The 72,089-nt window shown below is 39.9% G+C and overlaps 1 protein-coding gene across 1 annotated transcript; it reads right to left on the bottom strand.

The window, feature by feature from the left end:
• Nucleotides 1-35,794: 35,794 nt before the first annotated feature.
• Nucleotides 35,795-42,309, bottom strand: LOC138241619 (zinc finger BED domain-containing protein 5-like). Its single transcript, XM_069195272.1, is given in 5 exon segments — nucleotides 35,795-37,054; nucleotides 37,139-37,423; nucleotides 37,426-37,694; nucleotides 39,760-39,938; nucleotides 42,089-42,309. Coding segments are annotated over 5 exon segments (2,214 nt in total).
• Nucleotides 42,310-72,089: the final 29,780 nt, after the last annotated feature.

The following is a 72,089-nucleotide window of genomic DNA, read 5'->3' as shown; positions in this document are numbered from 1 at the left end:
TTACATTGCTGTATAACCTTTATATTTAAAATTGAAAACATATTTTTATGTTTATTTTATTGTTGCCTACAAGGTTGCTGTATCTATTCATATAAATTCATACAATTCATATGCCTGTTGTAATATAAAAGACATATAACTAAAGCTCAATTAATACAACTGTTTTCATCTGTTAAATAATAATGTGAGGTACAAAACTATTATACAAAGAAGGATTTAAACAATGGCTATTTTTTATTTGAATTTATGATATTTTTAAAATGTTACATCAATTTTAAAGAAAAAAAATGTTTTAATTTCTTTCTAAAAATACAGTTTTTGAGACACAAATTTTGACAAGTTGAATATCCTTAATCATTAAATCTAGTCCTTATCAGTTAGGGGTTATGGCAATGAATTGCATACACTTTACATTTACAGAGATATGCATTTAACATGCACAAGCCCCAACCTTAGGGATGGAATATCACTGCAATTAAATAGCTGTTGTCCCTACATGATCCCTAAAATAATGCTACATCAGCCTTTTAGTGTTCTGATCTGAAGCATACAGATGCAGCCATTCAAAATGCACGGTACAAACCCGTATCGCACGCAACTACCCACAAGCCACCGCAGTCTACCGCGGTAAGTGATTGGCTGGCCAAAATGACCGACAGGGGCACTCATGGTGCATTGGTCGGTAGTAAAAAGATTTTATCATTTAATCTCTTTACTGTGCACGTTTTAATCCGCTAAGTATTGAATATTTATATGGAATTTTACCACCAAAGGGAAATTTTAGTAGCTGAGCATAAAAAGAAGAGGAGCATAACACATCTGAAGGTCATAAACAATATTAATTTAGGAACATAAACATATTACTGTATGTAAACTGTACTGTATATGGCTGGTCTTGGTAGTTTAAAGAAAAAATACACACCAGTCTTCCATTTCTCCCTAAACATTTTAAGCATCAAAGTTTTATGAAACAGTCCAAAAAATTTGCGATTGCTGTATAGAATGTATTTGAATTAAAAAAAAATATTTAACATGAAAATTAAGCTGTTTACGTTCCTCCGCCTGAGAATATAGTCACTCGTTGCTACGCAACGCAGAAACACAGGCACAAGTAACTAGCAAAGAGAGGACATTAGCTAGCCAATATGATAAAGGAATAAATGTTTTTTTTATTTATTTTGCACATTTATTTGAACATCTCCATTGATTGTACAAGCACTTGGAAACTGTCCAATCCCTAGTTCGTCTGCATTTTTTATGCTCCAGGCATTCTCCCGGTCTGGCGCCATCCTGTGTCTTCTAGGATATAATGCCGGCGATTTGTGTTAAAATTCGGTTTCCAATAACGCTGCAGCAAGCTCTTCTTTTTATGTCCACTATAACGGACAACCTCCCTTGCTTTTAACCGAGCGTTTTATAATTACCTAAAATGAAAATGCAACAGAATTTTGGGGTGTCCCTATACCATAGATTACAGTAGGCTTCAGAATAGTGATTGGCTGACACCATCTGGCACCCCTCTGATTGGAGAAAAAAAAACCTGCTGATCTGTTCTACATAGCAGGAAGAAAACAGCATATGCTACTTCTATTCAAAATTTTAAAAGTTTAATTAGGAAGTAAAAACTTTACAGCCTACAGAGATTTCTAAACTGATCAGGAGAAAGAAAAAATCACCCGTGTTTCGCACATAAAAAGTGGTTATTAACTATCGAAACCTGAATTTCATTTTTATTTAGATTAAGAGTTCCCGTCACCACTATTTTCATTTAAATCACAAACCCATGTTTAATTAAATATTTTTATTGATTCACAATCTGGCAATGCAACTTAAATTGTTATCTTTGTCTTCTGCATAATAATGTTCACCTCTCTGTCCAGCAAATTAATAATAAACTTTATTTTCATCGTCTCCGCTTTAAAGGTACCCCCGTTGCGGAAGAACTTTTACCCAGCGTAATATTGTATTTCATTGCACTTTGACAGATTGTCTTTAAATCAATTCTTGTCAGAATATCCCCACCTCCAAACGAACAAAATTGCAACGATTTTATTAACTGGCTGTTTCAGTAACTTAAAGTATATATTTAAAGTAATAATTTAACAATATATGTACATTTTTAAAGATATGTTTATGTTGTGAATGTCTGTAGATTGTATCGTATTTTTAGTTTTTGTTTTGTTTCACGTTAATTTTATAACAGAATTGTTAATTTTATAATTAAAATACTTTTTATTTTTTCACAATCTGGCAATGCCAGACAGAATTCACATTCACTGCAGCCAAATGGCCTTTCAGATCAGAAAATCAAGGAACAAAACAATTACCATGCCCAGCTCCTCAATGGAATTGCTTTAACATGCTAATACATTGGTGTAACACTCTGTGTCTACAGTACATTGTGAACAAACCGGTTTCACAGGTATTTTCAACCCCCAGCCACAGTTGTTTCATCTGTTATTATCCTATAAAGTGCTTTAAGGAGCCACCATTAAAGGCGCTATATAAAATAAAGTTTATTATTATTATTATTATTATTAATATTGATCCTGTTTTTTCTCCCAGAACTTCTAAATTGTTGTTGTTATCCTGTAAAGCGCTTTGAGAAACATACTGTCCAGCTTGTCAGGTGTATTCTCTTTTAAAATAATAAGCAGAGTTTTGGGGTTATTAGTGCTCCACTTACAGCAACCCAATGTAAATACATTTTGTCTCCAAATCTACCACCACTTGTATGAATCATAGCCCTGCCAAACGATGCAAATTCCGCTGCAATGCATGTGTGCAGGAATTATTCAGTATGGTATCTCCTGTTCAAGTAAACACTGTTCTATGTGCAAATGCAAATGTATTTAAAAAACCTTTAAAAGCGCTTTATAAAATAAAGTTTATTATTAATATTAATATTGATGATATTCTTCCTCCCAGGACTTGTAAAATTGTTGTTGTTATTGTTGTTATCCTGTAAAGCACTTTGAGAAGCATACTGTCCAGCATATTGTATTTCATTGCACTTTGACAGATCGTCTTATAATCACTTGTTGTTAGAATATCCCCCAAGAGGATATAGAGGATATCCCCCAAGAGGTATCCAGGTAACAGTGAAACGGGCGTAAAGTCTGGGAGATTGCCCGTTTTCCATGTAAATAGTTCCCTGGTTCCACACCCCTGTATGATGCTCGCTCGCTCTCTCTCTGGCGCTCTCTCTCAGCTGGAGTGCTGGTTGGCTGGTTGTGCCAGAAAGAAATAAAGCTTAGTTTTTCACTCCACAAAGTCTGAGTCTCTGTGTCCGTCCTCGCCAAACCCGATTTTGCTCTCTCTGGTGTCTCTCTCTCTCTCGCAGGCCCGCACTCTTGGCGGGCTTGTCTTGTGTCTCTTTCTCGTCTAGGCCGTGGGAGTGCTGCTGGCAGGTGGTGACGGAGAAGAAATAAAGCGCAGTTTTTATCTCCACAAGTTTGAGTCTGTGTTCGTCCTCAACTAACCCAAATTCATTGCATTGGTGTCAGAAGCAGGAGGATGGGCAGTGAACGGCCGATGATGTTATACTAAGAGAAGCGCCGGTTCCCCCAGCAGCCGAGTGACCCCCTAAAGCGCCATTTGGGGGTGAACAGCAGCTGTCAGGGGCTGGGACGACCCCTCAGCACCGCCAGTGGCCACAGCCCTTATCAGGGCTACCCCATGGTGACCTACTCAAGGGAAGGGGGGCCCTTTCCCGGGTCGCCACAGGCCGTGTGACAGGGAGAAGACGCCAGACCAGCGGGGTCAGCCCGCCACCCCTGTTCCAGCCTGCGCCGATGAGACTGAGCTGTTATAATGGGGAGATCCCATGGTGAATGTTGCCTAGTTGAGGCCTAGTTCCAGATGGCGGCCTGGGCAAACGGCTGGTCTCAGGTGGAGATGGTGGGCCACCTCGCCGCCGTCCTGTAGGGGAAGGCCTGCCAGGCGTTGCTTGATGTACACAGGGACCAGCGGTACAACTAAACAGTGTTGGCGTCGCCCCTCCGGATGCGTTTTGGCAGGAGAGGGGAGGCGCCGGGACTGCTGCGGGCAAGGTTAGCCCAACACTGCTGCCTAGCGGGAGAGCCACTGGGTCCAGTCGCCGCAGACGTGGCCTATTGGCTCTCCAGGCATTCCTCTGGGCCCTGGTGCCAACTGAGGTGCAGCGCCACGTGATGCAGGCCGCGCCAGTTCTCTTGGAGCAGGCCCTGGCTCTGGCTGAGCAGGCTGATGCCGTATTCTAGGAGACCGGTCGGTGGGCACCAATGGAGGGGCGCACGGGGAATAAGATGGGGAGGAGGAGACGGCCAGCGCGGCGATGCTTGGGGAGCGACGATGGCTGGTCATCTGCCACCGCTGTGGGGAGAGGGGGCATATCGCCCGGGAGTGCCAGGCACTGGATCCCCCGGGACCCCGGAGGCCATTGGGAAATGGGAGCGGTGCGGCCTATAGGGGGTGTAGCGGCGAGGCTTATTAATAAGAAAGAATTAAGTGTTCTGAGCCTTCCCAAATGAGGCCCCATTTCTCTGTTCATCTCTGTGGTGCAGCCACAGAGAAACCATTCATGCAAGGTGATTTAAGGTCCTAGGACAGCTCCCAAAGGGGGATGCACTTAGCATCCCCCAGGCTTAGGCCTAGTTAGCTAAGCCTGGCTATCATGATCAATGGTCATCCATTGGCGCCTATCTGTCTAGGGAGTGCCAGTTGGACATCTGGACTGCATTACTAAGTGTCAGGAGCAAGTGACTCATATCTCACCTTGATCAACCAATCAGGGACTGGTAGGGCCGAGTAACCCACGTGGGACTCTGATGCCCATGGAACTTTCAGCCAATCAATGAGCTGAAGTTCCTCCAGGTAAAAACAGGCAACACAGAGAGCCTGAGAGATTCAACAAGATTCAGTAAGATTCTGGAGAGGATTCTGTGGACTGCTCTAAAGGGAATTCAAAGGAGAATTCCAGGGCAGGACGGCCCAGGAGCAGAAGGCTCCCAAGGGCAGGACATTCTCGCAGCACGCCTCCTGACCATCCTGAGACTCAGCCCGGACAACCACGGAACGGCCAGTGTGTCCGAGTGCCAGAACTTTCCTTTGTTCTAAGAGTCTAGAGTGGAGGTTGCCAGAGAGTAACCAGCAGCAGGCCTCGTGAACAGGTCGGAACTGTGGACAGCTGAATCACTATTCAGAACTAGCTCTTCATCAGGAACGAACCGGTCCTCTTCCTGACTTGCTGTATCCTGGGGTTGGACTGGTTGCAGCAAGTGGTTAGTTGCCTTGACTTGGTCCGGCGAGAGTTGGTGGGGCAGGGGGAACGAATCAGTCTCGAGGTAGGCGGGGCAGGAGGTGTCCGGGGTGTGTGGGTTGTCCGGAGCGGGAAGCGGAGGTGGCAGCGGCAAGCATCGCCTGGGCCTGTCGGATCCGTGGGTGTCGAGGCAAGCGTGCCAGAGTTGACTCCTAGGACAAGCTTGCCCCTACCCGAAGTCTATAAGGCACTCTGTGCACTGTGGGAGGCCTTGGAGGTGAGGGACGGGCTGCTACACTGGGGGTGGCAGGTGCCCTCCAGCAGCGAGGTCACTGCTTGGCGGCCTCCAGCTGGCCGTGCACCGCTTGGAGAACTGCCCCACGGAGCGACCGCGACACCACAAACTTCCAGCTGACTTCGCTGCTGGAGGGCATCCGCCACCCCCGGCGTAGCACCCCGTCCCTCACGTCCAAGTCAAGGCAACCACCCACTTGCTGCAACCAGTCCAACCCCAGGATACTGTTCTCGTGGAATGGGGCAAGGTAGAAGGGGTGTTTCACCGTCGCAGCCCTAAAGTGCACGCTGAGCGCCCTGGGGGCCCGGCTGCCTTGGTGCCCGGCAGGACACCAGGCCACAGCGGGGTGATGGTCGAACTGGTGTCAACGAGGGCCTGGCAGGGAAGAAATAAGCCGCGGCTGTTGCCAACTCCTCCCACAGCAGGCAGGGTGAAGTGCTCCTTCTGGCATTCCGGAGCGGGGGTAGCGTCGTTTAAAGGGCGGCCTTCCCCCCTTTATGCCGCCCCGCTCCCGTTTCCCCACGGCCTCTGGAGACCCGGGGCTGGGGGAACCGGCAATTCTCTGAGTCCGACATCATCGGCCATTCACTGTCCATCCTCCCGCTTCTGACACCAATGTAATGAATTTGGGTTCATTGAGGACGAACACAGAGACTCAGACTTGTGGAGTTAAAAACTGCGCTTTATTTCTTCTCCGTCACCACCCACCAGCAGCACTTCCACACCCAGACGAGAGAGAGACACAAGACAACCCCGCCAAGAGCACGGGCCCGAGAGAGAGAGACAGAGAGAGACACCAAGGGGTGCGGAACCAGGGAACTATTTACATGGAAAATAGGCGATCTCCCCAGATTGTACACCCGTTTCACTGTTACCTGGATACCTCTTGGGGGATATCCTCTATATCCTCTTGGGGAATATTATAACAACAAGTGATTATAAGATGATCTGTCAAAGTGCAATGAAATACAATATGCAGGACAGTATGCTTCTCAAAGTGCTTTATGGGATAACAACAATAACAACAACAATTTTTACAAGTCCTGGGAGGAAGAATATCATCAATATTAATAATAATTATAATAATAAACTTAATTTTATATAGCGCCTTTAAAGGTGGCTTTTTAAAAAAAACAACCTTTTTAAATGCATTTGCATTTGCACACAGAGTGGTGTTTACTTGAACATGGAGATGCCATACTGAATAATTCCTGCACACAACCATTGCAGCAGAATTTGCATTGTTTGGCAGAGCTATGATTCATACAAGTGGTGGTGGATTTGGAGACAAAATGTATTTACATTGGGTTGCTGTAAGTGGAGCACTAATAACCCCAAAACTCTTTATTACTCCAATAACTCCAATACTTATTATTTTATAAGAGAATGCACCTGACAAGCTGGACAGTATGCTTCTCAAAGCGCTTTACAGAATAACAACAACAATTTACAAGTTCTTGTAGGAAAATATTATCAATATTAATAATAATAATAAACTTTATTTTATAAAGCGCCTTTAAAGGTGGCTCCTCAAAGCGCTTTACAGGATAACAACCGATGAAAAAACAGTGGCTGGGGGTTGAAAATACCTGTGAAACTGGCTTGTTCACAATGTACTGTAGACACAGAGACTCATTAGCAATAGCAATTTCTGTAGCAATAGCAAAATTGCAATATTATGGACACACAAATGACTTTAAAAAAATTGACAGCTTGACACAAGTTTATCAGTGAAAAGACCATGGGCATTCTTCCTCCCTCCTACATTCTCAGAGTAGAATAGAATTTATTATTAGCACAATTTATTTCAGTGCTAAATTTAATATTATTGATTACTAATAGTTTATTGCTAACACCTAGCTTTCTTAACGCGAGAAGTACTACTGTAAGTAAGTACTGTACAGTAAGTACTTACTGTACTGTACTTAAGTACTACTATTGTAAGCAAAAAAAGGGGTTTTGGAGGAGGGGGGAGGTGTCTTTCGCTGGAAGACTTGCCCCCTTCTACTTTGAAAATACCTGTGAAACCGGTTTAATTAGTCACAGCCAGCACTCCCGCAGAGAGTGATGAAAACCGCGCAGCGCCAGGCGAATGCACATTAATATGTTGTGCATTTTTGCTCGGGTGGATTTGTGCCCTACAGTTCAACATATTTTATTTTGAAATATAAAAAATGTCAATATACTGTAGGAGAAATTGAGTATTGGTTAGTATTTTTTCTTTAAAATACCAATAACAGCAACATACAGTTTACATAATATGTTTATGTTCCTAAATTAATATAGTTTATGACCTTTATGACCTTCTTTATGCTCCTCTGCGTTTTATGCTTAGCTACTAAAATTTCCCTTTAGTGGTAAAATTCCATATAAATATTCAATACTAAGCGGACTAAAATGTGCATATTAAAGAGATTAAATGGTTAAATCTTTTCACTAACGACCAATACACATTATCTTCCGTGTCGCATTAACATTGGAATATTTTTTTTACAAGCGTCAAAAGAAGCGATACATAACCTGTCTCTTCTATAACTCTTTATAGAGAAATTTACAGAGAAAATCCACCAGAGCCTCACAACATTGTCCAATAATACTCTTCTTGGGTCTAATTTTTAGTTAATCAGGATTTGAGCTACAGACCATAACAGACCAAAAAACAGAATCCACCTGCGATTTGGATGTTACCAAAACGTGTTTACAAAGAAAATGAAATACAGTAATACTACCAGCTATAAAGATATTTAGATTTAGGTTGAATGATAAGTGTCGCAGTTTAAATAATTTTTGTTGTTAGAAATTATGAAACGCTCTGTTAAAAGCAAGGGAGTTTTTATGTCTGTTATACTAAAAGAAAATGCCTGACGAACTAGGGATTGGACAGTTTTTCAGTGCTTGTACAATCGATGGAAATGTTCAAATAAAGAACATTAAAGAATTAAACAAAAAAAGTAATTTATTCCTTTATCCTATTGGCTAGCTAATGTCCCGTCCTTGTTAGTTAGATCAACTAAATGCTGTGGTGTTACTTTTTGTCGATGAAAAAATAAAGTATTTTCATTTAAAATGACGGTTACAAATAATGTGGACCAGCATAATACTTTGAGTTTACAGCTTGTCCAAGGTCATTCATTATTAATACTATTAGTAATATATTCGGTAATGGCTTTAATGCATAAAATATTTCTGCATAATTAAAATATTTATGATATAGGTAGGTTGTGTACTTTTGCCCAACTGAGCAATCTTGCTTTCATAAAATATACCAACTTTTTAATGACTGATGATTAACATGCTGTAATACACAGTTTAAATTTAAAAGCTCAAATGCTGTACATGAGAGGTTAAGCTTTATTGGCTCCTCCTGGCGGTTTTACAAGGTGATTCCGGATATTTTCCGATATAACATCATATGACGCATTACACTGCGTCATACCAGGTTAGGTTGCGACACGTCCACCGCATGGTACCATTTTGAATGGCTTGTTTTGAATGGCTGCATCTGTATATTTGTCTCAATATCCAGACCTTTATTTTGTCATCTTAAATGTTAGACCAAAATAAATATATGTAATGTTAAAATTAGTATACAATATATTCTTTCTGCTTCTAATATGTTGTTTAATTTTAAGCTTTATTTAAGAAACATGTTTGACAAGGTACTGTACTTGACAAAATATTTCTGAATTGATCCATGTTACTGATTAAGTATTTTGCCATTAATCCTGTATAATACTAACATAATGTACTCTGACTTGGTTCAGCTTTTTTTTTACCTTGAGGAAAATCAGCATATCAAATAATAAAGGAGAAATAACGACTGAAAAATTGAATGACCAGTCGAAACAGCAGATTTGTTTGTACTGTATGTATAATCTAATCGATCCATAAAATGCTAAACCTCCAAAAGCATGAATATCCATCCATGTACTAACAAGTACAGGGTCACAGAGGAGCTGGAGTCTAACCCAGCAAGCAACAGGTGCAAGCTAAGATACACCCTGAATGGGATGCCAGTACCTCACAGGGCACACACTCACGCAAAGGTCAGGTTTCCCAGAATTAGCTTACCAGTATGATTTGGACTGTGGGAGGAAACTGGAGCATTTGGCAAAAACCAACATGAACAAAGGGAGAATGTACTGTATAAACTTCAACATTGATACTGTAATACCCCAGATCCAGGACTGAACCCAGGGTGCAGAACTGTAAGGCAGCAATGCTAAACCACTGAGCCACTTTTCATGTGTAACTTATTATTGCTTACGTTCAATTTTTTTACAAAGCAGGAAATAAAAGAAAATCAATTAATGAAATGCACACGCATTCTACAGTAATTGTCAATAAAGGTTAGCAAGTGTTTTTTTGTGAAATGTGCATAAAATAACGAGTTAATAATTATAAAACATACAGTATATAGAGTACAGTAGGTCTGTTATGGAAATTGTCATACACATGGAACTTTTGCAGAAAGTCTCTATTGTCTTTGGAAGAACAGTGATTTAAGGCACATGTAATTTGCTAGACAGCTGGCAAATGGAATAACTGGAAGAATGCAAATCAGTGATACAACAGACATACAACTACAAATATGTTATTTAAATGTTCCTTTTCAAAGTTTATTTTTCATAAAATATATTTACTTTAAAATTAAAATATTGACCTCAGTTTTGTTGGTTGTGAGATAATACAGTTAATTTTTATGGTACACAAACTAACACTAAGACTCATATTGTCCAGACATGAAGAGAATACATGCAGAAATGGTGAATAAAGGAACATGTGACTCCCAATAATTCACATTCAAAGCCCCCATAAATCCCTCAATCTTTAGTAGGGCAACTACTTACACAATCTGTCTACGTCACAACCATGCCAGTGATTATCCACCCAGTGTTATACAGTATGTATGCTTATAATTACAGGGGTAATATGCACTATCATAATTCTAGTTTATTTCTTGGTACGAGACTGGAAAAAATCTGACTGTTTAATCCCATCAGTTGTCTTGGTGATTGGAGAAAAATATTTCGAATGACCACAAGATGGCATTGATTCACTTCCATTCTTTATCCTTCTTAATTGTTTTTTTTTTCATCTTGCAGTTTGTAAAGGTGGACTTATGTTTTTCATTTAAAAAAATCAAATAAATGTTACTGTTATATTTTTTCAGATTTCCTAGTCTTTGTAGTCTTAAAGTTTTAGAGTGATATAAATTTCCATTTCCAGGAACAACAGCTCCACTGACTCTCTTTTTGCAGTTTTCAGTATACACGTGGTAAAAAAGTACTGTACTGTAAGCACTTTCAGACAGTGCTAAAAAATTCATATAAATTCTTACAGAGTTTTAAACTCTCCCTTGTAGCACATAGTCTTGATCAGATGGTAATGACTAAGAGTTTCAAGTTTTCAAAACTTCAAAGCATGATCCAAAAAGTGTTTAATATTTAGATAGGCCAGCTGTGGCATTTACCCATTATCAAAAACTTTCATAGATAGTATATATATATGTTAGTCTAAAGGTATATTAAATAAGTTACATGTATTGTAACATAAATGTATAAAAAATGTAAACATTTATTTGTTAGTTTGAACATTCTAGCAATTAGAAATAGGTTTCCATTCATCTGTATTTTTCTCTTTCCTACAGTAGATGTCTCTGTAGCAACATTCAGTCAGTGTGAGCTTCATGGATGTTGTGAAGACAGAGAAGTTGACAGAGAAGGGTGGCCTTGTGTTCAATTCTGGACCTGGTGTGCTATCTGTGTGGAGTTTGTATGTTCTCCCTGCATTTGCGCCGGTATCCTGCCACAGTTCAAAGACATATACTGGTAGGTTAATAATAAACTTTATTTTATATAGTTCCTTTAAAGGTGGCTTCTCAAAGTGCTTTACAGAATAACAACAGCAACAACAATTAAAAATAAACAGTAAAACACAAGATAAGCACAATGAGAATACACAGAGGAGACAGTAGATGGTGGTACTAAATACAGTAGGAGCAGAGGGGTAATGAATGGAACCAATTAGGTTTTGAGTCTGGATTTGAAGGAGTTTAGAGAAGGTGACTGTCAAATATCCTTGGGCAGAGAGTTCCAGAGCTTGGGGGCATGATAGGAAAAGGACCTGTCACCCACAGAATGTAGACAAATTGGGGGACAGTTAGGAGACCAGAATTAGAAGAGCGAAGGTTGTGAGGTGGGGAGTAGGGTGACATGAAACATGACAGGAAGTCAGTGCAAAGACTCCAGGATAGGAGTAATGTGATCACTTGCACTAGACCTGGTCAGGATTCTGGCTGCCGAATTTTGGACATACTGGAGTTTGTTCAACATGAATTTAGATACCCCAGCAAGTAGAGCATCACAGTTGTCAATTCGGGAGAAGACAAATGTGTTGATCAGCTTTTCAACTACAGTTAGTGAAAACATAGGGTGTAATCTAGCGATATTTCTTAGGTGAAAGAAAGATGTTTTAACAATATGCTGCACACGTGGGTCAAATGTTAAGCCTGAATCAAATATCACCCCAAGGTTTTTCAATTTAGACTGAAGCTCAAGTACTAAAGTATGTGGTATCCACATATAGGACATATATGTACAGTATACTGTATATGGACAGTATATATACTGTACTATATCTATCCACAGATAGGGTTATAGGATTGGCTTTATAAAGTTGATGGGGGTGCCAATAAGCATGACTTCAGTCTTGTCACAGTTAAGATTAAGGAAATTTTGTGTCATCCAACTTTTTATGTCAGAGATGCAGTTAGATAGAATAGAGACAGCCACATCAATGTCAGGTTTGGTATGGATGTATAATTGAGTATCATCACCATAGAAATGATAATTGAGGCCATGTGATCTTAAAAGCTGATGAAGTGGAAACAGGGGACCCAGTATCGACCGCTGAGGAATACCAGACTTAACGAGACCAATTTCAGACCTTCAGGTTAAGTGGCTTCTGGGAAAATTTTCCTAATGTAGGTGTGACTTTGTGTCTGTGTGTGCCTGTGACCCAAAAAAAAGTGGTTAAAAAGGCCTGTGACCATGAGAAAATAAATGTATGAAAGACACAGAAGCTGAGCACAGTTACAAATTTGGGATTGAATTGTGATGTGTTTTATAATGGTTTTCTTTTGATTGGGAGCTCACTTGCTCTCTGAATGTAAACTTTGTTGGAATGGCTGTTCTGTGTAAAATGTGACTTTTCTTCAGCAGAAATGTGTTACAGGATGAGTTATTGGAGATTCACCCACTGAGCGGTTGTCAGTTCCATTATTACCTAATTCCATAACCCAAAAAATAAATAAAAACTGGTTTAACAACTCTAAAGCATACTGTAATTATCAGTGAAAAGACCACGGGCACTTTTCCTCCCCCCTACATTCTCAGAGTATATCACATGACAAGTAATGAAACATATCAATAGAAAGTCTTATGTACTACTGTTTGCGCTACAGTACATGAATATAATTATATCGTTATTAATTTCTTTAGATACACGATTCCATATTATATTCCCTATAAATCAAATTCCAAAAGTATGCTTTTGTTTACTCTGATAACGAGCGTATTCACAGAAAAGGTTAAAATGATCAATTTTCACAAAGTATATAAACGTACAGTAATATGGTCAGAAGGAGCACATAAAAACATTCCTAAAAAAAACAGATGTAAGACTTTGATGCTTAAAATGTTTAGGGAGAAATGGAATACCGGTGTGTATTTTTTAGTTAAACTACCAATACCAATACCAATGTTATGCTCCTCTTCTTTTTATGCTCAGCTACTAAATTTTCCCTTTAGTTGTAAAATTCCATATAAATATTCAATACTAAGCAGATTAAAACATGCACAGTAAAGAGATTAAATGATTAAATCTTTCCACTACAGACCAATGCACCACAAGTGCCACTGTCGGTCATTTTGGCCAGCCAATCACATACCACGGTATGATGTAGGTAGCTGCGTGCAGTACGGGTTTGTACCTCGCTTTGAATGGCTGCATCTGTATATCTTATAATGGTACAACTCAACAGTATGGGTAGGAGCATGACGTTTGATGCATTGATGCTGACGCATTTGTTTTAATGTTGCATTCCCTTTCCAGATGAAAAGATTAAAAGTCCATTTTTATATATGAGCAGACACAGGATTAATTTTGAGTCTGATATGACAAAACATTCAAGACCAAGACAGAACATGTGGACTTATTTCTACATCATAACACCAGTGGTGATTTAAATGAGATCCTTCTTCTGAAAAAACGTTTTACCTATCCATTGTAATTCAATGCAGTAACTGATATTAAGCTTTTCAATTTTCCCTTGGAGAAGAATGAATCTACAAATATCAAACAAGCAAGTGTATAATATTGAAGTTTAATATCAAATACAAATAAATACATTATTATTTAAATTGCTCTGTTAATAGATTTGCAAAATTCTGAATAAGTATTACCTATTTGTACTTTCCTATTATCCATAATTGCTTTGATAAGAATTTAATTAATACAAAGAAAACTAATTTAATTTATTTAATTTAAATTGATTAATTAATATTAAGAAAATTATTTTAAAGAAAACATGTTTTAATAGATTTTTTAAAGATAAACGGTAGGTTTAAATCTTTGTATATTCTAGTTGTGTTTGACATTGTGAGATGAACTGACACTGTCCTGGACAGGGTAATATGCCAGTGAATCTGAGCTATACTGTATGTCGTTATGGGATTGAAAATGTAAAACTGGACATTTTTCATATATATTGGGATTCCTCTAAAAAAATAGTGGTACAGTGTATGTGTACTGTGTATAACTATATGAAAATACTATGGCAATTTATATTTCTTATTCATTAAAACTGGTTATAGTATACATAACATGATGGTCATGTACTGTAGGGCTGTTATATTAAATTTGATAAATCATTACTGGAGAATGCCAAGGAATCAATAGAAGTCAGTCTACAAATGAGCTTCCCAGGTCAATCACAGGTGAGATGATTGTAAAGTGTGCAGTGGTACAATAGTAAGGGCTTGTGGATTTTCAAATTAATATGACAGATATAGTGGAAGTTATTGAAGAGGAGCTTGCGGAAAAATACAAAATATCCTAAAAGAGAATAATTTTCACAAAACCAGTCCTGCAAGGATTACAAATGGTAATCTTCACATTACTTGAAAAACGTGGGTGAAACGGATATAAATATCAAAGATCTTTAAATATCCTTGATTTCTGTCGAAACACAGAAAATTAAAGCTGTCTCTAAAGTTTGTTTCTGCTAATCAATAAAATAACAACCACTTACCTTCTATACAGTCTTATAGCCTGATATTATTATGATAGTTTCATAATACAGAACATTATGAAAGGTTCTTTTCACTTATACTATTACGCTATTGTGCTATTGTCATGAAAAAAATTAATTGGTATAATTTTGGACATCAAACCTAATTTTTGTTGTTCAGTTATAAAAACATTGAACTTTTTTCTTAATATATTTGACATCTTAATCAGAATTTATTTTAAGAACATATAAAAATATTATGAATAAGAGGATGATGTGCAGTCCAACTAGTTTGTTTTATTACTACCAGCTAAGTGACCTAGGAAACTATTTCTTCAAAGAGGCCAGGGTGTAAACTTTGACAACATGGGAACATATGAGTTTTGTGTGTAAAAAGCGTCAAAATAGAAAAAAAAACATATGGTTGTCCTGGTCAGAAAAAGGTCAGAAAATATTTCCAAACCATTTTACAGTTTACACATACAGTATACTTATGGGACCACTTTGCTAATTAAAAAGAAACTACAGAATAAATTAGATAACAAAATGTGTGACTGAATACATAGAATAAGCATTTTGAGATAGGTAATCAAAGGCAGTATTCTGCACTTACAGGCAATATGATAAAATAAATCAATCATATTTAATTACTTAACCAATAAAAGAAAATAAGAGTTCATTTGTCACAGTCTAATATGTACACTAGAATAACATAAAAATGTACCACCGTAGAAGAGTAAACATTCATTTATACCACAACACTAAGGGAACTTGGCAGCAGCATCAATTAAGTAATTCTGGGAAAATTAAACAGTTTTGATGAGATCATGATACGTTTATGCAGTAGAGTAAAAGTGCAAAGAATTCTGTTAATAAAACTTAGAATTCTGTTAGTTATGGTGGCTTTTTAATGTCTACTCTACTTGATAGTAAAATATCTCATCATAATTAACTTGAAGTCTTATGAAGATCCTATAAAAAGGTAGATGCATCCCAGATGTAGATTCGCAACTTTTTTCTTAAACATGCCTGTCGCAGTTCTCTTGACTTTTAAGCTTAATAATTTCCATTACCAATTGCCAGCTTTTTCTCTCTTGATTAAAGAAAGTAGTTGTTTAGGCCATTTTGTATTGTGTAATGACTTAAATAAAAACTGTATGAAATTTGTAATGTTTAAAAACGTTGAAAGTGCTGTGCTTAGTTTTAGATTGAAAAAAGAACAAATGACTTTACATTGCAAAACAGAAATCAAAACATACAGTACTATCTGTTTATTTATTCAATAATCCTTGATTCTGTGGCACAACATCCTTAAAATGCATATTGTACTTTTATTAGTTTAACAAACGTACATTAACTCAATAGATGTTCAATGGAGTATATTTATTGTCAGCTTTTTACAACAAAGAAAAGGCTAATATACAGTAAATGATTTAAGGTGAAAAACAATGAAATCACCCTTCATATCTCATCATTGATAGACATGTTGCAAATGTACAGCTTAATCTGTTTACTTTCCTCTACTCCACTGGAACAGACCAACTGAAAATTGGAAAATGTGTATGCTTGCATAAAAGTTAAATGGAAGGAAATAAGTAATTATTTAGAAAACAATGCATATTTTTTAAATTGACGTTGTACCTATGAATGCAATACACAGTTAGGAAAATGTGTCCTCTCTGCATGCTACAGAATATACATCTTCTTTTGGTCTAGACAACATTTACTGATCTTTCTTAATGGTCTTTGTCCTCTGTACAATGTCTGTTGATTCTGTATGTGTAGGGCTGTTTCACCTCTCTTCATGCGACCTTGCTGGTGGTCAGGTTCTATGTTCCCGACTTCTGAACTATAGGTTGGGTGTTCAAATCCAGCTGGTGCCACGACTTTTCTTTTAACAAACATTTCTTTAAAAAAATAAAATAGCAATATTATGGACAATTAATTGACTTTTTATATTTCTAAATATCACAACATGTTCGAATTAAAGTCATTTTTAATAACATTGAAGAGTCACATTCTTTCCTTCAGACAGTCTCTGCTTCTGCTTCCCGCTTCTATCGTGTGTGTGTGTGTGTGGGGGATCCCTTTAGATCTCCCTTCAGATTTAAAAGGTTATTAATCATATCTTCGATGTCGCATCTTCCCAGTGTAGCTGATCTTTTGCTGCCTGGGTAAACTATCCCAAAGCTTTAGAGAACTTAACATTTCTTTTATCGACAAATTGTAAATACGACATTTACATTGGCATTATTAATTTTTCATTTGAGTGTATGGAGGATTGTCAGCTGTCACTGAGACCAGACCCCCCCTATTAGGCTGTGCAAACGATCTTTTAAATGTTTATAGAGAAATGGAGGCTGTACAGTATGCGTTACAATATAAACATTTATATTGATTTAAATCGCATTTTGATTTAAATCATACACCTGTTTAATTAAATATATTTTTTGTTTAACAATCAGACAAATGCAACATAAATTGTTATCTTTGTCTTCTAAGTATCTTAATAAACTTTCAGCATAGCTTTCTCCCCATTTAGATTTATTTTTCATGGGAATTTGGGATCAAACATGGAAAGATTAGATTGTAATCGTTTTTATTTTTTAAATAAATTTTAGAAAAGTGTAATCTATACTAAAAGGCTGTATTTATTTAATACCACTTGATACTTATATTAATGGAGTTTAGTTGATACTCTTTAAACTTTTAATTATTTTAAATTGTAATACAGCATTGTACACATGCTTAAAAGAGAAGAGAGAAAACACAAGCCTTCTTCAGGTGTGAGGGTCTTCTGCTCAGAATAAAACGTTAAAATGTAATGTAGGCTCTGAATGGGTTCAATTATGATTTGGGCTTGATTAAGGTTGCTGCTTTTCATCTAAAATCCTGCTTGAATCCTTCTAAACTAAAGATTAGTGTTAGTGAGTTCTAAATAAAGAGGTATCCAGGTAACAGTGAAACGGGCGGACAGTCTGGGGAGATCGCCCGTTTTCCATGTAAATAGTTTCCTGGTTCCGCACCCCCTGGTGTTTCTCTCGCTCTCTCTCGGGTCACCTGATCATTAGCTCAAAAGATTTCAGTGCTTTGTGTATATTCTAATGGCAGTGGGGCCAGGGTGTGTGGGAACAGGTTTGGTTGAAATTGCATTGGAGATCTATGTTCTTCACACCTGAATTTTTTCTCTGAAAGCATTTTCTTCCCAGTTTAGCCAATCTTGTTACATCATGTTACAGTTTACTATTATTAACCATATTAATTTTACGTGCTTGATGCCATTTTTTTACCACGCACGAATATTCTTTTGTCCATATCTTCGCAAGGGAATCAGTGCGAATTGTAATACTAATTAAATGACCGCGGGCACTTCCCCCCCCTCTGACAGCAGGAACATTCCTATTCTTAGCTCAGCAGCTCATTACAATATAGGGTGTTCAAACCGTTTTTTTTTACACAATGACACAGCGTCGCATTGTGAATCTGTTTTTCCGTTTTTACAAAGAAAGTGGAATACAGTGATACTACCTGCTTTATAGATACATATGTTTAGATATTTAGACCCGGCGCGGCACTGAGAGAAGGAGCAGGCGCGGAGCTCAGCAGTACAGAACGAACGTTCTGTTGCCTGGTGCGCTTAATGGAACCAATTGCGTCTGCATTTATAACTTAGTTTTTAAAATTAATCAAGCAATATGAAGCATCTCTTTTTACATTTAAGTCCCTTAATTATCATTAAGCACAGCTTTCTCATCACTTAGACTACTTTTTGATACCATCCTTAGACAAAGCAGAAACTTGTTTTACTTTCTAATGACATTACAAGTGGAAAGATTACAGATTTTAATCATCTTTAATTTTGTTACGTTATACATTTTAGAAACATTTCATCTATACGAACACCACAAAACTATTCTCGATTGTATTTCTGAATGTTATGTTACACTTAGATCACTGTTTTAAATACATCTAATTAAGATAGTTAGGTGTTAGCATAAACTATCAGTAATCAATAATATTAAATTTAGCACTGTAATAAGTTGTTGCACTTTCCCCCGCATCTTGTAAAAATATATTTGCATTGTTCAAATATACATTAAATCTGACAATCATATAATAAATTAAATACAAAATTAAAGAAAAAATAGGGTAAAATATAATTCAAAATATTTTGCTAACAATGTTAACTTTTATAAATAATAAAATGTATTAACTAAGGAGTAGGATGGCACAGTTGTTAGTATGCTTTTTGTTTTGTTTCTTTTTCATAAATACAACAGTAGTACCTGATGTCTCAGTGGCTTTCAAAATTAAATTATGCATGCAAATCTGTGAACTAGAAAGATAACTAAGATATCCATCCATTTCTAATGGTGGCGAAGTGGTTAGCATTGCTATCTTGCAGCACTGGGGTCCTAGGTTCAATTCCTGCCATCCTGTGTGTGGGGGGTTTGCATGTTCTCTCTGGGTTACATGGTTTTTCTCCATATGTGTGATATGACTCCCTCTCGCACTCCAAAACATACTGGTACTGTAAGTTATTGGTTTATGGGAAAACTGGCCCTGGTTTGAGTGTGTCTGTGTCTGTCTGTCCTGTGATGGACTGGTGCTATGTCCAGGGTGTATTCTGCCTTGTGTCCGTTGCTTACTGGGATCGGCTCCAAATCCTCTGTAGTGGATAAAGAGATTAGAAAATGGATAGAAGTAAAGGCACTGTGTGGATGGAACTTTACACAGTGTTAGAAACCCACTATGAAATAGTAGCATCTCACTGAGAATAAATATTTTGGAGTGCTGACTTAAGGAAACAGCCTTTCCACCTCTCTTGCACATCAGTATCCATACCTAGTTATTTAAACAAATTGCCTCTAATTATAAACATCTTAATATGCTGGCTCTGTGGATCCGAATCAGCTATGTTTGCCCATTCCTTCAATTCATGTGCATCCAACACACAGTTCAATGCTAGCAACTACACAAAATCTAAAATACAATTCTCATTTCAGTATTTATGTAAACATACAGCCTGTTAACTTCATCATCTTCATCAAAAGTATGCCTAACCCCATTAGGAAGTGTTCTTGTTATCAGTGTATCCTCGACTTTCCCAAAATTATATTTTTCTTACCAACATCTCTAGTGTTTTATCCTGCAATAACTCAGCCAACACTTAAATCCCCAAAAGCATTGTGGAATAATAGTTTATTTTAAAGGAAACTAGAGAAACTAGGAACTAGAGAAATCAAGAAAGGCTTTTTTCTAGAATTAATAAATGCACATCCTGTTCACTGGGGAAATTAAATCCACACTGAGCAATCTGCAATATGTTCAGAATATGACAGCAAGAATCCTAACAAGGATGCATTACACCTGGCTTCCTATCAGGTTTCGAGTCAACTTCAAAATCCTCATCCTCATTCAGTACCTATATGGCTTATTATCTGTCTACTCCCCACCTTTGTCCGTCTGACTCTGGTCTTCTTGCTGTCCTCAAGAACATCTACATTCTGTGGGTGACAGGACCTTCTCTAGCTGCACACCAGAGCTCTCGATTTGTATCCCCAGTGATATCAGTCACGTACCCTGAGTGCATTTAAATCTAACCTCAAAACCTTTCTTTTCAGAAGACTTAGTGTCTGTATCTGCTTCATTTTCTAATGTTAATAGCACCACTAACTGCTTGTCTTTCTTATATGTATTTATTTTGTAATCTGTGGTCCTTTTAACTGTTTTTACATCTACTGTATTGCTTTGAGATGCAACTTTTAAAGGTGATATATAAAATAAAGTTTTTTATTATTGTTATAGAGAAACATAATCAGATTTTCTCTGGTTCAGAAAAAAAAATCTAAAGTATACTAGTTTGTCACTCTTCTCGTTCCCTCTTTGCTAAATGACTTTTCATACTAATCTGATAAGTCTAACTGACTATTTTCTGTGCTTTCTCTATCCTGCTAGATTTGCAATTATTCTGAAAATTTCTTCTTGAAATAACTCAGTTGTAAATACCTTTTTTCATAGTTAACATCTTGCAGCAACTCTGCAACAAAATATACACTTAGCTCATCCTGACAGTTCATCCTGCTACCAACATTGAATAAAAAAAATCTTAAGATTTCTATATTTATGTCTTTATTTAGTGGTTTCATTAGTGACAAAGGCTAAACTTTCTTGGAAAAAATGTATTTTATGTATTGCGGAAAACCTGACTTGCTTTAACAAAATATATTTACAAATCCTTTCACCTGGCAATCTACCTGAATGCCTAATTATCTGAGAAGCCCTCCATGAAACCACTGACAGAATCATGCTAATTTTCTGATTCCTCACTCTTTTTCATGTTTAGAGATAGATAAGACTTTATTGATGGTGAAGGGAAATTGATGTAAAGAACATGTTTGCATGTTCTTTTGTAACATTCACCCTTTTGTGATTTTTTTGTATATCTAAGCAAGTGTTCCTGCAACCCTCTTCTGCACTATATACTGTATAGTCATGGCTTTTTTTCTGTTTGCTTATTTCAAAGTCACACCTGCTCCATTTCTAAAACTTTTTGCTCATGTGCATTTTTGTATTTTTTACACTCCATAACTAAAAAGCCAAATAGGAGTGGCTTAAACGACATACACAGTCGTGTAACTGACAGTTTGAAATCCCCAACGAACTAGGGATTGAACAGTTTTTCAGTGCTTGTACAATCGATGGAAATGTTTAAATAAATGTGCTAAAGAAATAAACAAAAAAGTAAGTTATTCCTTTATCATATTGGCTAGCTAATGTCCCATCCTTGTTAGTTAGATCAACGAAATGCTGTGGTGGGTGTTACTTTTTTCATTTAAAAGTATTAAAGTATTTTCATTTAAAATGACGGTTGCAAATAGTGTGGACCAGCATAATACTTTGAGTTTTACTGGTGGAGCTCATACAGCTGTGTCTGGATATCTTGGTCAAATATTCGGCTAGTGTGTATTGTCTGTTTAGGGTTCTGTAGCATTCCATATGGCTGGGCAGTTTGTTCCCCCTTCCCGCTGGAAGACTCAACTCATTCTACTTTGAAAATACCTGTGAAACCAGTTTAATTTCCCTACAGGATTAATAAAGTATTATCTATCTATCTAATTCATCACAGCCAGCACTCCCGCAGAGAGTGATGAAAACCACATGTAAGACTTTGGTGCTTAAAATGTTTAGGGAAAAATTGAGTATTGGTGGGTATTTTTTTCTTTAAAATACCAATAACTGCAACATGCAGTTTATATAATATGTTTATGTTCCTAAATTAATATCGTTTATTATCTTTATGACCTTCGTTATGCTCCTCTGCGTTTTATGCTTAGCTACTAAAATTTCCCTTTAGTGGTAAAATTCCATATAAATATTCAATACTAAGTGGATTGTGCACAGTAAAGAGATTAAATGATTAAATCTTTTCACTTATGACCAATACACCACATTATCTTCCATGTCGCATTAAAATTGGAATGTTTTTTTTTAAAGTGTATATACTGTACATTTTAGCAAAGTCATGTACCATAAAAGTTGTGCCAGCAGCCATATTACCCTGCAGCTCACAACTGGCAACCTCCTGAAGCTAAGCAGGTGTGAGCCTGGTCAAAACCTGGATGGGAGATCTGGGAAAAACTAAGGTTGTAGGTGGGTCCTAATGCCCCAGTATAGTGACGGGGACACTATACTGTAAATAAGTGCTGTCCTTCAGATGAGACATAAAACCGAGGTCCTGACTCTCTATGGTCATCAAAAATCCTAGTGTCACGACCACCAGGCAGTCAAGACCAAATCGTAAGCGAGCTAATCAGCCCCAGCAGCGGGTGATTATTAACAAACGCCGCCGCATGAGTTAAACCACCTGCGCACACTCACTGTGCGGTGCGCACTGCTATTTAAACCATCTTCACGTGCTTCCCACTGCTCGGTATTGAGTCTACTCCTTGAGAGCTCTACCTGGCGTTTTTCCCCGTACCTCGTTTATTCTGGATTTTGGATTCCCCTTCTGCCTTTTCGACTTTGCACCTCGCCTCTCGCCTTGGACTGACTGCTACCAGAGTACTTCCTGGATTACGACTTGCCTTTCGCCTTTTGACTATGACCTTGCCTCTCGTTTTGGTTTGTTCGCCTGCCTCATCTATCACCCGTGCCTGCGTCTGCACAGGATCCGTGTATCTTCCCACCAGGGATTCCTAACACCTAGGGTAAGAGTAGGGATGTAATCCTGGTGTCCTGGCCAAATTTCCCATGCCTCCTAATAATCCCCCTCTATGAACATTTTAAACCAACTAAACTCTTTTTGAGATGAATTCAGATAGGAATAAAATAATTATTATACCATTGGTTACACATTTAAGATGATACTCATGCTTCTTTGTCCTGCACTAGTTTGTATGTCATAAGGGACTGCATGAATGCCCTAAAGAATCCTGTGAGTCACTATGGTAGGAAGTCACTTTTCCCATACTAACTCAAATAGTAAGTAGCCAAATTGTCAGCTTTTATTACCATAGTCCTCTAGTAAAACATTTTTTCTTTATTGCCATGGATTCACAGGGAATTAGATATAAATGTTCTATATGAAAGCTTTAGAATGTAAAAGGATGAAATACTCAGTAACAATTGAAATACGCAATTTACAGTTGCTATCAACTGTTTTTACACATCAGCGTCTTAAAACCAAAGTTTTTGTCGATTTTTTTTAAGAGCTTGAAAGAGTGAATTTAAGCTGGTGCTTTCTTTATAAGGGAGGGAGAGATATAACATCTTGGCTTTGGAGCAAGCGCCTAGACATCTATGTGGGCATCTTATATAGCAACCCTGTTTCACTGGGAGCAGCTGTTGGCCATGATCTCATAATTGCACTCCCACTTGGCTGTCAAACCAATGACAGGTGGGCTGAATTTGTTTTTCTGTTATGGCCGGTTGTAGTGATCAGCAGAGTTTCTGTTAAAAAAAAGTAAAAAAGACCCTCCACTGTGCCACGCTAGAAAAAAACGTCCATTTTATGTCAGCAGGAAAGCTTTAAAGGTAGAGATTTGCCTTAATAAGTATACCCAGTCAAATTCATACATTTACTGTATGTACAGTAAATGTAACAACATTAAAAGAACTTAAAAAATAATACACCCAGCATCATATCATCAAACAGATTTGTCCCACTCCATGACCCAAAACCAGATGTGGAATCTCAAGGTCACTGAGTCAACAGACTCCTGGTTAAGGCAGGCAATGACCCAGTAGCCATTGTACATGTTGGCACAAAAAAACATGGTTACATTAAACAAATAAAACATCCAGAACAAATTCAAATAACCTGAATAGGAACAAATTTCAATCGTTTTCTCAGAAATCCTTCCAGTACAGGCAAAGGTGAGCATGATGAGACCATGTTGTGCAGAAGAATTCAGCTTTCTTGCTCACTGGAATACTGTACATTGTACATAATTCAGTACTGTACATTGAAATTAAGAATTTATGTGTAAAATAAATAGTTTTCATTGGACACTTCAACTAACCAAGGAAAAAAAAATATAGGAATGACAGCAACAGAAACTGCAGTAGTTTTATTGTATCACCCACAACAGGAAATTAATTATGTGTGTCTTTTCAAACAGGACAAAGTATGGCAAAATAGGTGAAAAAATACATTAAGGAATTGTGATCATAATATTGTGTTTTGAAGTATTTTTTGGATATATGCAGAATGAAGCAAAATCAAAGTCTATATACTTCAGGAGATACTAAAAGAATGAGACAGTTAATTCACGGGTGGTCGCCTACTACAGTTGGGTTTTGAGTAAGGCTGAATGGAACTACTGTGTGACCTGTCACAACCTTCACGTTGTACCTGTTTGGGATCTGGTTCCAGTTCCGGACAGACCATGTGTCTCTTACCTGTCTGCTCCACTTTGAAGAACCAGAGGGGCAGATAGTGCGATGGATAGAGGTACTGCAGGAGTTTGACTTCACTTTCATGCACCATGCAGGATCTCACCATCGCAACACCAAGGCTCTCTTGGACTGCCACTACTGCCCCCAGCTGGATCAGCGTGAGGGGGCTGTCCACACCATGGTGAAGTTGTGCACCGCTGCTACGGCCCTGGCTTGGCCGCGGGGGGTGGCCCTGTTGGAACTGGCGCAGCAACAGGCAGCGCATCCTGACTTTGAGACGGTGCTCCGCTAGAAAGCAGCAGGAGCACGGCCCGCACAGGAGGAGCTCGTACCCAAAGTCTGTTAAGGCCCTCTGTTCTCTGTGGAAAGCCTTGGAAAACCCTGCAGCATCTCCGAAGGCAGGTTTATTGGGGTCTCTGCCACCGGGACGCGAAGCAGTACTGCCGAACGTGCGTGGTGTGCATGTAGCAGAAGGATCCCCCCAAGTGCTCTCAGGCCCCCCAAAACACCAGGTGTGGATGTTTTGGGCCTGTTTCTGTGCACTGAGGCCGGGAACCGCTACGTCCTGGTGGCAGTGGACTACCTCACCAAGTGGCCCGAGGCCTATGCCCTCCCGGACCAAAGTGCCCCCAGGTTGGCCAATGCTTTACTGGAGGGGGTGTTTGCCAGGCTGGGGGTGCTGGAGGAGTTAAACAGTGACCAGGGTCATAACTCAGAGTCCCAGGTCTTCACCAGGTTGTGCCAGCGCCTGGGGATCTCAAAGATGTGGACCACCCTGCTGCATCCCCTGAGTGATAGGCTGGTGGAGCGGTTGGGCGTATTGAACTGTGGTTCAGGAATCTACCGGGTGCACGCCGGCCTTGCTCATACTGGGCCGGGAGATGCAAACCCCAGTGGATCTGGCCTTCTATAAGATAACCAGCAACTGACCCTACTCATGTAAAATTAGACCTGTGTTAGCTAATGTGTTGTCTGAAGCTTAGTGTCCCATAAGTTGTGTGTAGAGTCTGTTAAAGAGTTACCACCCTAAACTTGTGTACAGTACATGTTCCATCTGTTCCCTAATATGTGTGTAAATCTTGGTGTTGGTGTTCTTGTAAAAGAGAATAAAAGCAGGTGCTTGTGTGCCTACACCATCTCCTCTTGTCCTTTATCCTGAACAAACTTGTAGTCGCTACAGTACTTTACCCAAAGGTTGAACAAGCTACTTTACCCATACCCTAGCAATGTTCTTGGGGCTAATGCCTTCTATCAAGAAAGAAGATGAGATTGTTGAATTGTTTAACTACTACATGAGGCTGAATGGCTTCCTCCTCTTTGTAACCTTTCTTATGTTCTGTTTGGAGCTCCTTTTAGTTGTAAAAAAGTGCTCCTTGTCACTTTCCTCTTTTCTTAGTAATGTTGTAACAGACAAATAAGTTCTGGACCCAGAGGTGAAGTTGAACAACTGAGTTTATTGCATGCTAGGAACAAGATCAAAGAATTGTTTGAAAATATAGGTACAAATCTCCAGTTTATACAGAAAATGTCAGTCGTTTCAGACACAAATTCACTTTGAATGGCCGGTTTTATCTTCCCTTAGTTAGGGAGTCTCTATCTTGCACTTTGAATCTCTTATAAGTTAACCTCCATCCCTGCCATATCTCAAAAGTGCTTAAGAGTGGAATGTCTTGTACCAAAAGAAGTCTTTGTGCAAAAGGAAATCAGTTAACCTTTTTTTTACAACTTATATCTTTCTTCAGTATTGTACATACCAAGGGTATACAGTGGGTGGCTACCCATTGCTAAATGTGTCAAAGAATGGGTTATATGTAGGTTCAGGTCTGGGTCATGTCAGGGGAGAACTGTAATATTCCTGGTGGTGTTTGCAGGCTTGCTTCACTGTAGGTGATGGACACACCTGTCCTCCGAATGGCCCTCAATATTTCGGATTGAGTAGTCTGTGATGTGTTAAAAGACAAGTGGCTCAAAGACGGGCAGGTCAGAGAAGTCTATACTTATTCATCATGCATTGTGTATGGTCATGGGGCTTGCAACTATAACATGAAAAAAAAACATTGACACTGGGCAAAAAATATTTTAAGCCAAAGCAGTTCCATTAAGCAGTATTTTCCCAAATAGTTTATAGTACATGATACTGAATTTATATAGAATATATTCAGTAATAGGCATAGCTTCTACATTTGTTAAAACGTGCATATTAAACAAAAGGTTTTATTTTTATTAGAACTTGGCATTATTCATGATATTGTGTAATGTTAATCACTTTATTCTTTATAATCATGTCATAATCATTCAATAACAATAAGCTCTATATATTAGTTTACAGTTGTTAAAGTTTCTGAAATGTGTTCATAAACTAAATTTTATTATGATAATGATGATCATTATGATTATAAGGGAAAAAAATTAACATATGCAAGAATATATTTTCCAGTATGAAGCAGGAATATATTAAATAATTTAGAGGTTAGTTCCATCAAGTGTTATGTTGTAAACTACATGAAAATTCCTTAATCATCCATCCAAAATGGATTTCCAAAACCATTTACAAATCTACTTCTGTTATACATTACAATTTCAGTACATTGCTCATGCTTTACATATATTATGGAGTTGTCGGTATGGGAATGTTTGTAGTCCTGTGTCTGTCCCCATGTTGCTGAGTAATTGGTCACTTAGAAGAGTTAATTAATTAATTAATTATTAATTATAAGAGTCAATTAATTAATTAATGTCAATTAAAATAAAAAGACAAGATCATTAAGACTGGAAAGGGATCATCCCCTTTAACAGAGGGCCTTGTTTGATGTGTTGCCTTTTTTATGCTAAAATGAGTGCTCAAATGTACTCCCCTGCCATCCAAGAACAAGCATGTCATGGACTTCTGTGTGGTTTAGCTACTTGCTTCACACTAATTAGAAAATCCACATGATGAAAAAGATTTCTTTATTACCTGACCTTAGTATTATACTTTTTTCTCAATAGTTAAATTATTATCATTCCGAAAACCATTTACACACATAGTGGTATACTGAATATAAAATATAGATGTTAAACAACTAATACAAATTTGAGTCAGACATTAGAATATTTTGTTTCGTTCACATTGACATTTCTTTTTAGAACTATATAATAAGACCCAGGCTCAGTGCGCTCATATATATGTTTTTCAGTTTGTGTACATTTATATTGTGGTAAATTTTAACAAAGTTCTCTCTATTAAAAATCTAAAACATTATTGAAATTATTTTAATGGCCTATTCATATTAAGGTTTGTGTTAAACGGGACAACACGGAGAATGTCCAAGAGGACAACATACAAACGTCATACAGAAAGTATTATCACAATTGAATCCACTACTCAAGAATTGTAAGGCACAGATGCAGCCATTCAAAATGAGCTAGGTACGCTGCGGTACAATGTGGTGGGCGTGCCGCATCATAACACATCATAATGCGTCATATCGCATTTAACCGTATGCAAATTAGATTATATTAATAGTGTCTGGAATCACCTTGTAAATCCACCAGTCGGACCTAATAAAGTTTAGCCTCTCAGGTACAGCATTTGAGCTGTCACCAGAAAACATCCAGTTTTGAATCCCGATCACTGCTGAAGGGCAATCTTTATTCAATTAAGAATTTAAGTTGTATACTTTTTAGACTTTTAAATTTAAACTGTGTATTACATCATGCTAATCATTAAACATTAAAAGTTGGTGTATTTTTTGAAAGCAAGATTGCTCAGTTGGGCAAATGTACACAACCTACCACCTTTATCATAAATATTTTAATTATGCAGAAATATTTTATGCATCAAAGTCTTTGCCGAATATATTACTAATAGTATTAATAATGAATGACCTTGGACAAGCTGTAAACTCAAAGTATTATTCTGGTCCAATTTCTTTGAAACCATCTTTGTAAACGAAAATATTTTATTTTTCCATTGACAAAAAGTAACACCACAGCATTTCGTTCATCCGATCACATATTAATTTCTAATCATACAAAGTAAGTTTTGAGAATCTCTGATTCACTATGCCTTTCACATGCTCATAAAATATATTAATTTAGGAACATAAACATATTATGTAAACTGTATATTGCTAGTATTGGTAGTTTAAAGAAAAAATACACACCTGTATTCCATTTCTCCCTAAACATTTTAAGTATCAAAGTCTTACAGTATCAAAGAACTTACAATGTTTTTACGTGCTCTTTCTGACCATATTAAGATTATATACTTTGTGAAAAGTGATAGTCTTTTAACTTTTTCTGTGAATTCGCTCGTTATCAGAGTAAACAAAAGCATACTTTTAGAATTTGATATATTATTAGAGTAGGGAATATAATATGGAATTGCGTATCTAAAGAAATTAATAACTATATAATTATATTCAGGTATTGTAGCACAAACAGTAGTATCAGACTTTGTATTGATATGTATGCAACTGTTTCACTTCTTGATGAGGCATGATGGCTTAAGTGACTGACTTATAAGGCTGACAGTGGTTGTTCAAATCCAGCTATCGCCATGAGTTTTCTTTTAACAAATAAACACTTCTTTAAAATAGTAAAATAGTAAATATTATGGACACTATATGACATTTTATATATTTCTAAATACCACAACATGTTCGTACTGCATGTACACAGATGGTACAGTACGAACATGTTGTGGTATTTAGAAATATATAAAATGTCATATAGTGTCCATAATATTTGCTATTTTAGTTTTTCAAAGACTAAATATGGTTTATTTGTTAAAAGAGAACGCATGGCAATAGCTGGATTTGAACACCCACCCTCAGCCTTATAAGTAAGTTACTTAAACCATCAAGAAGTGAAACAGTTGTACACATATCAATAGATATCAACTCATACCTGGCAACCCACTGAAGCTAAGCAGGTGTGAGCCTGGTCAGTACCTGGATGAGAGACCTCCTGGGGAAAAACTAAGGTTGCTGCTGGAAGAGGCGTTAGTGGGGCCAGCAGGGGGCGCTCACCCTGCGGTCCAGGTGGGTCCTAATGCCCCAGTATAGTGACAGGGACACTATACTGTAAATAAGTGCCGTCCTTCAGATGAGATGTAAAACCGAGGTCCTGACTCTCTGTGGTCATTAAAAATCCCAGGGTGTTTCTCGAAAAGAGTAGGGGTGCAACCCTGGTGTCCTGGCCAAATTTACCATGCCTCCTAATAATCCCCCTCTATGAATTGGCTACATTACTTTGTTCTCCTTCCCCCCCTTTCCCACTCCGATGGCAGGCGGAGTGACGCGCCGGTTGTAGTATTTCTCGGTCAGCTCCAAGATTTGGTTCAAACCACCAAATGGAGACTGGTGTGCCGACAAGCGGACCCTGCTGATGCAGGATTAACGCTAGGAAAGAGAGAGATATGCAATTCCATATTATATTCCCTATTTATCAAATTCTAAAAGTATGCTTTTGTTTACTCTGATAACGAGCATATTCACAGATAAGGTATCACTAAACTATCACTTTTCTCACAAAGTATATAAACATAATATGGTCAGGAGTACATAAAAATGTTTCCGAAATAATCACATGTAAGACTTTGATGCTTAAAATGTTTAGGGACAAATGGAATACTGGTGTGTATTTTTATTTAAACTACCAATACCAGCAATATACAGTTTAAAAATGTTTATGTTCCTAAATTAATATTGTTTATAACCTTCAGATGTGTTATGCTCCTCTTCTTTTTATGCTCAGCTACTAAAATTTTCCTTTAGCTGTAAAATTCCATATACATATACATATACATACAAATGTGCACAGTAAAGAGATTAAATGATTAAATCTTTTCACTACTGACCAATGCACCACAAGTGCCACTTTCAGTCATTTTGGCCAGCCAATCACATACCATGGTGGCTTGTGGGTAGTTGCGTGTGGTACGGGTTTGTACCATGAAGTTTGAATGGCTGCATCTGTAGCAACTAACTGCCATACCACCCAAGCTTTGAAACATATAGCAAACATTAATACAAAGTTGAAATGATTAAAGCTATAGATTACTTCTTTTATTGGTACAAGTAAATATTTTTTGGTACCATTGAACACTTTGTTGGTGGCTGCAGCTCTCAATTGGCAGCCCACTGAAACTAAGCAGGCTTGAGCCTGGTCAGTACCTGAATGGGAGACCTCCTGGGAAGCTGTGGATGCTGCTGGAAGTGGTTTTAGTGGGACCAGTGGGAGGCACCCACTCTGCAGTCTGTGTGGCTCAACGCCCCGGTAGACAGTAGTACTGTCTTTCGGATAGACGTTAAACCTAGGTCCTGATTCTCAGTGGTCATTAAAGATCTCAAGGCATTTCTTGATAACAGTAGGGAGTTATCCCAGTGGCCAGCCAAATTTCCCCACTGGCCTTTATCATGACCTCCAAATTGTTCCCTTGCACTTGCTCTGTGATGCACTGGTGCCCTGTCCAGGGTGTACCCTGCTTTGTGCTCCTTGCTTGCTGGGTAGGCTCTGGCTTCCCGCGACACTGTGTGGTACTGTATAAAGTGGTTTGGTAAATGACATGACATAACATGACTTTGTTGATTGCAGACCTGTCTCTGTCTGATTATTTGTGACCGTAATGTAATTTCAACAACGGTTCTTTACTTTAAAAAATGTTTACAGCAGGTTTCTAATAAGTACCTGTGTGTAAAGCAAGCAAATATTTTAGAATACGTCTTAAAATCCCATCTTTCTTTCTTTTTAACTCTGGAATACTTCACAACACTGTAATTCCAAATACTTTATATTTCTGTGTACCAAACTGGCCCACCCCACTAGGTGAGTTTGTTGCAGACAACTTTGTATATGATTTTCTTATGCTCACTTTCTCACATATTCTTTTTTCTTTCATTTACTAACCTAACTAACAACTTGCAGCCCAAAAACACAGTTAAAACACACTATCTATCAAGTGTGTACTCACCCCTGTGAAGGTTCTTCTCTGTCTTTGCGGCTGAGACATGACATTTGTTGCCAGAGAAGCCACTTCATCTTCATTGGCATAGGTGGGTCCCTTTCATCTGCACGTCCTGCTCTCTGGTCTTCACCCAGGTATCCCGCCATGTCCAGGAATGTAATGATCAACTTACAGCGTTTCTACAGTACATCAGGGCAGGGGAATGTGGCCGAGTCTCCTGTCTTTTAGTTTTACAACTGCACATACACATAACATTGCCTACCGGCACAGCCAGAAGCATAATAGTCAACCCACCACCTTGCTTCTATCAGTGCTAGGGAATACAGCTGGGTCTCCTACTCCATAGTTTTACAGTTACAGTGCACTAATAAACAAGTGGACTAATATACTTCAGCTCAGTGACTGCTGTTCAGACTTTTCAAAAGACATAAATAAAGAGTTTCTAAAAGTCAAGTTTAACATTTCTTTTTCACACATTTTTCACTCACTCGAATTTGACTAGACAGAAGAGAAGACCGAAAAGCCTTTTTTCTTTGGTATCTCACAGTTGGAAGACCTCTGAGCTCCTAGCACATTTTTTTCCAGCACACTGTTCATGCTCACAAATAAACATAGTAGCAACAGCTTCAAGTAATTCAGGCTATGCCTCTTCTCCAGTGCATCCAAGCACACATTCCATCATCCATGGGATTCTAGAGCATACAGTGAGTCTAGCCTGTTACAGTAATGGCAATCAAAACCCTATTCCCCTGCTGCCTATAAGGTTGCTAAAGACAAGCCATATAAATCAAATACAAATAGAATAACCCACATCTGTAGCTCATCAAGCCATAGTTCCCCATAGCTATGGCTTCCAAAAAGAACACTGTTACAAGGACCAGTCCTCGGAGTATTTCTTGCAAATGAGCTAATTGGCTTCAGCAGATACCTATTAACAACAAGCAACATTGCATGAGTTAACTATCACCCGCTGTGGTTCGTCATCAAATCCTATCCAGTAAACGCCATACTTAAACCCTCAGTATGCACTGGTCAAGGCTTGGTATTAGTTTCTTGTCTAGATCTTCTACCTCATGTTTTCTACTGCCTTCACTGATCGTCTCTTTTGGACTTAGATCGCACTGCTCGTTCCTTGACCACAACTTTGCCTAACGATTTGGATTAGATATCTTTGAAGACTCCTTCGGATTCTGACCCCATTTCTCGATCCTGGACGTCGACCCTGTCTTACAATTCGGCTTTGGATACCCAACCTTGCTTTTGCCTATTGTCTTCTCAACCCTCTCTCAAACACTCTGTATTACTCCACATAGGATCCTAAGATATTTGGCCTTGGTTGCCTTAACAAACACCACATGACCTGTAAACTACTACATATTGCGTTGTACCAGTACCTAATAACCGTTGAGGAGAAAAGCAGTAAAATTAGTCAAAGTAATTTGACTATTTATCAGGAGTTGCAAATATTTACAGCAATAATTAGGGTTTTGGTGAATTGTGGTTCCTTTTTTTACTGTAACTCATTCATACATTTCTAACTGCTTTATATAATACACAGACAGACACACATTAACATCAGAGCCAATTTTACTGAAAGCTAATTAACCTAGCAGTATGCCTTCGGACTGTGGAAAGAAACCGGTGTATCTGGAGGAAAGTCAAGCAAATACAGGAAGAACATAAAAAGATCATAGCACCTCAGGTCCAGAACTGAACCAAGGGATTTGTCTTCTATGAGGCAGCAAGCCTATCAACTGTGCCACTGTGCTGCCCATTGAAACTCATAATATATACTGAATATACAGTACAGTATATATGCCTCCGATTACTAACACGACTTGGTTGCATTGCATCATTCAATAGAACAAATACCTGCATATTTCAATAATATCTAGCATAATCAAGTCTAACTTCAAGCCAGGAACAGATTCTTAGTTTAATGTAAAATACAGATCTCAACATTTAAATGAAGAGAAGAAGAATTAAGACATGTTGTAAAAGTACAAAGTACAATTGCAGCCATTCAAAACAGGCGGGGTATTTCGCGGTACATCGTGATGGGCATCCCATGAAAACGCAGTTTCACACAGTATCATGCAGTGTCTCATGTCATTTGACATCATACCAGAAAGTATCTGGAATCGCCTTGTAAAACCGCCAGGAGAAGCCAATAAAGCTTAACCTCTCATGTACAGCATTTGAGCTTTTAAATTTAAACTGTGTATTACAATGTAGCGGCAATGCTTGTTAATAAGACAGAATAAGTGTTGCTGTGCATTCCCAAATGAGGCCCCATCTCTCTCTTCATCTCTGCGGTGCAGCCACAGGGAAACTATTCATGCAGGCTGATTTAAGTTTTCTTTTGATAAGGGACAGCTCCCAAATGGGGATGCACTTAGCTAAGCCTGGCTATCCTGATCAATGGTCATCCATTGGCGCCTATCTGTCTAGGGAGTGCCAGATGGACATCTGGACTGCATTCCTAAGTGTCAGGAGTAAGTGACTCATATCTCATGTTGATCAACCAATGAGGGACTGGTAGGGCCGAGTAACCCACGTGGGTCTCTGATGCCCATTAAACTTTCAGCCAATGAACGAGCTGAAGTTCCTCCAGGTAAAAACAGGCAACACGGAGAGCCTGGAGTAGGACATTTCTAGGGACTATTCCAGTAGGAGAATTCTAAGGAGAATTCCAGGGGTGCGAGACAATTCCAGGGCAGGAATTCCAGGGCAGGAATCTCGCAGCACGCCTCCTGACCATCCTGAGACTCAACCCGGACAACCACGGAACGGCCAGTGTGTCAGAGTGCCAGAACTTTCCTTTGTTCTAAGAGTCTAGAGCGGAGGTTGCCAGAGAGTAACCAGAGGATCCACCCGAGGTTAGCATCAGCAGCAAGCCTCGTGAACAGGTCGGAACTGTGGACAGCTGAATCACTATTCAGAACTAGCGCTTCATCAGGAACGAACCGGTCCTCTTCCTGACCTGCTGGGACCCACAGTCATCTTTTCTCCTGTGCACAACTGTGCTAGTTAAAGCCAACACTAACTAGCCGGTCAGTGAGCATCAGCAGCGCACCGTCGCAAGCCACACAGCACAGCCTGGCACGGAGCCAGAGAGCCCGCAGGAGATCTGTATCCCCAGAGATTGGATGAGTATTCAACTTCACTGCATTACAGCTCAAGAATTCAAGTGTTATCCCAACCAGTTGATATCAATTTAATTCCTAAGAGTTACGTACTTGTTTTGAGTATCCAATGTAGAAGCTATAACCAAGTTCATTTACGAAACGGTCTAAATGAATGATATACTGAACGTATGTCCTCTTGAGATATGTAACTCTTCGTAACTGATTGAATATATATCTTTCGTATTCTGATAACCCTCACAATAAGATCTGTTAGGTTTACATGCATATTCTATGTATTAATAAATGTATCCTTGTGTATAAGTACCTGTGTGTGTGCGTTGTTTGAGTTATATCGCATGGTTGGATTCTAAATCCATTAAAAGAATCATTTTGTGACTTACTGCTACAATTAATAATTGTCCCAGTAAATGCCCAAACCCTACAGAACTGGTGCCTCATGAGAGCACACTACAACAACATGTTAATCATCAGTCATTAAAAAGTTGTTATATTTTATGAAAGCAGGATAGCTCAGTTGGGCAAAAGTACACAACCTACCTTTATCATAAATAATTTAATTATGCAGAAATATTTTATGCGTAAAAGCCTTTACCGAAGATATTACTAATAATATTAATAATGAATGACATTGGACAAGCTTTAAACTCAAAGTTTTACGCTGGTCCACATTATTTGTAACCGTCATTTTAAATGAAAATACTTTATTTTTTCATCGACAAAAAGTAACACCACAGCATTTCATGATCTAACTAACAAGCACGGGATATTAGCTAGGCCAGTGGTTCTCAAACGTTTTGGACCAAGTACCACCACTGATCAAACCAAAGCATCCAAGTACCACCTACAAGTCATCTTCCCATAGGAACCACAGAAACTCTCAATGAGCAACATGAGTGTGCGCACACACTCTCACATACACATATAATAAAAATAGAAACACTTATAAAAATAACACTGCGCACTTACCATTTCAGTGAGAGGGGTGAGCTTGTTTAGTTGAGCAAAGCCTTCCAATGTCAGGGACGAGGGCAGTGAGCTTCAAACGAAGATCTGGCTCAGCATCCATTTTGCTGCAGTACTTTGTCTTGATTGCAGTGAGAACAGAGAAGCCTTTCTCACAAAGGTAGGTAGTAGCAAAAGGCATCAAAAATTGCACAGCCTTTAACGAGAGGGCTGGGTATTCACTCTGTCTTTGGATCCAGAAATGCAACAGTGACTGTCGTTTCAATTCTGACATCAGAGTCGCATCAGATGATAACTCGAGCAACTTCTCTTGCTCAGCAGAGGAGAGATTCTTGGGTATTCCTTCGGCATCAACAGTAAAGGGGTTCCTGATCCACTCTGGTGTGGCCTCAACTGGAAAATACTCTGAGAACTGTTCTTTCAATGACAAGAGGTGCACTGCAATCACATCTTGAACAGCAGCATCAAGTTCCTCACCATATGTGTGCAGATGGTTCTCTAGAGTTGGGAAAGCAGACACATCACCTGCGTTGATTTTATTAACAAAAAGTTGCAGCTTTTTCTTCATAGCAGTGATCTTGTCAGACAAATCAAAAATTGTTAAAGAGAGCCCCTGCAGTGCCATATTCAGCTCATTCAAGCGTGAGAATATATCAGCCAGGTAGGCCAATTTTACCAGCCACACTGGATCATCAAATAGACTTGCCAAGGGAGATTGCTGGTCATGCAAAAACATCTGTACCTCAGAGTACAACTCAAAGAGCCTCGTGAGCACTCTTCCCCTTGATAACCATCTCACTTCAGTATATAGCAAAAGCTGCTCATGTTCACTGCCCATTTCATTACAAAGCACACTGAACAGGCGTGAATTCATTGGTTGAGCCTTGATAAAATTCACAACTCTGACAGCAGAGTCTAACACCGATTTCAAATCCTCAGGCATTCTCTTGGCTGCCAAGGCCTCGCGGTGGATGCTGCAGTGGGTCCACTTCATATCTGGAGCAACCTCTCTAATTCGTGCGACTACACCGCTGTGTCTTCCTGTCATCGCTCTAGCACCGTCTGTACAAACTCTGACGCATTTTTTCCAGTCAATGCCATTATCTTCAATAAATTTGTTCAGAAGCTGAAATATGTGCTCTCCTGTAGTTCTTGTTGGTAGCGGCTTGCAGAACAGAAAGTCCTCATGCGACATGCCCTCAAACTCATATCTAACGTAAACAAGCAAATTTGCCAAATTGACGACATCTACAGACTCATCCAATTGCTGTGAAAATCATCTGCTCATCTTAATGCGCTCTATCAGCGTATTTTTGACATCATCCGCCATATCAATTATTCTATGAGTGACTGTGTCTTTCGAAAGGGCCACCAGGTCGAGCTGTTTAGCAGCTTTTTCTCCACACATAATAAGTATCATCTCTTTTGCCAACGGTAAACAAAGTTCTTCACCGATAGTGCGGGGCTCACCTGCTTTAGCAATCCTCAAGCTTGCATAGTAAGATGCTTCTTGGGCTTTGGTAATTGGAGTGGCACTGTTCCTTATGGTGGACTTGCGCTGCTTCAGATCTTTAAGTTTCCTTTGAAAAAAATCAACAGGCTTATCCTTCAAGAGAGCATGCTTTGTGGTAAAGGGCCACTTAAATGTGCTGGCTTCATGCTTTCATTGCTGAGAATCTCATAGCACACGACACACTGTGGTCTTGGCTCTTCCTCTGTACCGGTGTAAGTAAATCCAAAATTTAGATAATTTGGATCGTACCGCCTTGTAGCCATCTTCCGACACTTGCTAACACTAGCAGGTTCAGCGGCAGAGTTGGTGTCGGTGGCAGATGTATAATCCTCCTCAATCTCAACAGGTGTGTGTGATCTGTCGGATCTGGCATCATTATTCTTGGTGTCTATTCCTTTCAGCCAGGACATAATATTTGATTTTTGCGAGGTATTCATTTTCAATCAATTGTTGACGAATGTGGCGCTGTTGGAGAAATATTTCCCGTTTCCCCTTTAAAGGCAGTCAAAAGTCCGTCTCAGACGTTTTTCTTTCATGCGCATGGATGTGAAACAGAGATACTTGATGTATTTTTCTCAAACTAACCCAGAACAGTCCTTAAATATTTTTTCTGTTATCTGTCACGCTTTCCCACGCTTACAAAATTGGCGTGTTCCAAGATCACACACGTTCTCTTCCTCCCTATTTGCTGGAGATAGCTTTTTTTAAATACAATTGTTCACTTAAGTTCGTAGCATGCATTTCTATACTTTCCCACGCTTACAAGATTGGCGGTGTTCCAAGATCACGCACGTTCTCTTCCTCCCTATTTGCTGGAGATAGCTTTTTTTAAATACAATTGGTCACTTACTCCATAGCATGCATTCCTATAGAGTGGTATAGAATTACATCGTAACTCTGTGTCCACTCAAAAATTAGCGTGCGCTGTACCGTAGTACGTAGGCTGCGTATTCGACACGTATTAAAATAAAAAATATGAAAACCCGTCCCGTTTTTTCAGCGCACACAACACAGTTCCAGGGGCATATGGCATACCACCTGGCGGCCCTTTACGTACCACTCCCGGTACGCGTACCACAGTTTGAGAACCACTGAGCTAGCCAATAGGATAAAGGAATAAATTACTTTTTTTGTTTATTTCTTTAGCACATTTGTACAACCACTTGGAAACTGTCCAATCCCTACTTTGTCAAGCATTTTCTTTTAGTATAACAGACATAAAAACTCCCTTGCTTTTAACAGAGCGTTTCATAATTTCTAAAACGAAAATTATTTAAACTGCGACACTTATCATTCAACCAGAGCTCAAAATATCACAAGGATCCTCAAGAGCACAACAAAGACTGTTTTAAAAGATACTTGTACCAGATACATGAGAATCCAAGCTTTTTTATCTACACTTTCTTATCTACGCTAAGAAGTAGTCTTTAAAATTTATCACACAGTAAAAAGTCAAATTTCTGGGGCGTCCCTATACCAGATATTATGGTGCCGCTTCAGAAGGGTGACAGCCAGTCAGATTCCAGGACCGGAATTATCTGTTTTATAATCGAGAATATGTAATCACATATCTAAAGAAATTAATAATGATATTAATTTAAGGATCTAAATATCTAAATCTATGTATCTATATAGCTGGTAGTATTACTGTATTTCACTTTCGTTGTAAACACGTTTTGTTAACACCCGAATCACAGGTGGATTCTGTTTTTTGGTCTGTTATGGTCTGTAGCTCAAATCCTGATTAACTAAAAATTAGACACAAGAAGAGTATTATTGGACAATGTTGTGAGCTTTGGCAGAATTTCTCTGTAAAATGAAGAGTTATAGAGGAGACAGGTTGTGTATCGCTTCTTTTGATACTTGTAAAAAAAACATTCCAATGTTAATGCGACATGGAAGATAATGTGGTGTATTGGTCGTAAGTGAAAAGATTTAATCATTTAATCTCTTTACTGTGCACATTTTAATCCGCTTAGTATTGAATATTTATATGGTATTTTACCACTAAAGGGAAATTTTAGTAGCTAAGCATAAAACGCAGAGGAGCATAACGAAGGTCATTAAGGTCATAAACGATGAACTTGAACTTGAACTTGAACTTTATTGCCATATGTAACCGGTACTGGTACAATGGAATTCTTACTTACAGAAAGTTTCTCGATTGTAAAACAAGTGTAAAAAACAAGACAAAGTGCAAATAGTGCATCAAGACAATGTACAAACAAACAATAGACAATGTGCAAGTAAACATGTAGACAGTTTGAATGTAAACAATACAGACATGTAAACAATGACTGGAGATGTGCAATAGATAAGAAATCATAAAGAGGTAGATGGTGATGGTGTAGGTCTGGTCCGAGGGGGATGGCTAAGTGTGTTCGCCAGTCTCACTGCTTGTGGATAGAAGCTATTGAAGAATCTAGTGGTAAGTGTCCGTATGCTCTTATATCTCTTGCCTGAGGGCAGTGGGGTGAAGACCTCATGCCCGTGTTGGTGACTGCCCTCTGTGATGGCCAGAATTCTACCACGGCAGCGGTCCTCATAGAGCTGTTCAATCTCAGTGAGATCGCAGCTGATGATCTTCTGGGCCATATTGACCATTCTCTGCAGTGCCTTTCTTTCTCGCGAAGAGGTGCTGCCATACCACACGGTGATCCCGTTGGTGAGGACGCTCTTGATGGTGCAGCGGTAGAAGTTCACCACACATGTATTGGCATCCCCCATCGCTTGAGGCACTGCAAGAAATAAAGGCGCTGCTGAGCCTTCTTCATGATAGAGTCAGTGTTCACAGTCCAGGTTAGATCTTTAGAGATGTGAATTCCCAAAAACCTAAAGCTGGTGACTGTTTCCACTTCCGTTCCATCAATACTGAGTGGGTTGTGAGTGTGTGGCCTGTGTCTCCGAAAGTCCACTATTAGCTCTTTCGTTTTCTTAAATGTTCAAGTCCAGGTTATCGCTATGACACCACCTAAGCAGCTGTACAACTTCATCCCTGTAAGTGGACTCGTCATCATCACTAATCAGTCCTATTATAGTGATGTCATCGGCAAACTTAATGATGCAGTTGTTGCTGTGTCTTGCTGTGCAGTCGTGAGTAAAATGGGAGTACAACCTTGGACTCAGACAGCAGCCTTGTGGGGTTCCAGTACTCAGGGTGAGTGGTGTTGATGTTTTATTGCCTATCCGCACCACCTGTGGTCTCTCGATAAGAAAGTCCAGCAGCCAGTTGCAGACAGAGTTGCACAGACCTAATCCCCTGAGCTTTGTCACCAGTTGACTGGGTATGACGGAATTGAATGCTGAACTGTAGTCCACAACCGATATTAATTTAGAAACATAAACATATGATGTAAACTGTATGTTGCTGTTATTGGTATTTAAAAAAAATACAGACCAATACTCAATTTCTCCTACAGTATATTGACATTTTTTATATTTCAAAATAACACATGTTCGTACTGAATGTACAGTACACAGCGGTACCGGAGGTTGAACTGTAGGGCGCAAATCCACCCGAGCCCAGAAGCCCAACATATTAATGTGCATTCGCCTGGCGCTGCACGGTTTTCATAACTCTCTGCGGGAGTGCTGGCTGTGACGAATTAAATCGGTTTCACAGGTATTTTCAAAGTAGAAGGGGGAAAGTCTTCCAGTGAAAGACACCAAAAAAACCCCTTTTTTTTTTTGCTTACAGTAGTAGTACTTAACTGTATAGTACTTACGGTAGTACTTCTTGGGTTAAGAAAGCTAGGTGTTAGCATTAACTATTAGTAATCAATAATAATAAATTTCGCACTGTAATAAATTGTGCAAATAATAAATTCTATTCTACTCTGAGAATGTTGGGGGGAGGAAGAATGCCTGTGGTCTTTTCACTGATAAACTTGTGTCAAGCTGTCAACAAAAAACAGCTGTCAAAAAAAACTTTTTTTTAAAAAAAGTCAATTGTGTGTCCATAATATTGCTATTTTGATATTGCTAATTGCTATTGCTACTGAGTCTTTGTGTCTACAGTACATTCTTTGTGAACAAACTGGTTTCACAGGTATTTTCAACCCCCAGCCACTGTTGTTTCATCGGTTGTTATCCTGTAAAGTGCTTTGAGGAGCCACCTTTAAAGGCACTATATAAAATAAAATTTATTACTATTATTATTATTATTGTTGTTATTATTATTAATATTGATTATTTTTCCTCCCAGAACTTGTAAATTGTTGTTGTTATTGTTGTTGTTGAGAAGCATACTGTCCAGCTTGTCAGGTGCATTCTCTTGTAAAATAATAAGTAGAGTTTTGGGGTTATTAGTGCTCCACTTCCAACAACCCAATGTAAATACATTTTGTCTCCAAATCCACCACCACTTGTCTGAATCATAGCCCTGCCAAATGATGCAAATTCCACTGCGATGGTTGTGTGCAGGAATTATTCAGTATAGCATCTCCATGTTCAAGTAAACACTGCTCTGTGTGGAAATGCAAATGCATTTATTAAAGTTTTTTTTTAAAGCAAACCTATATAAAATAAAGTTTAGTATTATAAATATTCATGATATTCTTCCTCCCAGGACTTGTAAAATTGTTGTTGTTATTGTTGTTATCCCATAAAGCAGTTTGAGAAGTGTACTGTCCAGCATATTGTATTTCATTGCACTTTGACAGATCATCTTATAATCACTTGTTGTTAGAATATCCCCCAAGAGGATATTCCCCCCAAGAGGATATAGAGGATATCCCCCAAGAGGTATCCAGGTAACAGTGAAACAAGCATACAGTCTGGGGAGATTGCCCGTTTTCCATGTAAACAGTTCCCTGGTTCCGCACCCCTCTCCTGCCAAAACGCCACTGGAAGGCCGACGCAAACGCAGCGTAGTTGTACCGCCGGTCCCCAGGTACATCCAGCAACGCCTGGCAGGCCTTCCCCTCCAGGACGGCGGCGAGGTGGCCCACCATCTCCACCTGAGACCAGCCATTTGCCCAGGCTGCCATCTGGAACTGGGCCTCAAACATTTGCCTTGGGATCTCCCCATTATAACAGCTCGGTCTCACTGGCGCAAGCTGGAGCAGAGGTGTTGGTCTCATTTAACCTTTTGAAATTGTTGCAAAATTAAATAGTTCCATCCGGCTTGGAGATCAGAACTATCGGGCTAGCCCACTCACTATGGGATTCCTCGATTATTCCCATCTCCAGCATTTTTCCCACCTCTTCTTTAATCAATTTCCTTTTGGCTTCTGGTACTCGATACGGGGGTAGTCTTACCTTCTTCCCTGGTTCCGTGATAATCTTATGTCGTATAAGATGGGTTCGACCAGGTGTCCGGGAAAAAACATCTTTGTTTTGGGTTAGGAATTCTTGTTATTCCTGTTTCTGAGCCGGAGCCAGGTCTCCCATGGCTACCGCACCCGTTTCTTCTTCCAGAGGGTCCGAGGAAAAGTGAGTGAGCAGAACTTCGGAACCATGCCATTTCTTCAGCAAATTGATGTGGTAGATTTGATGCTGCCATCTCCTGTCATGTTGCTTGACCTTATAATTGACCGGCCCCACCTTTTCCATTACTTCATAAGGCCCCTGCCAGGATGCCAAGAATTAACACTCTGGGGTTGGGACTAAGACCAGTACTCTGTCCCCAGTCTGAAATTCCCTTGCAACCGCTCCCCTATTATAGATTTGTTGTTGTTGAGCCTGGGCCTTCTCCAGGTTTTCTTTCATTATGGGAACAACAACATTTATTCTTTCTCTCATCTGTTCCACATGCTCAATGATAGTTTGTATAGGGGAAGGTTGATGCTCCCACGATTCTTTGACCACATCCAATAGGCCCCGTGGTTTCCGAGAATATAATAATTCAAATGGGGAACATCCGGTCTAGGCCTGCAGTACTTCCCGAACCGCAAACATGAGATACGGGAGCAGCTGATCCCAATATTTCCCATCCTTTTGCATGGTCCTCCTAAGCATGCTTTTCAGGGTCTTATTAAAACGTTCTACTAGACCATCGGTTTGAGGGTGATAGACTGAGGTTCGGATCTGCTTTATACCCAGTAGCTTACATAAGTCTCGCATGACTTTAGACATGAAAGGAGTTCCTTGATCAGTTAAGATCTGGTTAGGAATTCAGACCCTAGCGTACAGTTGTACTAGCTCCCTAGATATGTTTTTGGCGGTGGCCGCTCTCAACGGAATGGCTTCGGGGTACCTTGTAGCATAGTCCACTATTACTAAAATATACTGGTGACCTTTGGTGGTTCTGATCAGGGGTCCCATGAAATCCATCCCAATCCGTTCAAAGGGGGTTTCAATAATTGGGAGGGGAATCAAAGGGTTTTTATAGTAGGGTTGTGGTGCACTTTTCTGACACTCGGGGCATTCCCGACAATACTTCTTGATGGCCTTATGGATCCCTGGCCAAAAGAACCTAGAGAGGAGTCTTGGACGTCTTCTTTACCCCCAGGTGTCCTCCCAGGAGGTGGCAATGAGCCAAGTTGAGGAGCTTCATCTGGTAGGCCCGGGGAATAAGGAGTTGTTCCACTTCCTCCTGTCCCTTCTGCTCCACCTGATAGAGGAGATTATTCTTTGTCATGAAATATGGGTAACTCACTGTGCTAGGATCCATACACCACTTCCCATCAATTTTCCTGACATGTCCCCACGCATATCTCAAGTTTCCATCCTCTAATTGGGCTGTCCCAAATTTACCACGATGTTCTAGGAGTTCCCAGTCCGGTAAATCCATATTTTCGAACTCATCTCCAAGTTCAGCTCCACCCTCTTGTGGGATCGACTCATCAGGGTTGTCGTTAGGGGCGTCCCCCTGGTCTTCAGAGCAGGGGATGGGTCTTCGCCTAGCTGTTTGGACAGTGTTCCAAATCTGGAGGAAGTGGGGACAGTCTCATCCCAGTACGACGGGGTAAGGCAACTGCTCAACCACTCCTACCATTGAACGGTAGGTTCCCTGTTCCATAGAGATGCTCATTTCTACCGTCCGATAGACGTTGGTGTCCCCGTGTATGCAAGTAATAGGTATTCCCCCGGTTCTCTGGATCTCCAGTCCTCCCGGAAGTATTGTAGGGGTCACCAGGGTCACAGTACTGCCAGAGTCCATCAAGGCCTCAACGGGTTCTCCCTCTATCTCGACTTCCGTAAGATGGGGATCCTCGCAGGATGGGACCCGTGCTGCAAGGTAGTTACATTTGGCTTCGTCTCTGGGTTCCACCTGCATGGGTTCAGACAGGCCAGGGCAACGTGTAGCTAAATGTCCTTCTTCCTGACAATTAAAACATCCTCGGGTTGGAGCCAATTTCTTTGCCAGATGTACCAGATCAAACATCTGAGACCTCGTGGGCTTGTCCATCTGGTATCTCCAATTGTGAAACCGGACCACTCGTATCGCCATGGTTACCCCTAGCCTTGCTAATATCTCCTTTTTCAGAGTCTCATAATTCTCTGCATCTTCTTCTTTTAAATCATAATAGGCTTTTTGGGCTTCTCCAATTACATAAGGGGCTACTCTCCCTGCCCATTGCTCTTTGGGCCATGCATTTCGAGATGGTGGTTAGATACGCTTCCACATCATCAAGCTCTGTCATCTTTTGTAGCGCAATTTGTTCAGCGTGAACAGTGTCACTCCCTGCTACTGGGGGCTGCCGGATTTCTTCCCCTAATCGGTGCAATTCTTCCCGTCCTAATTTTTGCTCCTCTATAATTCGTTCGTTAGTTTCGCTTTGAAGTTGATTCACCTCCCGTTGCGCTTGGATAGCTTCTTGTTGTCCTTCTAAAGCCTGAAATTGGGCGAGGGTGGCCTGGGACAATTGCTGTATTAATTGATCCATGGTTATTCTCGCAAAGCGAAACCCACACACACACAAAAATAAAACTTGCTTTCTTCGATTCTCAAATCCGAGCGGGAGCTGCCCGCATCCTCCACCAATTGTGGTGTCGACGGGGGAAAACAGGCGTAAAAGAGATCTTACTCACACCACACGGGTCTTCTTTGTTCTTCTTTGGTACGTCTCTCCAAATCCAAACCGCAATCCGTTGCCAGTGTAGCGGCGAGGCTTATTAATAAGGCAGAATTAAGTGTTTCTGAGCTTCCCAAATGAGGCCCCATTTCTCTGTTCATCTCTGTGGTGCAGCCACAGAGAAACCATTCATGCAAGATGTTTTCTTTTGATAAGGACAGCTCCCAAAAGGGGAAGCACTTAGCTAAGCCTGGCTATCATGATCAATGGTCATCCATTGGCGCCTATCTGTCTAGGGAGTGTCAGTTGGACATCTGGACTGCATTACTAAGTGTCAGGAGTAAGTGACTCATATCTCACCTTGATCAACCAATCAGGGACCGGTAGGGCCGAGTAACCCACGTGGGACTCTGATGCCCATGGAACTTTCAGCCAATCAATGAGCTGAAGTTCCTCCAGGTAAAAACAGGCAACACAGAGAGCCTGAGAGATTCAGATTCAGATTCAGATTCAGATTCAACAATTCTAAAGGGAATTCAAAGGAGAATCCCAAGGGCAGGACATTCTTGCAGCGCCCCTCCTGACCATCCTGAGACTCAGCCCGGACAACCACGGAACGGCCAGTGTGTCCGAGGGCCAGAACTTTCCTTTGTTCTAAGAGTCTAGAGTGGAGGTTGCCAGAGAGTAACCAGCAGCAGGCCTCGTGAACTGGTCGGAACTGTGGACAGCTGAATTACTATTCAGAACTAGCTCTTCATCAGGAACGAACCGGTCCTCTTCCTGACTTGCTGGGACCCACAGTCATCTTTTCTCCTGTGCACAAACTTTGCTAGTTAAAGCCAACAATGAGCATCAGCAGCGCACCGTCGCAAGCCGCACAGCACAGCCTGGCACCGAGCCAGAGAGCGCGGATTGGACAGCAACAGCCTGCAACTGTTTCTTTGTGCCCGCAGGAGATCTGAATCCCCAGAGATTGGATGAGTATTCAACTTCAATGCATTACAGCTCGAGAATTCAATTGTTATCCCAACCAGTTGATATCAATTTAATTCCTAAGAGTTATGTACTTGTTTTGAGTATCTAATGTAGAAGTTGTAACCAAGTTCACTTTACGAAACGGTCTTAATGAATGATATACTGAACGTATGTCCTCTTGATATGTGTAACACTTTGTAACTGATTGAATATATATCTTTTGTATTCTGATAACCCTCACGATAAGATTGGTTAGATTTACATGCATATTCTATGTATTAATAAATGTATCCTCGTGTATTAGTACCTGTGTGTGCGCGTTGTTTGAGTTATGTCGCATGGTTGGATTCTAAAGCCATCAAAAGAATCAACTTTGTGATTTACTGCTACAATTAATAATTGTCTCAGTAAATGCCCAAACCCTACAGAACTGGTGCCTTCAGAGAGCCACTATGATTACATATTTGGCGTCCCTGGGTCGGTTTAATCTACATTATTTGGCGTCCCTGGGTGGGCGTGGCAAGACTGAAATGAGTCAACCAAGCGGAATAATTCAATATAAAACGACAATACAGTGTGCTGAAAGCCGAAAGAAAAAAAGTTCCCCTTGCTCTTTAAGCAGTGCTTGATTGTTTTGTGATCTTTTGCGATCTACCGGGTTGATTGCATACTTGATCTTGTGGTTTTCTGTGGTAAAACTGTGATTTCGTACTTAAAAGTAATACTTTAAGTTTAATGATGGTTGCTAAAAGGTCTGAATTCGAGTCGCTATTAAGCACTCTCTCTAGCAGCGACAGGTCTGACCACGATCTCTTCCATATCTCCGTCAGCGGAGAAGCTAGGAGAATAAACCTCCATTCTCTGAGAGAGCTAGCGAAGGACATAGAGAGATTTGACCCCGCAGTGTCAGAGAATAATATCGAGAGTTATATTCAAGACCTTAGGTATACCCTGCAGTACCTGCCAAACGCCACAGAACAGGAGAAAGTGTTTCTGGTCAGGAAAACTACCAGCAGAGCTGTACATGAGTGGATGGCTAGGCAGATGAAAGATGTCTGTAATGACTTTGAGCAGCTATGTCAAGCACTTATCGAAGAATACAGTGCGTTTATTGACCCGACTGCTGCGATAGCCGCCACTCTTAACATTAAGCACGAGAGAGCAGAGTCCCCTCGCGAATATAACGAGAGACTTAGACGAACTTATTTTGCAGGGCGAAATGATGAGGGTTGCGAAGAGAACATTGCGAATCTCCACCCATCAGTCAGAAAGATGATCTTAATGCATACAGATGCACAGACCATGAAAATGACTGATATTAAGAGATTCGTGCAGAAAGCCTGGGAGTATGATGTCCAAAGTCGCTCTGAGCAAAAAGCTGTTAAAGCGACTGTGTTCGCCATCAGAGCCAGCAGGGTTAATTCCCCCCTGCTCGAAGGAGCACAGGCTCCTGAGCTGGCTAAGCCCCGTTCCAAAGCACTCACACAGGACCGCACCCAGCGTCCTAAGTGCCATGAGAACACCGGGGGAGGGAAAGGGCTAGAAAAAGCTGAACAAAAGGATTCAGTAGCCGCCCGCCTGGCCAGGCTTGAACAAGCTTTATTAGGACAGAGACAACCGCTCCCCAAGGCTGCCGGAAGCGTGAATGAGCTGATACTCTCCACTGGAGGAAGCGGAGACCCGCCCCCTCTCCCTCCCTCAGTCTATCTGATTGAGCGGAAGGGTTCCTGCCTGGATGAATTCAGCCACTCCCAAGTGAGTGCTGACTCCACCCCTGAAGTCACAGAGCAGGCAGTAAAACAGAGAGGAAAAGCAGGAAGCTTTTAAATCAAGGCTGTCCTGGGAGATGTCTTACCCAGTGAGACACTGATTGACACTGAGGTTGAAAGGTGTTTGATGTCACACGGCAAGCTCAAACAGGTAGAAAAAGAAAAGGGCATGCGACTCAGAGAGGAACCTTTGGTGGATCACCAGAAAGGCAAAGTGTGGAAACAGGTCAAGGCTCCTAAGCCTTCTGTACAGAAGGAAAGGGGGGCCAAGAGGCAGACTGTGCTCACACAGTGCCCACCGAACACAGAAGCCTATGCGGAGATTCCTTCTGTTCCCTCTGGACAAGAAATAAAAATATTTTCTTGTTCCCCGGATATACAGGGAAGTCGTGTCCCGGCTGAGGTCACAACAGCCTCCATGCCACAGGAGCGGTGCTCCAAGCAGCCGCCTGATCCACCAGGTAAAGCACACCCCTTTTACATCCCTAAAGAGGAGCAGATCTCCCCACCTGGCGATGAGAAGGAGCTTTCCCTGTGCACCCTGGCACCCAAGAGGGTTCAGTAACACCACCCCGCAGTGGTGGAAGGGATCCAGATGGCAGGAGAGCAGGTTGGTGATGTAGCCCTCACCCTTAGCGCTGAGAGATCCTCTATTAGTGAGGATCTGCTTGAGCAGCTGTCACAGGGCCACCGCCAGGTGCCCCTAGTGCAACATTCACAGGTTAGACAGGAGGTCCAGCTGGACGCTGAGACTACTGCGCTGTGGACACACCTGATCCCAGATGCCGATTCCCTCTGCTGTGACCCAGGGAACCTGCAGTCAGGTAACATTATTTCTCACAACTACCAGGTATTTCGTTCTGGAAATACCGGTTATAAATGACTCTTCCCCGGGTCCTCTTACACTAGTGTAGAAGTTGCATGCAAGGAACAATAAGACCGAAGTATTGTTTGAAATACAGGTACAAAACTTTTGGTTTATATAACACATTTCAGCCGCTTCTGACATATTTATTCAAAAATAAAATTTTATGCACACATCTGAAGCACGCTGTAGTTATTGAACAGAAACCTGTATGTATCTGTGTATAAAAGTTTAGTGTGTGTGTTATGATGCCATTAGCTTACACTGACAGCAACGTCTCTCTGATTGGCTAGGAATTCAAATAGGAAACTGTGATCTCTTGGGGCAGGGTGAAGGGCAGACATAGTCTTCTGGGGTGGATCTGGCTGGGAGATTATGCTGCAATGAGTGAAGCTGGTTGTGAAATTGGCATCACTGGTTTGTTTCTGAATTGAAGGCTGCCACAGACAGGTGGATCAGGATCAGGACTGGTTTGATAATCTTTGGACAGGAATTCTTTCAGAGATACAGTTCAGTACTGAGAATGCACTGCTGAACTGCTGAAAGCAGCTCAAATGGCAGAGCACTGAACCAGTGTCATAATAGGGTTTAAATAAAGGAGTTTGACCAGCGAAGTACCCTTTGGATGAGGATTAATAATTTCTAATTGCCCAGGGCTGCATGGGTTCCCTCGTGGTCTTGGTTACCAAGGAAAGGGAGGTGGCATGACCGTGCCCCCTTCCCTTAATGGGTGCTTTCTGAGAGCTGGGCGGGGTCTTCTGGGGTGATGAACATCAAAGGTGTGGGTCATCCACGGCTTTGAGGTCCAAGGCAAGGGCCCACATCAGTTCCTTTGTTCCGTGGCCCCTCCAGTGGACCAGTTACTGAAGGCTGTTCTGCACCCAGCAGGAATTCAAGATCTGGCAGGGTCTTAGTTCCATGGAGTCATTGACTGGTAGCACTGGCAGCACTGGCTGAGCTGGACCAGATGGGTTGATGGCCAGTGAGGGCTTTAGGAGGGATACGTGGATATGTGGAAGGCTGACAAGGTAGATGACAGCATCCACATGTTCCGCTACCTTACACGGGCTGATAAATCATCAAAGGTATTCCTCACGGTCATCTGCTCTATCTGGCCATTTATCTTGGGACGGTATCCAAAGGAGAGGTAAATCCATATTCCCAGTCTCTAACAGAAAACCCTCCAGAATCTGGAGAAAAACTGTGGGCCATGGTCAGAGAAATTGGCATACTATGCAGAAGGTCAGAAGGCCAGAGCTGTCACAACTCCCCTCACTTAAGAGGAATGAATGAAGGAAGCTGACAGTACACCACAAAACAAGGGCGCAGCTTGGGTGGAATCTTGGGTAGGTGAAAAGAGCCAACACCCCTCCAGTTGGACAGCGATTTAAGGGTTGAGAAAAGAGGAGAAAACCCATCATCAATTTGTTCGGTTGGATGCTCAACCAGAAATGGAGAGAAAAGGTGGGGAGAGAGAGAGTGGACAGAGAAGGGAAACTGGAACTCAGACAGGGGGAAGCAGTTGCCCATATCAGGAGAAGAGGAAGAAAAGAGTAGACATGTAGCTGCAGAAATACAGTTGTTTACAGTGGAGAATATAAGGTTGAAGAAGTGGTTGATCAAGGAGAGATAAAAAAGCATCCCCTGACTGGCTCGGAGAAGGTGAACACGACAAAAGTAAAATCTTAGCAATGAAAAGTGTTAGACATGTCTATCTCCAACAGGTATTAAATACAAGAAAAAATGCATGCAGAGTTGTGGGCAGCTGGTGTGTATTTATACATAGGAGAGTTGAACTGCAAGATTACTGGAAAGATGTCCCCCCCCCCACTGCCGCAGCAGAACAAGCCAGTTGAGAGCACTAATGGAAGATTATATATATGATAAAGGAAAATGTTAACAATTTATATTTATATACTGTATGTAGTTGGCGTATGTATGCCACAATACTGGATGGCTGTGGAGGAATAGGATTCCCTCACCACGAAAGGGATTCCAGTTAAGAATGCTTGGTTTGTCTCTGAACTATTAGAAGCTTTGCAGCTGCCGACTGAAGTAGCTGTGTTAAAGTGTAAGTGACATAATAAAGAAATGTTTCCAGTAACTCGAGGGAACAACTGTTTTCCAAGATCCCTGTGAGACCTCTGTTGGTGAAAAAGGGACAGTTACAGGACATTCAGGTCTCTAAAGCAGGGAAATGGACATGGTTAGGACAAAAATGTGGGGTTGCATGATGATGGGGTGTGGTGCTGCCAGTATACTGGACACCCTGCATTACCTCACACCCTGATGCCCTTTGTAGCCCGACAAATGCATTCTGTTGGACACCCAGGTGTGAGTCAAATGGTGTGCCAGTTGTCCCAAAACTGGATGGGGACTAGGTTAAACGCAGTAGCCACCGATGTGGTATCTCGATGTGATGCTTATCAAAATAATTTAACTACAGCTCAGGTGTGGGTGCGACGGCTCAAAAGGCCAGCTCCTGAGGGATCTGTTATGCAATGGTAAATTGACTATTGTAGCTTGCCAATATGTAAAGGGAACACTGGAGTCTTAATGATGGTGAATCTGTTATCCTGGTGGGCTGAGGCCACTACCTCTGTAATTGACAAACATTTGATGATTATCCCTTGGTGGTGACTGCCCTGCCACTTGGATTCTGATCTAGGGGCATACTACACTGGGAAGTTGTGTCAGGCTATAATTGCCTCACTGGGAGTGAGGTGGGATTTACATTGCCCCCATCACCCGCAGTCTACAGGGATGGTGGAACGAATGTAGCTCTGAAAGACTGATGAAATATCAGACTGAAGAAACACTGTGGGTAGATGCTCCACCTGTGGCTCTGTGCAGTCTGCGGGCTGGATCAAACTGTGAGACTGAGCCCATTTGAGATCATCACGGGCCAACCAATGAAACTCCCTGGAGGCCAAATTTGGCTAACGCATTGTTGAGTTTGCTAATTAATTCTTTATAACAGTATTGTAGGTTGTTAACTGTAGTGGTGGTGCCCAGGGCTCGTGAACAGGTCCTAGACGCTTGGGGACACTGGAGTAGGGGGAGAACTCCAGTAGAGGGAGAACACGATCTGATACCTGGCGAGTGGGTGTGGGTGAAGAAGAGGTACCCTGCCAGATGTTGCAACCGTGCTGGGGAGGGACCATATCAAGTGCTACCGACTACCGACTCTGCCATCTGAGTGACAAGATGAGATCGCTGGATCAATGCATCGCTCTTTCACCGAGCTACTGCACCAGAGACTGAGTGAACAGAAAGAATTATGTTGTTACTGTTTCTGTGTCTGGGGCTTCCTAAGGTGGGCCAACAGTGTGCTTGTTAGGCCTGAGGAGCATTACTGGGGAATATGGTATCAATACATATAATATGGTTAGTATTGCTTTTAAGTATAATTGTAATCATCACTCGTACTAAGACATTAATCACATCTTGCTGTAACTGTGGAACTCACAATATCATGGTAATGCATGCCTGTACACCTAAAAAAGGAAAGTTCTGCCCTGACATTGTTTGTGTAAAAAAATAGGCAGCACTGACATATGCCATATTTTACAAGGGGGGAATGAAGAAAGATATACGACGTGAAGAAGGGGTTAACTGATTCCTTTCTGCACAAGGACTGGACTTCTTGTGACACAAGACATTCCAGGCTTAGAGTTATGGCAGGAAAGGGGGATAACTGATAAAGATTCCAGATGCCAGCTAGAACCCCCCCCCCCCCCCCCCCCAGGAAACCTGAAACTGACCATTAAGAGCGGTCAAAGTCTGGGGACTGTCCAAACACCGTGACCTCTCCCTATTACAATGGAAACGAAGTACGTCAGAAGCGGCTGAAATGTTCTATATAAACCAGAAGTTTTGTACCTGTATTTCGAACAATACTTCGGCCTTATTGTTCCTTGCGTGCAATAAAACGCATCTGCTTGAACTTCATCTCAGGATCCAGAACTTATTTGTCTGTTACAACACCTTGGAAACAGCAAAATACATGTATTTCTTCATAACAACCTGAGGGAGCAACCCATTTTCAATTCACAGATCCTGCTGCACTGACTGTAAAATCACAGTCAGTGTGTCCTGACATAACATGAATTGATAGGATCTGACAGCAATTTATTATTTTCTAATAATAGACTGGTTGTAAGGTCTACAGTTGCAATAATAGGATTATATTGTGTCCCAGTTTTTCTGAAAATAGTCTCCTATTATCATATTTTTGGTCATGGAAAGCAGTTGTCTTGACCTGAATACTACAAGACTCTTATCAGAAACCAAAATTAGTTTCAAAGCAACAGTGTGAATATGATTGTTGAAAAATAGCCTGCTAGTTAGGAGGAAAGAGAGCACTTGTCTGTTATTGCCTCATTCAATCAGCTGCAATCAAATGTGTTTCTGTAGAAGAAGTAAACTAATCTTTATGGGTCAAGTGTTGTTTTAAGTGTCTGCTTTGAATAATGATATTTAATGTGCATGACAGTTGCTATTATACATGTTCAAAAAGTAAAAAAATAAAAGCAAAGCATTGCATATTTAAACTTTAATACAACATACTTTGCTTATGTAAGCATCACAATTAGGCAGCAGCTTCACAGATCCTGATTATTATTGTAGGGGTTTATTATTGTAGGGGACAATTATTAATTGTAGCAGTAAGTCACAAAATGATTCTTTGATGGCTATTAGAAAACTGACCTTGCGGGATAACTCAGCAACGCACACACACGGATACTAATACATGACAATACATTTATTAATACATAAAATGTGCATATAAACATAAAAGGTCTTAAGAGTAAGGGTTAGCAGAGTACAAAAGGTATATATTCAATCACGAAGAGTTACAAACCAAGAGAGACATACATTCAGTATACCATTCATTTATACCGTCTCGTTAATGATCTTTGATTATTGTCAGCCTTCCACATATCCACGTATCCCTCCTAAAGCCCTCACTGGCCATCAACCCATCTGGTCCAGCTCAGCCAGTGCTGCCAGTGCTGCCAGTCAATGATTCCAGGGAACTAAGACCCTGCCAGATCTTGAATTCCTACTGGGTGCAGAACAGCCTTCAGTAACTGGTCCACTGGAGGGGCCACGGAACAAAGAAACTGATGTGGGCCCTTGCCTTGGACCTCAAAGCCGTGGATGACCCACACCTTTGATGTTCATCACCCCAGAAGACCCCGCCCAGCTTTCAGAAAGCACCCATTAAGGGAAGGGGGCACGGTCATGCCACCTCCCTTTCCTTGGTAACCAAGACCACGAGGGAACCCATGCAGCCATGGGCAATTAGAAATTATTAATCCTCATCCAAAGGGTACTTCGCTGGTCAAACTCCTTTATTTATACCCTATTATGACACTGGTTCAGTGCTCTGCCATTTGAGCTGCTTTCAGCAGTTCAGCAGTGCATTCTCAGTACTGAACTGTATCTCTGAAAGAATTCCTGTCCAAAGATTATCAAACCAGTCCTGATCCTGATCCACCTGTCTTTGGCAGCCTTCAATTCAGAAACAAACCAGTGATGCCAATTTCACAACCAGCTTCACTCATTGCAGCATAATCTCCCAGCCAAATCCACCCCAGAAGACTATGTCTGCCCTTCACCCTGCCCCAAGAGATCACAGTTTCCTATTTGAATTCCTAGCCAATCAGAGAGACGTTGCTGTCAGTGTAAGCTAATGGCATCATAACACACACACTAAACTTTTATACACAGATACATACAGGTTTCTGTTCAATAACTACAGAGTGCTTCAGATGTGTGCATAAAATTTTATTTTTGAATAAATATGTCAGAAGCGGCTGAAATGTGTTATATAAACCAAAAGTTTTGTACCTGTATTTCAAACAATACTTCGGTCTTATTGTTCCTTGCATGCAGTAAAACTTATCTACTTAAACTTTATCTCGGTATCTGGAACTTATTTGTCTGTTACAACAACTTTTGGCGTCACGAACAAGATTCTCCAGAAGGTGCAGGGCTTCCCATCAGCAGGAGAGACGCATACTACAAAGAGGTAAGGACTCCTCTTTTATTAAAAGTCCCGACTCTCTTCTCTGACCGATTGGGAAGTCTCTGCTCCCTGCGAGGATTGCCCGAGATAATGGAGTAAATGTGAATTTCTGGTTTCCTCTGGCCCGCGAAAGACACCAATGTATATAATGGGTGGTATGCTGCAAGCCCAGAATGTAGTCTGGCAGGCGGCGAGCCGCAGTATTGTGCACGGCGTTCGAAACTGGTGTATGCTTTAATTGCACGTGGAGTTTTTGAATGGATTTGTGCCTTTTTCGCGGAGCTCAGAACTGGTTTTGTGCCTTAATTGCGCACGGGGTTCTGAGTTGTCCAGGACTGGTTTGGCCTTAATTGCGCACAGGAATCCTGAGATGAGCTATGCCTTGATCGTGCACAGATAGAGGGAACAGGATGGAAGTAGATAATATATATATGTTTTTAATGTTTTCCTTGTTTGTGAACATACACATACGCACAACACTCTAACATAAACACACCTCATAATTAAAGAGCAAAGCACTAAGTAGCAGGATTTAAAGGACATTGAGATCCGAGAATAGCTCTGACTGGACCCCAGGGTGCGTAAGTCCACCCCAGGGCAAAAGCAGCAATGCTGGCGTTCTGGGGATGGTGAATTACTGATCCAGAAAGATAGTTGCTTTTGTTCTCATTCCTCACCTGTGAACAGCGCGGTGTAAGTCCTCTCTAAAGACTCTGAGAGGTGTTTAGATCTGGAGGTAACAGACGCCCGTAGTTGCATGAGTGCAGCAATGCACAGGATTTCTATGTAAAAGCATCCGCCTATGAGCTGTTACCTTACACACGATACAGTAAACCTTCAGAAAAAGAACATGTGTGCTAACTGGTTGTTTGAGAAAGTGGTGGAAGCGTCTGATTATGTATCGGAAAGTTGACGGAAAAGGAGGAAAGGAGTTTTGGGCAAAGATGCTTATGAGAAAGCATATGAGGATTGGCAAAAGCACAAGGATGTAGCTGCAGCACTGGTGCACGGCCGGCACCTGCGGTGGCAGATAAACGTGAAAGAGAAATTGGAATAGGATAAAAGAAAGAAAGGAGCTAACGGGGAAAAAAATGAAAGCATTAAATAGAAAAAAAGGTAATTTACTCGCTACAAAGAGGAGTTTGAACAAAAGTGAAAAGAGGCTGTGCAGGAGGATCAATAGCTGAAAAAAAGGTACAGACTGTCAGATGGTGTTTGGTCTGAGCAGGACTGTTGGAAAGTGTCTGAGCAGTGGTGAAAGGATAAACAGATGGAAACAGAAGGATAAACTAATTCATCCACGGTGCGACAGGGAGCGCTACAGGAGGTCATTCTTGTCGTCTGCCATAAGACTGTACAACGCATCCATCTTGCGTCTCTGCAGAGGCAACATCGACAGTGACCTGTTTCTGGACTAAACGCATATACACATCTACTGCTACATCTGTTCTCTTTCTTTTTCTTTTTCTTTTTCCCGTTTACAACCACTTTTGTGCAATGTATGCCAGGGACCTGTGCAATACATTTATATTTATATTTATATCTATGGTTACATCTATATTTATATTCATACGTGTGATACGATTTCCTGTGTACTGTTCTGTTCTAGTTTGCTCTTGTGTGTCCGGACTGTGAGTAACTCTTGTATTGTATTGTATGTATTGTACCATTATTATATAATTCGTTACACTGTGGCAGTGTTGTGTGTGTTAAGCTGCTGTTGCACTGCAATTTCCCTCACGGGATCAATAAAGTATCTATCTATCTATACAGTGGAATAAGTGATGTTGTGTTTATGAGAAGTTATACTGTTAAAAAGGGATACGTGTAGAGGTGAAGCAAAATGCAGTGCATTGTAGTACAGAACAAAACAATATTCCTGATGTGTACTGTATGTGTGTTTTATGAATTTGTGTGCCGGCACGTGTGTGTGTAAAAGACCACAGTGCGTAACTGTGAGTTTTGGTATAGTGAATGACGGTGAGAGTTTGTTTAGCTACCTGGACTGACTAGAGACTTGACTAAAGAGACTTGACTAAAGCAAATGATGAAAAACAACTTAAGTGACTGGAAAATATAAATGCTTCTGAAACGTATACCAGTATACTGTAGTACAAGTGGACCTAAAGGAGTTAGCCTCTTCGTGGCAGAGACCCATTTAGCCAATGTCCACCTGGAACTTCCACCACTTAAACATTTTGTTGTAGCTCTGCAGCAGAACATAGGAGGAGCCTGGTTCAGGTCTTAAATTGAAGCTAACCCCCTTGGCTTGGAGTTTGAACAATCAAATGTCTTATTTTCTTAATGTGTCCATTTAGCAGAGAAACATATGAAAAAAAACAACAGGCAGAAATGTTGTTTTGGCCTTCAGAGGTCAAACGTTTCACCTCTAGGCCTGGAAATGTCATGGGAAATTTGAAAACCTTGTTCTAGGTGACTACTATCTTGGATAAAAATCTGGGACAAATTGATCAATTAGAAAAAATTCTACATCATGTTTTGTGAAGACCGGGCCTGGAATGAAATTTCACGCAGATCATTAAAAATCCAAAAAATATTGAAAATAATAACAATAAAAACCATTTGCATTGCTATAAAAACCTTTAGACACTGCTAGAGAGCCTTTATTTGCTGTAATACAATGAAAAAAACCTCAGAGTTGCCTTCTGGTGTGAAAAAAAGGAGCATTGATAAGAAACTGATTAAAAAACAATTGATTACCAGTTCTGAGTCAATGATTGACAGCTAAAAGGCAGGCGGAATGAAGCCTGAGGCTTCTAGAGGAAGTCTTACCCCCTAAGGGCTCTGAATGGCTGAAAATGCAATGAATGGCAGCACTTTTTACCAATCAGATCGCCTTATTTCTGGCGGTCCTGCTTCAAGCATTTACTACAAAGTCAATAACGTTCAATAGCCTCCAGGTCTGGAGATAAGCTAGTCTAGGCTTCTGTGGATATATATCAAGCTTCAGAATAAGGTAAAAACATGGGATATATATATATTGCCAGCTTATCGATTACCTTATCGATGCATATTGGAAGTTTGGAAGTGCATCTTCAGATAAAAAGTGACTTTGTAATCGATCGTCTTGGTTTTTTTAAAAGAAAACACTTTTTTTTAAAGTTCCGGTTGTCCTTTTTTGATTGATAACATGGTTTTGTTGTTTTATTGGTAAAAACGATTAAAAATTACAAAGGAATCAAAGGTAGATATTGATTTACACCATGGATGTTTACGACCACGCAGAGGATAGCACGAGTGTGACCATATGAAAGTTTTTCTACAATTTCTAAAAACGGTTTTGTGAAGCCCTAGTCGAAGACTTTTCGATTGATAACAGGTTTTCTGTAAAAGTTTTGTGGTTTTGGTGATATAAAATAATAAAGTGAGACGGAGCTTTTGAGGCTAGTTTTTTTTAAAAAGTGTATACACGCACACACGTCCAGCATTAAAATCAAGAAAACCACTTAAGGCCAGTTCCAGATAAGCCAACCTCAAACTCAAGCCTTAGTAACAAAACAGAGTGGCGAACTATGTCAAAGGCAGCACTTTGATCTAGATATAGATCTAGAAGCACAAGCACTGTTGCATTCCCCACGTCAGTAGCTAACAGAATATCATTTATGACTCTTGTTAATACAGTTTCAATGCTGTGGCCTGGGCGGAAACCTGACTGAAATTTCTCAAGTATATTATTTGAATTCAGATACGATTGCAGTTGGGCCACAACTATTCTCTCAAGAATTTTAGATAGAAATGGGACATTTGAAACAGGCCTGTAGTTGTTAAGAACCTGTGGATCCAGATTTGACTTCTTAAGGAGCAGTGTAACAACCACTACCTTAAATTGGTCAGGTACAACACCTGATGCAAGGGACGTAATTATAGGTCCTGCCAGTACTTTGAGGGAATCTTTGACTAGCTGAAAGGGGATGGGATGTAGTGGACAGGTGGTTGACTTTGTCTTGATAATTAATTTCTTGAGTTCTTGTTCATGAACTAATTGAGAAACAGTAAAGAGGTGCTCATATTGTTTCTGTACCAGACTTCTCTGTGGCTTATTTGATTGTGTTTGATGTCTGATGGTGTTCATTTTATCGTTAAAGAAGTTAATGAAATCATCACTACTAAAGTTAGAGGGTGCTATAGAATTGGTCTTTTTTGTTAGATTAGCTGTTGTCTTAAATAGGTACCAAGGGTTATTTTAATTGCTTTCTATAAGTTCAGAGTAGTAAGCTGAACGAGCTCTACTGTATATAGGGCTTCCTTATATTTTTGCAGTCCATGCTGACTTTAATACTTGCAAACCCGTAAACCTCCATTTGTGCTCTAGTTTGTGGCACTCCTGTTAAAAGGATTGTGTGTGATCATGATACCATGGAGAGTGTCTAGTGGTTTTGACTACCTTAGTCTTTAACGGGTGAATTTCATCAAGGGGCTGTCTGACCACTGTATTATAGCTATGTGTGATTTCGTGAACATTATTACTGGAGATGGAGCTAACATTGTTCAGCATGTTCATAACATTTAATGAAGTACCCCCATTGATGTGTCGAGTTGTGATAGTCTTCTCCTTAGCAGCTATCAAGGGCAGTTGAATCTCAAAAGTAATTAAAGAGTGGTCAGAAAAAGAGTTATTGATGGGATGGACTAATACATGATGAATAGCAGCTCTATGAGTGATAATTAAGTCTAGTGTATGATTGTATATGTGTGTTGGTCCTGTTATATGCTGACTACAACCTACAGAGTCAAGGAGAGACAATACATTTTTACTGAAGGTGTCTGTCTATATGCCCATACTGTATGTATGTTAAAGTTACCTAATATTACAACTTTGCCTAAATTAATAACTAAATCAGAGAGCAGTTTACCAAATTCGACAAGAAACAATGCATTTGATTCTGGGGGTCTGTACACTAAAAGAACGTATGTAGATGAATTCGGTGATATTTTATGGAGCACTGCTTCAAATGTGTGAAAGTTATTAATAGTTTGTAATTCAATTCTCAGAAACTTACTGAAGATGGCTGCTAGGCAACCTCCATGCCCTGAGCAACGAACATTCTGTAAAAAACTATAGCCATTAGGTGAGGCTTCAACTAAATAAATAGTGTAAGTGGGCCTAAGCCATGTTTCTGTTAGTAGTCACGAGTCAGAGTTGGTGTCAAGCACCATATCATTAACCAGAACTGATTTGTTGCCTAGTGAGCGAACATTTAATAGTGAGCATTTTCATGGTAGTTTCATGTCTTTAACATGATTGTTGATACTTTATATCATTAGTTCCAACATGAACAACCAAGACGGAGACTTCATTGCTGGAAATTTTTTCTAGTTTCGCCTCAATGTCAGAAACTCTGGCCCCAGGGAGGCCTTTTACAGAGACCGCTACTTTTTGATGGTTAGGAATTCTAACCTGAGTCGGATAGGTGACTGGTGTGCAGACCCCCATCTGATCATGACCTAGGGCTTGCGTGTGGTTGGTGCTGGTGCCAGCGCTGAGCTGGAGACAGATGGTCCGGGAGGGGCTGCAGCCTATTCTGAATTGATTGAGTGCTCCGACTGAGCTGAATCTATCCATCCCTCGATCTGTTTAATATCTAATAGTGTGCTAATGCGCCCCTCCAAAACGCGAATTCTGTCCTCCAACTCTACTATAACTAAACACTTTTGGCATTTAAAATTATTCATATTGTTGGCGGAACAGTCTACGCTGTACATGCAGAAGGACTCGCAAAACACAGGAGTGCTCTCCGTGGAAGACATAATCACCACTCATCCTTTGTAAGATGCACTGTTGGAGAATGTCCTTATCCTGTTGAAGCCAAGTGGTTAGTCATCTGATTTTGGAGTTTGTTTTGCAGGGAGATGCCGAATGCCTAAGCTCGTCGCTGAAAACCGGGCTTACTCTCTGCAGTCAGTGTAGTTTATCGACAACATTGTAGTTAATCGAAAACATGAAGTAAAACTTTATGTAAAAGAGTGTTAGTTGTTATATTATAGATATATCATGAAATGTTTGTAATTCAGTAGTAGCAGTAGCGGTGTGCACAGTCCTTCTCACTCTGACGTCATTGTGTACAAACTTCTTCTAACATTATATAGCTTACATTTTTTAGTAGTTAATTATGCTCTATAATAGAGATTAACCACTATCTGTTGAAATACTGTTAATTTAGTCTTTGGATCTGACATCACTATTATGAAGCATTTGGTGAAATATGTAATTGGGACCCAGATTTAGCAATGGTATGCTCTATCTCTGGAGCTGAGATGGGGTGCAGCATCCAAATACTAGACAAGCCCCAGGCAAAAGCAGGTGAAAACCAAGCTGTTGTTTTCCATGTTGGGACAATTGCATTGGCAATAGCAATTAACAATACTTTTTGCAAACAAAGCAGTTCAAAAACCTTCTAAACAAACTGAAGAGCAGGAAGAACTCAGTATTCTCAGGAATCCCGCCTGAACCATGCATAAGAGAACAACTGCCAAAAATGACCACAAAATCATCTGTTTAACAGTTTTGGAGGTAATGGAGTCACTGAGTGGATTATTGATTAATTGAATGACGTGTATGAATTTTCACATGATTTGATTTTGTATAAAAGGTTGTTGTGAGAGGGGGGTGAAGGGTGTGTTTTGTGAATTTTGTAGCTCTTAACAGTAGTACCTGAAAAGTTGTGGTTGTCACCTTCTTTAAAGGTGCTGCTGTTGGTTATTTATATCTTTTAAAATTATTTTTATATAGCACCTTCCACAACAAGGTTGCCCCAAGGCAATTAACAAAGCAAGTGACCATACATGTTGTGAATACAGAACAGAAAATACCAGAAGACAACGGAGGAGAGGTTTGATTTGTTTGGCTAAAGTCTCTTACAACTAAATCCAGGAAACCTCTTGAACCTTCATTTTTAGGATACAGTATGTAAATAGTAGTTTTGAATCTTTACATGTAGTAGACAAGTTTGAAAGTTTACATAAGGTAGTTTTATGTCACCATTGTTCTACAATTCTAAAATAACATTTTTAAAACATACCTGATCTGTTAAGCAGAAAATTGAGGTAAATTAGTCTTTTACATTCCAGGTGCTGTAATGCTGGTTTCTGATTCTCTGAAAGTCTAAAGGTTGTGAGATTCTATTTACCAGCATTTCATTAAAGCACAATATTTATGAGTACTCTCGATCAACAAAAAATTCCTTCCCAATAGTACAAGAAGTCTGATTCCTGCAATGGGCCTAAGATTCATTTCTGACACAGCACTGTTCATGTAGAACTTTGGGGCGTGTTCCAGGAACAGGAAAGAACCCAATCACTATTCAATTCAATTTATTTTTATATAGCCCCAAGGCATTTAACAATGCAAGTTACCATACATGTACTGAATTCAGAACAGAAATTACCAGAAGACAACTGTCACGATCGTTACTCCTCCTCTTAAGGGCGCTCCAGCCCTTCCTCGTTCTGTCCCATTCCCCACACCTGTTCCTTATTCCAGCCCCTCTTTAGTTCCACCTTTAAAGCCAAACGCAGGCGATTGCTCGGGGCTTCTCATTGATTTCCGTGTCGTGAGAGCCCGGGGTCTTGCCGCGTCTGGCTCCGTTATGGTTTTAGTTTCCTGTTCCTGATTCCCTGCCCCGCCGGTCCCGACCCGGTTCTGGTTTTAACTACGGATGGATCCCTTGGTCTTGGACTAAACCTCCCGTCTTGGATTCCCCCTCTGGATTTACCCTTGGATTGTTCGCCCTGGATTCACTCACCCCCGGACACTAGCACTGCATGGACACGCCCCCCTGTCTCCTGACCGACTCCTGCATGATATTTTTCCCTATTGTTTCTTCACCTTTTGGATCGTGTCGCCCGCATAGGGCCCGGAAAGAACTGTTCCTGACAACAACGGAGGAGAGGAACCAAAAACTCCTTAGAAATTGATCTTTTAAAACTCCCAATATATTTGTAAGCACAATTGCTGTGAAATAAGACACATTTTATGTTGCCATTTTGGGTTGGGAATACGTGAATCAAGCCTTCAAGTCCCTCTTGCTTTTCCAGTCTAAAAATATTAAATTCCATTAATCTGTCTAAGACAGGTTTCCTTAAAACTTTAGATTAGTCTGGTCTCTCCTTTGCCTTACGTCTAGATGTCATATATTTTCTATTATTAAATTCAACTTTCTTTGTCATTATACTTACACAGATGCATAGTATAATGAAAAGTGATTCTCATTAGTCTCTCAGGTGCAGTATATAAATAGAACAGCAGACAGGACAATAGACAGTAATACAATAACAATAACATGGTGCCAGTGCAAATTTGTCAAAAACTGTGCAAATATGCAAACAGAGAAAAATTCGGTGAACAGTGCAAAAATAATATGCTGATTAATAAATAGTACAACTAGTACAGTTTTAAGTACAATTTCGGCTTCCATTTAATTGTTGTGTACAGTATGTAGTGGTGTAGGAGTACAGTCATTTTGGGTACAGGAAAGAAGTGAGGAGAGATCATAGTATGATGGGAGCGAGTGGGGGCATCACCAGCTTGATGGCTTTGGGGAAGAGGCTATTTTGGAGTCTAGTTGTGTGCGACTGGAGCATGCAGAACCTTCTACCAGATGGTAAGGGGACAAACAAGTTATGACTGGGGTGAGTGGGGTCAGACATAATTTTGGTGGCTTTTTTCAGACTCCTGGTGTTGTAGATTTCCTGGATGGATGGTAAGCCACTGCCAGTGATGTGTTGGGCAGTTTTAACCACCTGCTGCAGTGCCTTATGGTCGGATGCGGTGCAGATGCCATAACAGACTGTGATGCAGCTGGTCAGTATGCTCTCCACCATACATCTGTAGAAGTTGGTGAGGATCCGTGGATGCAGGCATATTTACTTCAGCCTTCTCAGGAAGTATGGCCACTGTTGTGCCTTCTTGATGAGACGGGTGTTGAGTGCCCATGTGAGGTCCTTAGAGATGTGAACACCTAGGAATTTGAAGCTATTCAACAACTCCACAACAGACCTTTTAATGTAGATGGGAAAGTGGACTTTTCCTTGTCTCCTGAAGTCAACGATTGGTTTTGGTTTTGCTGATGTTGAGACATAGGCTGTTGGTTCGGCACCAGTCTGCAAGTTGTTTTATGTCTTCCCTCTAGGCAGTCTCATCATTATCAGTGATCAGGCCCACGACTGATCGGTATCATCGGTAGCATACTTGATGATGGTGTTTGTGCTGAACTTGGCAGTACAGTTGTGGGTGAACAGGGAGTAAAGCAGTGGGCTGAGCACAGAGCCTTGAGGGGCACCAGTGTAAAGGGTGAGCGTTTTAGAGGTGAGGTTGCCAATCCTGACAGACAAGGGTCTGCTTGTAAAGAAGTCAAGGAAACAGCTACAGAGGGTGGTATCTAGACCCAGGGCCCTGAGTTTGGTAGCTTTATGGGTATGATGGTATTAAATGCTGAGCTAAAGTCAATGAACTGCATTCTTGTATATGTGTTCCTTTTATCCAGGTGGGTTAGTGTGGTGTGTAAAGCTATAGAGATTGCATCCTCCATGGAGCGGTTTGTGCGATAGGCAAACTGGAGAGGATCATGTGTTTTTGGAATGCTGGCTTAAATGTATGGATTATATGGTGATATGTTTCTATACGATCATCTCTGTCCTCTTTAATGAAGGACTGTAGGTTTAAGTGGGAAAATGATTATCTCCAAGAATGATTTTGTCTATTTTTAATCACAATAATAATTCACTTTTTTACTGAAGGGAATGGTTATCAGCTAAAGTTGAATGGAAATTAATCAGATAGTAGTTAAAATATATGATACAGAATAAAATTACATATTTAAATTACATAATTATTGTAAAAAAAGTAAACTGCATTAGATCATTGTTAATTTTGCCAATCACTTTTTTTCCTGCTGTCCTTGCTCCCCATTTTTGTTAATGTTCCACTGAATTTAAACACCATGCTGCCTGCTGCTAAATTGCACATTTATTACAAAGCTTATCTTTTGACATATCTAACATATATTTTTAACTGCATCATGTATAAATAAAAACACTTTTGTATAGAAAAAATGTTTCCTGTTCTGGAGACTGAGTCTGAGTCTGAGATATAATGTTATTTATTAGGCTCTGATTAAGATGGATGTTTCCACTTTTCTCTTTAGTTGTCACTCTTTTGTTGTCACTCACTTATTTGTTCCTGTGGCAATTAGGAAGCTGGAATGAGTCCAGATAAAAATTAAAATAATGTCTGAAAGCACAATAATCACTGGGAAGGCTGTGTAAATGTACTCTTTGTCCTAGGGTGAATATGCCACTAACTGACTTTAGTGATTGTTTTTTAAGTGAATTGCTCCCAAGTACATTTAATACACTTTTATGATTTATGATTTGCTACAACTGGTTTTATGTCTGATGTACTTGTGGAGAGCTTGACGGCTAGTTTGTGGAATACGTATGTGTTATTTTGTATTTGCTTTTTGTTCTACAATACACTTGTACTAAACCCACTTATTTTCGTAACTGTAATGGCACCTGTAAAACCCAACAATAACTTTGACATTTCATGATAACCTTGCTGTTCCTTAGGAGATGAACATAGATCCAGGACATCGCCAGTGCAAAAGCTATTTTGGAGCATTTCTGCACATGTCCTTGGCCTACTTTGTAACTTCTCACCTATGAGAACAGGAAACAGCTTATTTTAGTTACTCAGAGCTGTCAAGGGATAGTTCATCTGTTCCACATTGTAACATTGTTGAAACACATGTAAATACTGTATATCTCTAGGAATAAATTGAGGCTACCTTCTAAATGTCTGTATACATTTAAGCTTTTGTGTCATTCTATTTACTGTTTTTTAGTTTATTTTATACTGGTATTTGTTAAGGCTGCCTTACACATTTTGCATGGCTAATGTCATAGCACAGTGCTATATTACTATAAGAAATATTTGTTTAACTTTCTACTTTGAAGTTTTTTTTTATTTATTTTCTTGTTTTCTTAAAGAACAGAGGTATGACAAGACTAAGGTGAAATATCTGCTTGATCATTTTGGACTGAGGGTCACAAATAAACTTAAAACAGAAACTGGACATTTACAGTATATCCAGTATAGCAGTTTGTTTCTTTAATTGTTTAAACACGATTGAAGTACAGTAATTATTAAGATGACCCCTCTCTTCAACATTAGTTTTGTAACAGAGTTTTCTGAGGTAATCAGGGAACTCCAGCAATTAATCAGAGCAAAGTAATTGAAGACTATTTTCAGATCACAACTAATAAGCATAGACTTTGGATTTTCCACCTCCCAAAGTCACCCTGTAAAAACTGACCCACTTTCTCAAATATTAGCCTTTTTCTAATTATTGCACATTTCATTTAGCAGTTTTACATTTATATCTTAATAAAACTTACTAAAGCAAACTGATATTCTGAAGTAAAACATTAAACATTTTTCATTGTTGATACATAGAACCTGAGATTCTTAATGTGCAGCAATATCCGTAATAAAATAGTATTATCAAGTATTGAGTAACGACTGCTGCTTAGCCTTAAAAAATCTTTATAAAACTTTAATTACTTTATATCTTAATTAAATACTTAATAAAATGCACTGCTAAGTAAAGATTAACTTAATTTTTCCTAAAATGTTTCCTTTATGGACAAAGACATTACATTCTTGACAATGAACTGTGTAAAAATTGTGACATCATTTAGTAAATAACATGAACTTCACATACTATACAGTACATCTATGTAAGTCTAATCTAGTATATTATGATTTGTTCTATTGCTCTACTATTTTGCCAACACTAATCAGATAAGGTTATAACAATAAGTATAGAATAAAACAGTATGAAATCAAACCAAAAGTTTGTTAAGGGAATAAAATAAATATAATATTTATTTCAATAGAGTATATCAACATCAGGTTTCTAGTTCTGAAAATTTTAGCAATATCTACACCTAGAGAAGTGCCTTATTCATCATTAATTTGGAGGAGTGAATATATCTATGTCATTTTGGGTGAGTGATTGGTCACACAGTCAGAACTGAATTTTCTGTCCCATGCTCAGAAATAATCTAATAAATGGCTCGACAAAGCAATGTAGTGAAAAACTAAAAATTAGCTAATAATGACTTACTTAACTTTTTTTCTTAAATCTAAAACCTTAAGCATTTACTTGTAATGCTGAAAAAGTGGTAAATCTTATTAATTTTCACATTGTGCAGTGCAATGTGTGTTATGTATAGACACCATATACAGTATGTAAACTAGTTATGACATCCAAAATGCAAATTAATAGATTTAAGCATGAATGTTGTAAAGCTTTCTTAAATTTTATAGTTACAGATCTCACGTAAGTTCAGTTGTTTGTTCAGAGCTGTATTAAGGTGTTTGACATTTTAGCCTTTTTATGGAACACCAGTAACAAGGAAAAAGCTTTTTTTATGTGTTGTGGTATAGTATATGCAATAGATAATACTCATCTGGAGCTAGAGTTTTGATTAATCTGCTTCATACAGTAAATGCCTTCATGTGTGAGTTATAGTACTTCAGTAAAAATGAAATTTTAAGTACAGACTTAAATGAAAGCAATTTACAGTATCTTTAGGCTGGAGCCAGTGGAATTGACATGAGATCAGATTTATAAGAGGATGCAGTACATGGTGTGAGTTGTAAATTAAGTAAAAAAGGAAAAAAAGGATCAGATTCTACAACAGTAATTACTTTCATTCAAGTTTTTCACACCACATCTTTGGCTTATCCACATTTCCACCTAATATTTAAGTCTTCTCCACTAGTTTTTTTTTTAAGTGTTGGTGCTGGTACAGTGCATAAAAACAGCCACATGGCACCCAGGTAGATGATGGACCTCAGTAATGGATGAGAGAGTACTGTACCACAGTATATGAAAAGTGTTTTGAGATTCTATTGGAGAAACACAGCATAATATAAATCCAATAAATTGTTATAATTAGTACATATGCTCTTACTCATTCATTTTACCTGTCAGGCATCTTTTTGTTTGTAGTGTATTTTTGTATTGTCTTTGTAAAAGTTTCCACTTCCAAGGTCTAGACCATCTGTCTTCCTTATGGCTGTCACTCAACTGGGATTGCACCCGGCCCACCCTGTGCCTTGTGAGTGGTGAGCCCACACAATGGCTCCACATACCCAGATCAGGCTGAGACCAGATACGTTATGTGGCTCGAGGGATGGATCCCAGTGTCCCGCTAACTGTTTGCAATGGATGAAATAAAATGAAAACTCACAAAAGGAGAACTACTCAAAATACCAAATGAGTTTGGATGGCTTAGTTACAGAAATATTATGACCTCATAGTAACAACAGATAAAAATCTCACTGGTGTTTACTATTCCATATTGAAATAAAGTACAGCCTATTGCAGTATGATAAATATTGCCAGGTAGGATCATCAATTCCACAAAAATTTATAATAAATATTTGTGTGCTGGTGTGTTGGCTTGCATAACGTTATGATGCGGAAGGTACAGTAGCTAAATCCAGTAATCCCTCTGTTGATATTCACTCTGCTTATAGCGCTAGCTTTTTTAGTAGGCCTATTATGATAGTTTTTCTCAGCGAATGGCATTTTCTATCAACTCAAGCACTAAGCAGCCAAGCAAAGCATTGTAGAGAAGAGCAGTGTGAATCTGTCTCCGTGTACAGTATGTGTATTGGATGGCTTTCTCTGTGTTGGGTCAAATGAACACCCAAGGACACCAGGTAGAGGTCTGTGATTTTATTTCCTTATAGAACATAAAACATGTGGATGTCACACACGCTAAATGTCTCTCTCTCTCCCGATAAAAATAAATTTAAAAAAATAACGCTCGCATGCTAACCTGCATTACAGGCCCTCCAGTTCAGACATCCTAACTTTCTAATTAATGAAATAAAACATTATGTGCAACCTTATAATGCGGCAAAGTCTTTGTCACATGGTCACCAATATATTACGCCATACAAGTAATCGTTTAAAACAGAAATTAAACTGATTAAAATAAAGTTGCATAAGTTCGTTGGAGAGAGACAGTAACATGCGTCTTACCCGATTGGCGTTCACAATGCATCTGAGAAATCACCAGAAAAATGTGACACCTATGATGCCCAGCTTAATTGAAGCTCCACCAACAACAAATCCCAAGATATATTGCAAAGCCAACTATACACATAAAAATGGAACTATTTTTGGGGAAGTTCACAAAAATAAAATAATAAAATAACATAAAATAAATGATTACATCAAATAACGATGGCTCAACATACCTGGCTACACATGCATGTGTGTCTACTCTGAGAGGAAAAGAGAGTGACCGATTTCGGGTTCGGATCGGGTTCGGGTTTCAAATTTGGCAGTACCATAAGGGCTTGATTGGTTTGCCTATCAAGGTCTCGGGTACAGGTCAGGTTCGGGCTTCAATTTCATGCCCGTGCAGACCTCTACCTTAGACCCATTTGCCAAGGGTAATCCTACCAGGAGAGAAAAGCTCTAGACAAAATTGCTCTAAGGCTTCCTTGGAAATCTCAAGCCCCTCCACCTTGTCAAGGTTATGATCCCAGGATGGTAGGTCATTGAAGAAGCTCGCAGCTGAATGTGACATGGTCAGGATGAGGGTCAGCACCAGGAACATCATGGTTCTCTTCAGGTGAGGAGGAAACAGCCACCACAAGTTGAGGAGTTTAAGTACCTTGGGATCTTGTTCATGAGTGACAGTACAGAGGATTGTGATATTGACATTGGATTGGTGATAAAGCAGGAGCTGAGTTTTTGGATGAAACACTGTGCATTTATTTATTTTTAATTTATATTTTTATGATATGATCACCTAAGAGGAGCTAGAGAATGATTCTGGGGAAAGGGAAGTCTAGTATGCTCTACTCAGCCTGTTACCTCTTTGACCCTTACCTGGAGTATGAGGTTAGAAAATGGATGCATGGATCATAAAGGTAGCCATCAGCATTAAGATATGATTCCTTGGGAAATTCAGTCTGCAATTTTTAATGAAAAAAAATAAAATCGATTTAGAACCATTAGTATTGTAGTAAATCATAACACAACATGCTACATCACATTAGTTTATAATATGTTTGTGCACAATTGTATTTTGTATACAATTAATAAAATGGTTGTTGGCAACATTGAGATTAATTGCTTGTTCATTTTTCACTCAAATCGTAGCACTGGGACTGCTCTTGTCATGGTTGTGAAAGATTTACTTATTCCATCAGACTCACAGGCTATAAGTATCCTTATGCTATAGTATAGCCAGCAGCTGTATCACCCTCCAACTCACAACTGGCAACCCGCTGAAGCTAAGCAGGTGTGAGCATGGTCAGTACCTGGATGGGAGACCTCCTGGGAAAAACTAAGGTTGCTGCTGGAAGAGGTGTTAGTGGGGCCAGCAGAGGGCCTTCACCCTGAGGCTCATGTGGGTCCTAATGCCCCAGTGTAGTGACGGGGACACTATACTGTAAACAGGCGCTGTCCTTCGGATGAGATGTAAAACCGATGTTTTTACACTATGGTCATTAAAAATCCCAGGGTGTTTCTCGAAACGAGTAGGGGTGTAATTTCCCATCGGCCTTTATCAATCATGGCCTCCTAACAATCCCCCTCTATAAATTGGCTTTATTACTCTGCTCCCCTCCCCACTAACTTATGTGTGGTGAGCGTTCGGGTGCACTATGGCTGCCGTCGCATCATCCAAGTGGATGGTGCACATTGGTGGTGGTGGTGGAGGGGAGTCCCCATTACCTGTAAAGCGCTTTGAGTGGAGTGTCCAGAAAGGCGCTATATAAGTGTTAGTTATTATTATTATTATTATTATTATTATTATTATTATTATTATACTCCTTGATCTTAGTGTGGCTTCTGATACAGTAAATCACTCAGTGCAGCTTAATTATTGTCTAACTGGTTCTTTTCTTATCAAAATATTGATTGTCTGGTAGTATTTTGTTTCCCTTGGTTCTCATAAATTCCATATAGCCCCAGTCAATAACGGTGTGCTGCAAGGTTCAGTATTGGGCCATTAATTTTTATTATCTACACCCTCCCTTTTGGTCTGATTATATGTAAACATGATCTTCAGTTTAACTATTTTACTATAAAGCAGATGATACTCAGATTTATGTTAAAACCTCTTACCCCTCTGATCTCTTATGTCTTGTTTATGTGACATCAAGCTCTGGTTGACATCTAATTCCCTGAAGCTAAATAAGGAAAGAAAACAGAAATTTTACTAGTGGGAACCAAATGTGAACTCTTTGCATTATAGGCTTCCTAACTCTCTTTTGAGTTGCAATATGTAGAAAAATTCTGCAGCCAGACGTCTATTTCACACCAGACCTTGCTGACTTACCACTTCTATACTTAAGTCTCTACAGTATATTGTTTGCCTGTAAAGTCATGAATTCAGTACAAGATCTTGTTACTGACTTGTATGGCTTTAAATAATATGGCTTCATCAATCTTTGAACTTCTGCATGTTTACAGTACATTCAATACTGTACACTGTGTTCATTTGTGGCTGGTCCTTGTCTCTGTACCCAAGATGTCCGCAAATGAGAGAGCCATTACAAGCACAAAAACGAATCCTTACTTTTAAGTTTATTGTTTATAATTTTTGTTTATAGTAGTCAGTATATTCCGAAAGTTAAAATAGGGTGGTTTGTCAATTCATATAAACACATTTTATTTATCATTAGACTGGTTAAAATATTCTTCAAAGAAAAATGTGAAGGCATCATTTACTGTCAGTTTCTGGTTTGAAGGCAAATTGTCTATAGTGCTTTTTAGATAAAATAAATCATTTAGGAAAAAAAATATTTTGAATACTGTGCATGATGCCTGTTGAACTTCATAAAAGATAGGTATTTCCAAATTACCAATATCCACAGTCAGTAGTGCATTTGGTATTTGCTTGCTTTAAGAAATCAGGGAGAAAAAGAAAATAAACTCAATGCTTTATGATTGTACAAGTACATATAAAAAACACATGTATTTCTGAATCTAGTTTGAGAGTAATAAGGGTCTACAGTCAGTATGTGATATTTTTATGTTTTTCTTTCTGCAGTCCCCACTGCATAAAATCATTCTGGCTAGACAACCTGAGAATAAGTTGTTCACTTTTGAGACAAATTCACCAGCTTCTGCGT

Source organism: Lepisosteus oculatus, chromosome 10 (genome assembly GCF_040954835.1).
Source record: "Lepisosteus oculatus isolate fLepOcu1 chromosome 10, fLepOcu1.hap2, whole genome shotgun sequence".
In the NCBI taxonomy this organism is placed as follows: domain Eukaryota; kingdom Metazoa; phylum Chordata; class Actinopteri; order Semionotiformes; family Lepisosteidae; genus Lepisosteus; species Lepisosteus oculatus.
This window is presented reverse-complemented; position numbering and strand designations above follow the sequence as displayed.